Source organism: Rosa rugosa, chromosome 1, assembly GCF_958449725.1.
Source record: "Rosa rugosa chromosome 1, drRosRugo1.1, whole genome shotgun sequence".
Classification (NCBI taxonomy): Eukaryota; Viridiplantae; Streptophyta; class Magnoliopsida; order Rosales; family Rosaceae; genus Rosa; species Rosa rugosa.
The window spans coordinates 21,307,462-21,378,891 of NC_084820.1; the positions used below are offsets into that span (position 1 = coordinate 21,307,462).

Sequence of the window (71,430 nt, forward strand, 5' to 3'; positions counted from 1 at the left end):
AAGAGGTATTGGATTAAATCGAAACAATGATGTGTTTGTGGTCGATCATAACTTCTCAACAACTCTAAGTTTGGGGGACTCTACAAGCTCCAAGCTTGGAGTGAGCACGAACCTCCACAGTTCAGCTTTTGGTGTCCCCTATGAAGAAGAAAAGGGGGGGGGGGGGGGGGGGGTAGAAGAATGGAGGTTGCAAGTCCCCAAGAAAAAGAAGTGAAAATGAATAAAAACTCAAAAACGTGAATTTTTAGTAAAAATTACCTGTAAATAGGTCGCAGGAAAATTTGGCCGGAAAAAGTCACCGGAAGTAACCTGTCGCCGGAGCTGAGCTGATGTGGCGGGACGAAGCTGACGTGGCTTGCTGACGTGTCTGTGGGCTGCGTCAGTGGGCCGAGTCTTCTCTCTTCGGCCGGTCCACTTCCCTTTTTTTTTTCTCTGCCAACTGGGCTGCGGCTTGGGCTGCCTCTTCCTTTTTTTTTTTTTTTTTTCTTCTGCCAGTTTTTCTGTAGGAGGTTCAGTCTGCCGGTTCAGTAACTTTTAGGCCGATTTTCAATGTTTTTCCTCCGGTTCCTGAATCATGGGATCGAAGCGCTTCTGCTGGCAAAATTTGGTGGAAATCGAAGGTCCGAAACGTGGTGAACTGGTAGAGTATTTGCTGCGGGTGGTTTGGAGCTTCTGGTGGCTGGTTCGGTAGGTTTCCAGCCGGTTCTAGTGGTTCTGCCGCCGGTTCTGGATTCCTGAGGTCGAGGGCTTCAAGTTGTGTGGCGGAGGCAGAAAAGGTTTCAAGGTTTTGTATTCGGATTTGTGGTTTTAGCTCTTTGTTTCAGGGTTAAGATGTCGTGCTGATAACGTGTTTCAGAAAAACTGAATTCGGGAGAGAATTGAGTCGTGCTTTCATTGATAATAGGGGTCTCTTTATATAGATGATTAGATGACATCGAATCAGAGTTGTATAAGAAAAGATAATCGTACAATTAATCGGATATCTATGAATATCTCCGAAAATATCTCTAAATCAAAAAACCCTATTACCACTAGGTCAAGTAACCTAGAGTTTGGGTCAGATATATATTCTAAATTTACTTGAATATTAATTAATTAATTATTTATTTTTAATTTTTCTCTTTTTGTCCTTATTTGTCATTTCGTATGAATTGACAAAGTCTATTAATATTTAAAAAAGTTAGAGGTCCACATATCAAATTTGGAGGTCTAACTAGAATCACCCTATCTAATTTTCTCATTAAAAATCTAAAAAAAATATCATATTGAAGAACTTTTTCTGCTAACATTTCCGCTCAATCTATTCCCAATCCAATCGTCTCTTGTTCTCTCCCGGGGCAATATTTTTGACCCGCTCATCCAGTTCTCAATCTCAATAGTACATATGGTTAAATTCTTCTTCCCGTTCACTCTCACTGAAATAGAGTTCCTTAGATCTTCATAATTTTACAGATCTGAAACCCTAATTTTGTCGTGGTTTCTACTTACGCTTAGCATACAGAGGCTTTATCCTAATTCTTTTCAATTGACTTTCTGATCTAATGGCAGTTTGAGTTCTGATCAAGGTTTCGCTCTCTCATAGTCCCCAGGAATCGGCTCATCAAGATCTAGGAGGTAGGATCAAGACTTCAACTCCTGATTCTCTTTACAATCTTCTATAAACAGAAACAGACTAGATTTCCACGTCTGTCTGCGTGTGCTTGGAATTCGGGGGAATAACAGCTAGCTCCTATTGCCAAAATTCAACGCCCATATTGCGTACTATTATATATATCCTCATGAGTCTTTCTATTTGTTGAATGGTTGATATATGTAGTTTGTTCCAGAGCAATTTTTCTTTATGATGATAGAACTTTCAAAGAGTAGTAAAACGAATTTTCTACTGTTCTGATGTACGTCTCCAACAAGCAAATTGTTTGATATGTGGAAATAAGACCCTTGACTTTGTGATGAATCTTCTTGGCCGGCCAGCTTGATTGAGATATATGTTTTAGATAATCTGATCCCTTACTGAATTCAACTCTGGGAGAAATAAAAATGAAACTTTGAAAATACAAATTGAGAATGGCGGCAGCGGTTGTTTTGAGGTATGGAAACAAAGCAACATCCTTTTGTCTCTCTACTTTGTCTTATATCTACATTACAGTCTGAGCTATACAAGTGTTAGGGAAACAAATTAAATGCATAAATTGTTGTCTCCATCATAACGTCATCATTAGGTAAATTACCTAGCAGTTGGTTCCAATTCCTCTTCCTCTGTCTTTCTGGCTATAGTTGGTATCTATAAAACGATAATCATCATTAAAATACTTGTAAGCATCCAAGCACTTGGTCCCTGACTTCTCTGCATCTTTGTCAGACTGAGTCTATTTATCTTTTCCAAGCCAAGTTGCCATGGCCAACTCCACATTGAATGCCACCTATTATCTCAACCGATCCATATCATCTTCCCTTTCTTAATTTCCTGTCATCTATACCCAAAGGTTAGGAAAATTGCTTGGCGAAATTGTATGTTCGGAGCAGATTGATCGGTACCACTTTCTGATGGCATCAAGCACCCAAAGAGCCTCTACGTCCATTCCTTTCGCTTCTTTGTGGAAATATGATGCGTTTTTGAGCTTCAGGGGGAAAGAAACCCGCAAGACTTTTACAGACCATCTACATAAAGCATTGGCGGGGAAAAGAATCAAAGTTTTCAAGGATGACAAACTTGAGAGAGGCACAACTATCTCTTCAGAGCTCTTGACTGCAATCGCAGAATCAAGGTTTGCCATTATTGTCATCTCACAAGATTACGCCAGTTCAAAATGGTGCTTAGATGAACTTGTAAAGATTTTTGAATGCATGAAGGACTGGAAGACAATTATCCCCATTTTTTATGATGTGGATCCATCCGATGTAAGAAACCAAAGAGGAACTTTTAAAGATGCCTTCAATAAGCATGAAAAAGACGGTATACATGACACAGAAAAGTTGCGAGGGTGGAAGAAGGCTTTGACAACAGTTGGTGGCCTATCTGGGTGGATTTGGGGACAATATCGGTATGAATGACGAAGTATATCAAAAAATTGCAATTAATTATCTTTACTATGGTCCATATTATATCACCTGATGGCTTTTTTTTTTTTTTTTTTTTTTTTTTTAAGGTATGAAACCAAGTTTATCGAAGAAATTGTAGAGTCATTGTATAACAAACTGATGTGCGCTGGCTGCAACAGGAGGGTTGAAGATGGCCTCAACTGCTTGGATGCTCTTTGGCATCGACCATGTCTTCTCTGCAAAGGTTGCAATCGTCCATTTACTGATCTACAGTTTTGGGAATGTGGGGATCAGCCTTACCATGAAAGCTGCTATGAGCTACAATGTCATGTATGCAATGTTTGCAAGAAATCTATCCAAGATAATTCAGATGGTCAAGTTGAGTATATGGAACATCCATTCTGGCGACAAAGATATTGCCCCTCCCATGTAAAGGATGGGACTCCTGGGTGTTGTAGCTGTGAAAGATTGAAGCCAAGGGACATAACATATTATAAGCTCGATGATGGTCGAAAACTATGTCCGGAATGTAAAGAATCTATTATCAATACTGATAATGGACGCCGATCCATTTGCCTTGAAGTACGAAAATTTTATAAGAAATTAAATTTGAAAGTAGAGAAGATTCCAGTGCAGTTGGTCAGCAGACAAGACATAATCGATGTCTTGAAGGAGGGAAATGATGGTTCTGATTGCCAATTGCCGGTATTAAGAGCAGTCTGCTTGTGTGAAGAGCGTACTGTTACCAGCGCTATTTGGGGGAGGCCGACCCAGCTTTTCTGTGAAGTTAAAGAAATTTTAATCTGGTACGGCCTTCCTAGAATACTGACAGGGTCACTTCTAGCTCAACAGATGATGAGTGCATGGCTAAGGCTTAATCGTTGTCCAAATTTGAGCCCTGAGGTTGAAAAAGGCATCTGTCGATATTTTGCAAATAGGTGGTTGGACTACTCTTCTAATTCTGATTCATCTATAAATTGCTCTGAGTTTGAGAAGAAGCTTTGTAAATTTCGGAAACGCAAAATTGAGTCAGACTGTGAAGCATTACTGACAGCAAAGGAAGCGGTGCGCAAGCATGGTCTAGGAACGACACTAGAAACAATTCGGAAGACAGGAAAGTTTCCATCTGTAACGCACTGAAATAAATAGACAAAATAGTTCTTACTGTGTAAATCCACACTTTTTCCTTTTTGTGCTCTTGTATTTATACTTTCTGAGTAGGAACTTGGAACTTGTTCATGTAATCATGTCTGTGTGATTTTCGATCATCTGGAGATTTCTTCAATTTCTTGGTGATGGTTGCTTGTGTTCTTCATTTGAGTCTTGCATTGACGCATTGTTGCTTTTGTCATCTTATTTGACTTTTTTTTTTTGCTGGGCTTCCCACTCCATCGGCCAAATTTTTTTTTTTTTTTTTTTTTTTTGCTGGGCTTCCCACTCCATCTGCCAAAAAAATAATAATAATAATAATAATATTGTTTAAGTAAATCCATAATATGTGTCTGGCCCAAACTCTAAGTTATTTGACCTGGTGGTAATAGGGTTAGAATTAGAGATAATATCGGGGAATCTTGGAAGTATCCAATCAATGTAATATTACGTTTCCTTGTACAATTCTGATACTATGCCTTGTAATCCTCTATATAAAGAGGCCCGTATTATCAATGAAAGTACGACTCAATTCTATCCCAATTTTAGTTTTCCTTAAACACATTATCAGCACGACGCCCTAACCCTAAAACCTAATAGCCAAAACGCTAAATCCGAATATAAAACCTTCCCCCGCCGCACATCTTGAAGCCCTCGACACCAGAAGTCCAGAACCGGCCGAAAACCTATCGAACCGGCCACCGGAAGCTCCAAATCAGCCGCAGCAAATACTCTACCGGTTCACCACCTTTCGGACCTCCTATTGCTACCAAAATTTGTCACCAGAAGCAAAACCCTAAAAACCGGCCTAAAAGTTACTGAACTGGCCGACGGAACCTCCTGCAGAAAAACCAGTAGAAGAAGAGAAAAAAAAACAAAAAATGTGGCAGCCCAAGCCACAGTCCAGGATTCAGCCCAAGCCGCAGCCCATGACGAAGCCCACGTCGAAATTAAAAATACAAAAACTAAAAATAAAAAATAAAAAAGGGTGCAGGCCAAAAGAAGTTAAGGCCCAGAGTGAAGAAGCCCTACTCCCCAGTGGGCCTGGGCCGAAGCAAGGAAAAAAAATAAAAAAGGGGCAAACAGGACTGGGCCGAAGCAAAAGGGCAGCTCACCAGCCAACCTCCGGTCTTCCGGCCACTGCCGGTCGCCGACAACTTTTCCAGCAAGATTTTTCGGCCACTTTTCTTGCCACTTTCCGGCAAGACTTTCCGATCACTATTTCGAGGTAACTTTTACTAAAAGTTCCCCTTTTTTGAAGTTTTTTTTATTGTTTTTCTCTTCTTTTTCCTCGGGGACTTGCAACCTCCCTTCTTCTACCCCATTTTCTTCTTCATAGGGAAGACCAAAAGCCAAACTGTGGTGGTTCGCACTCACTCCAAGCTTGGAGCTTGTAGAGTCCTCCAAACTTAGAGTTTGTTGAGATGTTATGATCGACCACAAACACATCATTGTTTTGATCTAATCCAATACCTCTTGGAATCCAATTTCTTGGAAGTGACTACGCTCAGAAATCCCTAATTTCTTGAAAGCGATTACGCTCGGAAATTCATAATTTCTTGGGAGCGACTGCGCTCATAAATTTTATATGTTTTCATGGTAGCTTTTTCACTCCGAAACTAACCCTTTTTCTTGTTCTCTTTTGAGACGAGTAACCTGAACAAACTAGACTTCGCTCCATTAGGAACAACTGGCTCTGGATATCACAACTGGCTCTCAAAGCCGATGGAATCCTGCATACTATTCTAGAGCCTAGCCAGGACGTGCTAACTGTTGAGCAAGCTCAAGCTTTGGAAGCAAATAGAGCAGCCTTAAAGGTAAATAAGGCGAAAGCCATCATCTTAATGACTCGTCATATGGATGATTCGCTCCAGTACGAGTATATGAATGAAGAAGACCCCAGAAGGCTGTGGGTCTCACTCAAAGAAAGATTTGGCAACGTCCGTGACTCCTTGCTTCCTGAACTAGAAGTGAGATGGCATAGCCTCCGCTTTCGTGATTTCAAGTCAGTTATTGACTACAACTCGGAAGCACTTCGCATTAAATCCTTAATGGAATTCTTTGGAAAAAATATCACAGATGCGATGTTGATTGAGAGGACTCTCTCTACCTTCCCTGTCTCGACTTTGATGGTTGCAAAGAACTATCAAATCAATGTTATTGCAGGAAAGATCACAAGGTTTCATGAGCTCATTGGAGCCATGAATGTCGCGAAAAAGCATGACAACATCCTTGTGAAGAACTATAATTCGAGACCCGTGGGAACAGAGCATATTCCGGAGTCCAATTATAGTCGCGCCCCTAAGAGAGGGTGCCAAGAGCGAAACCCTAAATCTAGGGACAATTTTGGACGTTTTGGTCCATAATCTCGCTCTAATGAGGAAGGTAACAGCCAAAATAGGCGAACACAGAACCGAAGAGGTCAACGTGGAAAGAGAAAGGGAGGCAACGCCTCTAGCCATGTTGGTGGCACCACTAACACTAAGAGCCATCAAAATGACGCTTTCAAAGCACGTCAATCAATGGAGTCTGAGCACAGAGATGAATGTTCCCGATGTGGAGTATCTGGTCATTGGGCACACATTTGTAGAGCTTGTGAAGAAATTGTCACTGCCTACAAAGCATATTGTAAAGCAAGAGAAGCTCTCATTATATGGAACAAGAAGATCAAGAAGATGATCTAGAGTGAAGGGTTGAAGACTTCAAACATTGTAGTAAATGTCATTGGTTAAGTTTTTCTTCACATAAGCTCATCCAAAATGAGTGTGATGTCTAGGAAGGATTTGAGATAAGTGATACTTATAAAAAACAAATTGAAAAAGCTTTACATCCTCCGTAACAGTTTATGGTCTAGACCGCAAGCAAAAACTACTAACCCAACAAATTGCAAACCTTGAGATCAAAAACAAATTGAAAAAGCTTAAATACCAATTGGATCATCTTTATGCATTCCTAATCTAAATAAACAGAAATCGTGTATATATTGCAACAAAATCACTCATAAGAAGAAAAAACAATACAAAAATTTCAGTGAGATTTACGTCTTGCCTGAAACGCTGCATGAGTTGAGTTTGATCATCATGTTGGATTTCAATGGTTTTTGATCGATCAATGGAAACATGAATCACTTCACAGTGACCTCAGGGTCATGATCGCATCGGAGGCATAATGGGGAATGAAATAACAAGACTTTTAAGCTTCGTGTGAAATTAACGTATTTTTTCCCGCTAAAATTCGTATCCTTTCTCTTCGTCTCTTCGATTCCTAGATGGCCAATTCTACTTGCTTTGGCCGTTCACATGCTTATTGTTTTAAGTTTGGACAATTCCGCAGATCTCATGTTATTTGGGCTCTCATGAATCGGCTCGTTAGCAAAGATCAGGATTCTTTTTTCATCATCATCATTAATGATTTATCTCTTGATTCATGGGTCCAGACAATGAATATTTCATCATTAATAAATAAATAAATAAATATATATGATCTTTAAGGTATTTAACTCGCTTAAACCAATGGACGAACTGAATCTGTCCAACCTGAACCTTACTAGCTTTAAAGCAGTTATCAATGTCTTAACGATCATCAATTTGGCGGAAAATTTGCAGAGATGATCTATACATTATTACCTAAAAACTGAAAGTCGAGATGTGGATCTGGATAGGATATGTGTGTGTGCGCACGCGCTTGTGTGTGCGTGTGTGTGTGTATTAAAAATAAATTTTACGAATGAATTGTCTGTCAGAAAAAGAATGACTTTTTGTCAGTAAGGTATACTTTTGTCTAAAAAAATTTGTTGATAGGTATATATTCTAAAAAAATGACTTTTGTCGACGAATTTCTTTAGTAGATATCTATATTGAGAAGTGACTCTTTCTTACCAATTATTCGTCAGTAAGTTACATATGTTGAATAGTGGCAGATCCAGAAAATTTTTTCAGGTAAGGCAAGACAATGGCAGGTTGAAGGAAAAGGGGAAGAGAGGAAAATTAGAGGGAAGCTATAGATTTTGGAGGCAATTGTGAAGAATTTACCCTGATTTTGCCATGGTTTTGCCCTATTTCTGCCATTTTCTTCCCCAATTCACCTGATTTTGCCCGATTTCTTCCATTTTTACATACCTTGCCTATACCAAACCTGTGTAAATTCAAAAATCCAGTCTAGGCAACTGCCTAAACTGGCCTCTATGTGGGTCCGCCAGTGATGTTGAATAATAACTTTTGCAGACGACTATTTGTCGGTATGTAATGACTTTTCCAACAGAGTATTCGTCAATACATTATATATTATATGGTTGATAGATTGAACAATGACATTTACCAACGAAATTATCGTTGATAAAAGATATATATATATATATATATATATATATATATTAAAAAAATTGAAAAATTTACACTCCATGTTTCCTTTTTAAGTATCATAAGTTTTGTCATTTTGTACACTAAATTGTAAAAATGTGATGTTAAGATACAAAAAAAAAAAAAAAACATACGGAGTGTAGATTGTAAAATGAGGAGTGTGAATTTCACTCCCCTATATTAATTATGAATTTTACCGAGGGTGGGGTCCTAGATAAGGTACATATATTGAACAATGACTTTTGCCGACGATTGAGGTGCTAACAATTGGTTAGTGTGAGTTGTGAGGGTTATTTAAGGTGAGGGACAGTGAGGTGGGGTGTTTCACGGCTGCTTTCACCCAAATTTTCTCCTTTTTGAAGTCCACCTTATAGTCCTGATTCGTTATTATGTTGCCTAATCACCTTAATTCAGCCAAAAAAAAAAAATCACCTCATTTCGGCAGTATTCACTTTTCACATAATATATGCAACTGATTTTCCCTACCTTTACTGTTCTCTTGTCAACATGATTGAACCACAATTCATCGTCAGTTATTCAGACTGAGTCACAGTTTGATAAGATGGCATTCTATTGCATGCACCAAACGGACAGTAAATCAGTGATACACAAATACATGTTCGATGCTAAGTGCTGGCGGACTTTGTCATTGCTCGGCTTTATGGAATTTTGAAATGCTTTACATATAGAGATTTTCTGGGTTGGTTAATATCCAGTTATGTTCTGAAATATTCTGTTTTAAAATTAACAATATATATCTATACCAACCCAGGCAACGATCAGTCAGGACCCTGGACATATATTGAGCTCTAAATCTGACGTCTCTTGTAATGTATGTTAACACACTAGCATTATCTGCGAAGAAGCTTACATAGTTTAATCAAGAAAACACATTCAGGACAACAGTAAAACTGGATTTGTTCAACATTTGTCTTGCTTGCCTTCTCTTATTCTTACATAATATTCTCAGAGGCTGACTATAAACTATGCTTAACATTTTTGGCTTAGAATTCATGATACTATTGATGCTTCATGCTCTGAGTTGAGTGACGTTAGATGGTTGTCACAATGTACGTAGTGCACTATTTGAAACGTAAAATGACAGAAAATGATACTAGTTTAAGCATTGAGATGATAAGCACTATAACACTCATCTTTGATTGTCTGGCATCGACACTACTCTATTTTCAAGGTATAAGTTGTCACCTCACGTAAGTTTCCAAGCAGTTGATCTCTAATTTCTCCCCCTTTGTTCCATTTGTCTCAAGTAGGTCTCAAACTTGTATAAATGAGGCAGGTGCAGTACCTATATCATCATCAGATTACTAAGCACCTGGTGCCTCATCAGGTGCCACATAAAGGTCTCGTTCCATTTCTCTTCTCCAAGCCATGCCATGCTTCCATTGCCACCTCTATCATGAACCTACCAAATCTACCTATCAATATCCTCCTCATCCTGTTGTCTCTTCCATACGCTAGCTCAATTTCTTTCCAAATACAGCGATTTAATGCCAACTGCAACCAGCATAATTTACGAGGGCGATGCAGAACCTGTGGATGGAGTAGTTGAACTAACGAACAAAGTTCTTTATGTAGGCCGTGTTGGAAGGGCGACATATGCCAAGAGAGTCCCAGAGTGGGACTCTCATAATAGAAAGTTCAGCGACTTCAACACTCATTTCTCATTCCTCATCGACAAAAAAGGCCGTGGTACTTATGGCAGTGGGTTTGCATTTTATCTCGCTCCTTGTGGATATCAAATCCCGCCAAATTCAGGTGGTGGATTTCTAGGCCTATTCAATAAAACGACCAGTGACGTTCCGGGAAACCAGGTTGTTCTAGTTGAATTTGACTACTATACAGACGATGAATGGGATCCTGCATGTCAACATGTGGGGATCAACAGCAACTCAATTGCTTCGGAAGTCTACACCCCTTGGAAAGTTAACTTACATAATGGAGAAACTACTGAAGTATGGATCAACTACAATGCTACAACAAGAAATCTAAGTGTGCAGTGGAGCTACAAAAATCACCCTGCTGACCGTATGGAGGAGACTACTAGTCTTTCTTACATAATTGATCTGACGAAAATCCTGCCCGAGTGGGTATCAATTGGATTTTCAGCTAGTACTAGTCAATATGGCGAGCGCCATAAAATTCTATCATGGCAGTTCGATTCCAGTTTGGATGCAATACCTCCTGCTGAGGACACAAAACTGATACGCGTAATAAGATATCTGGCATTTTCAGTGATTATACTGATAATTGGAGTGTTCACATTGAAAACTGCAGAATTGTGGTGGCAATGGTTGAAGTATACGTATGGAAGAGAGGAACTATCAAAACTGGTACCAGAGGCATCAGTTTTATCATCAACCCATGAAGACGGTGGTGAAACAGAAGCCCGATCCAGAAGGTTGTCTGATCCAGATGTAGTTATAGCTACAGACAGTTTGTCCAATAACGAGAGTAACTTAGTTGATTTGGATACTGCAATGAAGAAAAAGGAAAAGGGGAAATCCATTAGAGTGTGTTTGGATGAGAGAAAAAATAATGGAATTTAATTGAAAGTGAGGATTTTATAATTCCTAAAAGCCAATTCCCTCGTTCGGCATTATCAGATTGAAAATTTTAAATTTCTCTGTGGAAAAAAACGAAGCAATTCGTTATTTAAATTCCTCACTTCAATTTCCACCAAAATAGGTGTCATTTACGAATTCCTTTGCAGTATACAATTTTTATTTCCAAAACAATACTTTTTTCTATTTTATCTTTTTATTTGTTTTAAACTTTCTTAATTTATTACACATTTCAAATCTTAAATAGATGTAACCAAACAATAGAAATTGCAATTAATGGAATTTTAGATTGATGGAGTTAAAATTCTATCATTTATAAATTCCTACAGATTTTATAATTTTCTCATCCAAACGCACCGTTATGGAAAATGATTATTAGCCTCAATCAGGCCGAAGATTTGGGTTTTGAATTTGCTCACCTTTTTTAGTTAATGGTGATACCATCGGTGTATGAAAAATTGACACGTGTTATTTGATGTAACTATGGTTAGACATAATCTATAATCAGTTAAATTGAATTTTATAATAAAATAAATAAAGAAAAATTTTAATCTCTCTCTCTATATATATATATATATCCTTCCTCTTCCTTGACTGAAACACTGAAACCCAAAACCCCTCCCATCATTTTCCTTCCCAGCATCCTACCTAAACGAACCTCCTGCAATACTACCGTCAAGCACTCGTTTCATCTCCGTCGCCCACTTCTTTGATTTTATGTCACATCGTCACTTTTCTGCACTTTTTTCTCTTTTTTTTTTTTTGAAAGGTTGGGTTTGCCTGCATCTCGAACTCTCGATTTGCATCCTTTTGAGATTGGGTTTGTCTGCATCTTGGTCTAACCAAATTGCCAAACATAAATCCTCATGGTGACCAGACAATCCAAAAGGAAAAAGCAAATCAAAGAATTAAACTCGGTGAAGCTTCATGATCATAACACCCAAAAGTAATTTCAGTTTTCTGCGTTACCTTTTTTTTAATTTTTTTTTTATCATTTATGTAAAGAAAGACGATGGACTAGAGAGAGAGAGAGTAAATTTAATTTATTTTTTATTTCTCTTTTTATTATAAAGTATTCAATGAGTTGGTATTGTTCATAAGGATACAATTTTGTTTTTTAGATCATTGACCCAAAGCACCAAAATCAGTTGAAATTATCTCATTTGCTCCCGCAATAAATTTTTATTCCCACTAACCCAATTTGAAGTAAAATAACAATTTTACACTTAACCAAATTGTTTATTCCCTCGATCTCTCTCCTCTTTCAGATCGCGCTCTCTCTCCTCTCTCTCATCTCTCTCTGATTTCAGATTGTATAAGACATAGAGTTTTAGAGTTCAACTTGGAGTGAACTATTTGGAAAACTTGTATTTCGTGAAGACTACAACTTTTGTAATTTGTAATTGCTTTGTAATCTAGATTTTAACAAAGCAAGAAGGCAAACATTTTGTAGAAACCCAATATAGGCCAGCTTGATGACTCTAAGACTTTTTTCAATAGCTATCAACCTCGTCCATCTTCTTTATTTTTATTTTTGTTTAAGTAAATCTAGATTGTGTCTTGCCCAAACTCTAGGTTACTTGACCTAGTGGTAATAGGGTTTTAATTAGAGATAATTTCGGAGAATCTTAGAGATATCCATTCAATGTATAATTACCTTTCCTTGTACAACTCTGATTCTATGCATTGTAATCCTATATATAAAAAGACCCCTATTATCAATGAAAGCAAAACACTTCTCTCTCAAATATCGTTTCCCTAAAGCACGTTATCTGCACGAAACCCTAACCCTGAAACCCTAATTTTGTAGCCTTCAATCCCTAGCAACCACCGCTATATATATTGAAGCCCCAGATTCCAGGAGCCCAGAACCTGCAGCGCCACCCCCAGAACGGGCAAGTATCGCCCTGAACCGGCCGTCTGAAGTGACTGAACCGCTGCCGAGACCTTGCGCATGCCGTTGCCGAGACGCTGCCGAGAGCTGGCAAGAGCCCTGCGCACGCCTGTCGATATCTTTCGACAGCCCTGCGCACGCCTGCCGAGAGCCTGCACGACACTTGCCAACACCTGCCGAGAGACTGCGCGACACCTTCCGAGACCTGCCGAGCGCCTGCCGACATCTGCCGAGAGCCTGCCGACCTCCTACTGACAGCTTGCGCACCAGTCCCGCAAGCCCTCGCCTACCCCTCGCATAAGCCTTGCAGCAGCCTAGCCAACCCCCCACGCGCAGCCCTGCCAGCCTCGCCTGCAGCCACCGCCAACCACCATTTTTTGGCGACTGTTAACGTTAGAGTCCGAAGGGGTCTCTAGTTAGCTTTAGAAAGAGAGAGAGAGAGAGAGTGACACGAGATGTATAGTGGTTCGTCTCCCGCCTTAGCGGGAAACTACGTCCACTTGAATGTTACACTAGTGTGTTGAGCCTTGCGGCCCAAGAAGATTACAAAAGATGTAATGGGATGGATGTTTAAGTGGGAGGAGGCATTCCTTTTATAGGGGAAGGAGGCTCCCTCATTTACATTTTCTTAGATGTGGGATGTAGAAATCACTATTCTGGTCTAAAAAGCATGTTTGTGAAGGCAACTTGGCAAGGCCGGAAAGGTGGCTTCCCGGCGACGGATTTGCGACTTCCGGATACCGTAGCGTAGCTTGAACATAGGGCTATAAGATGCAAGTAGCGGTTGGGCCTCACCATGGCTTGTGGGTGTCCCAAAGAGGGTGTTACTTATGCTTGGTGATGTAGTAAATACTCCATATTGTTGGAGGTATGTACAAGTCCCCGAAGTTCCCAAGTAAGAGGAGCTTCTTGGTTGGGGAGTTATAAGCATGAAGTCATCAAGCATAAGTAACCGGGCGGCACGGAGCCCCTACAAGTCCCCGAACTCCATAAGCAAGAAGGGACTCGTCTAACCCTGCACAATGAGACAAAAAACGCGCATATGTAGAATGCTTTGTTGTATTGGTTACCGCTCGTATTAATGGAATGCGAAAAGAATTCGATTTGTTGCAACTTGCAAGCGACAAATGGTAGAAGAATTCAATATTCCATTAATGTGTATGAACATGTAAAATATTGGTAGTTGTATATGTGGATCTTATGGCCATATAACACGCACAATAGATAGTGGCAAGTGTAAAGGGTGTCCAAAGTAATTTTGTGGGAGTAGTCCCGGTGACATAGAATGAAGCGTTTGTGAACTTGGGGCTTAAGTAAAACATGTTGGACATGATCGAGCAAGTTGGTTGTTCGACCAAGTTGGGTGTAGTTGAGTGTGTAGGCGCTGTGCGAGCATGCGAGGCGTGGCCCAAGCGCAAGTCGTGGCCATACTCGATACCCAAGCGAGTCATAACCCGAGCAAGTCGTTTATCCGAGCATGTTTAACTAAGTCGTAAGTGTCACAAGTTTCTAGATGAGTGTCACATATTTATTTAATTGAGTTGCAATTAAGTAGTAGCATGGCATACGTGTATAACATGTACTTGTGATGTGGATGCTAATAACGTTATGTAGGCATGCTTAAGTGTCATGGAGACATGTATAGTCATGGCAAAGGCTCTAATTGTAAGAGCGCAAGAGATTAGATATAGTGACTTATCTTATGCCGATTTGGAGCGAGTTGGAGTTGGAAATGATCTAATGATTTGTGTGCTTAAATGCAACTTACGCGCAATAAGGGCACGGTCATCAAAGAAGTGGGAAATATTTAAACCCGAAATTATCGTACCACTGGGATTGAAAAGCTAACTCCAATCATTGGTTATGCCGATTACTAAGTCACCAACAATTTAACAAACAAAACCTAAAAATAGCACCAAGCTATTTACATGCCCGGCTCGGAACAACCAAGCCTAAAATTGGTCAAGAGAACCACAAATAAATGCGGAAGCTCACAACCGAGTGGTATGGACAATGAAAGTGGTTTGTAAAAATTGATTTTTTTAATTGCGAAAAATAAAATTGACAATTAAAAATTAAAGTAGCTAATAAAAGTTGAGATAATAGAAACTAATCAAGAAATAGAAATTAGGTCACTAGGGTATCCTCCTAGCCAAATTTAATGCACAAATTTATTTCGACAATGGTCATTCAATTCATAGTGGCATCAAGAACCGTACCCAAGGCTTTTCAAGGCTCATGGGTCATTAGATTCCTTAAAGGGTATTCCTACTCCGGATCAAGGGTCGTAGAAACTCAATTGGGACAATCTAGAGCCTTGTTAGGGCCTCTAGTTGCACCAAAAGGCGAAGAGTCCTAGAATCAAGGTTCCCAAGCTAGCCAATACGGCAATCGAAATTGGTATTGTAACTAACCATGTTCTAAACAAGTGTCCTAGCCATAAATTAGAGAAATGATTAGGTCCCCTAATTTGTTCTAGACATGCTCATCTACACATTCAAGAGTTAATCAAGCTCCTAAGCATGCATCTAAGCCAAATAATATAGAATAGAACATATGCCAAACACGAAATTGAAAACCATTAAATCAAAACATATTTATTACATTAAATCCATGCTAGGGTTCAAACCCTAGTTTCCTAAATAGACTACTCACAACCCATCCACAAATCAACAACAATATTCATCAATTAAAGAGGTAAAAGTGAAGAGGAGTGGAAAGTAACAAGAACAAGTCACAAATTGCTATGGAGCAATTATGACAAGCCTTGATTTATGGCTTCCCACTATACTCAATCTCAAGTCTTGATGTAGATGAGATCCCTTGAAGCTCCTTGAAATCCCTTTGAGAAATTGATGAGGATTTGATGGAATTTTGGTGAGGTGAATCTTGGTGAGGAGGAAAATGGATCTTGGGGAGGTGATGGTGGATCTTGGTGAGGAGGAAAATGAATCTTGGTGAGGAGGTGAAAATATGAGAAGGAGGAAAAATGGTGATGAGGTTTTTGGGTGAAGGGCGAGAGAGAAGATGGGATGGGGTTCTGGTGGTATATGAAAATGGGGAGTGCGGCAGGTTTGGGTTGAGAGGAATAGATGGGGATAATTATGGGTCTGGTGGTCTACTGCGGCCGAGAGGAAGAGATGAATATATATGGCCTAGGGTGGTTGTTCACGTGAGAGGAGGAAAAAGATAGGAACTGCCACGTGGCAGCATCTAACTGGCTGAAGCAATTAAGTTTAATTGCTTGCTGCACATGAACGTGAAGGGTGATGGCTTAAGCAGCTTAACTACATTAATTAATCATATTAATGATTAAAGATTAATCATCTTAATGATTAAAGATTAATTAATCAAATCAATGATTAATTAACATAATTCTCTCATTTCAATTTTTTTTTTCTTCTTCACATTCCTTTTCTCTTCTCCATATACTTCCGCCCATACTATTTAAGGCACTTGGATTCCGCTTCCGTGATTGGCATTGACATGGTTGACCCGCATTGACAATTTTGTCATTTTGTCGGGAACTCCAATTAGCTCCATTTTCGCATCAATTTCCCATAATTTCCGTAATTCCGCTTATTTTCTGCAAAACAAATAAAATTGGATTAACTACATTATAATTGGCTCAAGTATTAGCTTATTTATAGTGTTTTGGATATAATTACATGCATAAAAATGCGTGTAATCACACCCCCACACTTGAACTTTGCTTGTCCTCAAGCAAACTAAATGAAATATAATCCGAAAATCTACCAACTCAAACATATGTAAATTGCGGTATTAGCCTTTCCAACCATAACCCTCGGAGAACTAATTATGTACATGACCATGAAGTAGACGTAAGCACAAAATAAAATTTTTGAATTTGTAAGGCGATTAAGATGCACAAGTGATAGATGCTCAAGTATATGCATGTGATATCCACGTGTCAAATCAATCCAACATGATCAAATAGGCATATAGAAGACCCAATATAACCCACTAAACTCACATAAGTTCACTAAATATTACCTCTCAAGTGTTTAGGGGCTATATGTGTTTCACTCAAAAGTAATTTCACAACACGCGCCGCCATATGCTTGCTTTTCGATCTCATCTCTGCTAGGTAACCCACAACATTCAAGATTAAGAGGTCTTTTATTTGGTTGTAATGGGGCTAAAGGCAAGTGGCTAATAGAAATGAAGGATAGGGAAAGACAAAGTCCATGGAAATCAGTGAAGCAATTCTCTCTTGTAGAGATATATGACTTTTGCTTTCAAATGCCAAGTCACTCACTCTAAACCCAATGTACAACCCACACTAAACTATATACAATACTTTACTTTTTTCTTTTCTTTTTTTCAAGACAACTTTTTTTTTTTTTTTTTCCTTGAACTTTCTTTTTATTTTCACAACTTTTTTTTTTTTTTTTTTTTTTTTTTTTTTTTTTTTTTTGAGAACTTTCTTTTCTATACAAATCACTTACCCCCACACTTATTCTTTTCTAACCTCACACTTTTGACTTTTCTCTTCTTTTGAAGCACTCAAACATAAAGTCATTCTCTCGAATCGCTTCACCAACTACCATGGAAGGGTAGGATAAGAGTGTATAGGCTAGGTAGGGATTTGTGGTGGCAATGAACAAAAAGGCTAAATATATAAATAGGCTCAAAGTGGCAATCTAGTGGTAAATATCTTTGGGCACCTGCTTCTTTGGCCATGGTGGTATATAGTCCTAATGCCTCAATCCTTTCTATCATGTCGCAAGCTAAAAGTAGCCTCGAGAGGTCTCAAGCAAGTTCTAGATACGCAATGTCATGAAATTGTACACACATGAAAGAATAAGTGAATGAACGATGCATACACTATAGATATTAGGCTCAAAAGCTCACAAATAAGACATGCAAGTTAATCGAATAATCTATATGCTTCTCTAACTATGATGAACCAACCTAACCATAGGCTATGTGCACACATATAGTCAAGCATAAATCACATATACGCTCCATCACAAAACAAATTCAAAGTCCTAGATCATGCTTAATCTATCCACAATCATAACAAGTTAAGTCCATGATTCGTCATTGGGGTTGGAAAAGGCATTAACCACTAATATATAATAACAAAAATCTAATCTAATTTTTTTTTTTTTTTTTTTTTTTTTCATACGGCACCCGAGCTCTCACCCCCACACTTAAAACCAACATTGTCCTCAATGTTGTCAAGTGAGCTCGAAAGCTAAAATCCATGTCGGATTTAGGCATGAGAGTGAAGTTCGGGCGAAGGCACAAAAATTAACTATGAAAATAAAAATCTAATGCGGAGAAAAGATACGGAAAACCCCCTTTGTTGACCCTCCATTGCTCACGACCCTTGGAGAAGACTAAAATAAGACACCAACCTCAAGGCACAAGGCCTTGACTTCCGTTACGTATGCTCCATAATAGCTTTTAGGTGCTCATGTAAAGATCAACTCCATTGAGAAATATATAGTGTCCAAAGAGCAATGCGTCACAAATAGGCCACCAAAGAATAAGGACAAGGGTCCTCCATTAAGCACATGGCCTTGAGCACATCCAACACACCTCCCAACAGCCCTATAATGGCCTCCATTGAAGAATTGAAGTGCAAGAAGTCCAACCAACCCGAGTGAACAAAACTAGTGAGTGCAAATAACTTTCAGCAATGACCTTTCTGTCTTCAAATGCCCATATCTCATACTCAGAAAGTGATAAGTAGGTGAGGCCACTTAAAATGGAAAGTATACTCAAAGAGCTTTCTATCCATATAAAGTTAGTCACCTAGCTCCAACTGAGAAGAAATCTATAGCTGGTCAAAGTTGCCAGCTGGTAATGAAGTCTGCTGCTGACCCTCAGTCACCAAAACTGCAATAAGTCGAGCTCCAGAGGTGCAAAGAGGGTGAGACCAAAGATATATGAAACTAGACTCATGAAGCTACATTCTCTTAAAATTATACTGGAAAATCAATTATGAGTCAAAAATCGTTGGCCTCCAAACTCACTGATCTGTTCTGCAGTTTCTGCTGTGCCCTGTTTCTGGCCCCTGTCACTTGGAACACTATATCTGAAGCTAGGAAGGTTCAAATCAAAAACTGTTTCTCCTGTATATAGAGGACATGTGAAGACACATCTCTGAAAAATTTTAACTCCAAATTGCTTGGGATATAGAAGGTGTAGCTTCCCAAAGTCACTCTACAGTAGTTGTCTCTGTTCTGACCTCCTTGCATTGACTATTAAGTAACTTGAGTTCCAGTGACTCAACAGGGCTGAAATTTTGGCAGTAGATATCAGAAATATAGGAGAATAGTCCCAGAAAATTTCAGCACAAAGTACCATGTAAGTCAGAAGCTATTGTCATCCAAAATCAACTGAATTTTCTGGACAGAAACTGCACACCACTACATTCTTGCTTTCTTCACACTTCTAACTCCGAACACCTCCCATCCTCCCAAAAAGATGGCTAAATAGCCTTATTGATGCAAAATAAACCAGGAAATTTCAAAAAGACCTAGGGTTGCCTCCCTAGAAGCGCTTGTTTTTAAAGACCCCAAGCCGGTCTTCTTCACTCTTCTTCCTCAAGGTGGTTCAAAGGATGTCTTCTTACCAACCACAACAATTGTGCTAGCCTCACTATCATTTCCAAAACATCTAGCAATTGAAGAAGCGAGCTTGTAGCTTGGAGGTGGAGGCCAATCATACCTCTTTGGCATTTCCTTCTTTTTCACAACTCCACAAGTCTCCCTTAATTTCTTGATGGACTCCTCTTGTGCTTCACTTAATGGTGGACTCTTCTTCTCATGTTGCTCATAAGTCTCAAGGGTAGGGGTTGTTTGCTTTTCAAGCTCGATAGTAGGCTCCAAAGTAGGAGTAAGAGTGACATCATCATGCTTCAATGGTGGCTCATTGTCATAGCCCCAAATAGGTGAAAAATGATCTTGTGCACGGATTGTAGGCTTGGAAGGATTCAAGGGTCCAAAGATCCGCTCACTCTTGGCTTCATTACCCTTCACCAAATCAATAGAGAATACCTCCTTCATAATGTCCGGCGGATAGAATGGATTGCATACTTTGATCTTCACTTTGTCACCCAACACCTTGAGTCGAATGGTACCCTTCAACACATTAATCTTCACACCCGCCGTTGCCATGAATGGTCGGCCTAGAATGATAGGTAACTCATTATCAAGGTAGGGGTCTTCACCCATATCCAACACTACAAAGTCGGCCGGTAAAATAAACTTATTTACTCTCACTAGCACATCCTCTACAACTCCCACCGGACGCCTTGTGCTACGATCCGCTAATTGCAATCTAATCGATGTGGGCTTCAACTCACCAATTTGTAGCTTCCGATATATAGCCAAGGGCATCAAATTGACACTCGCCCCTAAGTCCATGAGAGCTCCTTCAAACACTTTTTCCCCAATAGTACACCCTATTGTAAAGCTCCCCGGATCTTGCATCTTTGGTGGTAGCCTTCGTTGGATAATTGCACTTACTTCCTCCTTCAACTCAAATGTCTCATCGGCTTTGAATTTCTTTTTATTCATGCACAAGCTCTTGAGAAATTGAGCATACACCGGCACTTGATGAATGAGGTCCATCAATGGGATATTGACATCCACTTTCTTAAATATTTCTTGTATCTCCCTCATCAAGCCACTCTTCTTCTTACCCCTCTTTGAATTATCTCTTCTTGCGGCATTAGGATAAGGAAGTGGTGGCTCCGGTGCATTCAAATCAAGAGGTGGATCAAATGTGAGACTTCCGGTAGTGCCCCTAAGGGTAGTCACAGTCCCACTAGGGTTCTTAGCCCTCAAGGCCTCGCCTAGTGATGAGTAGACCGAACCACTCCTATCCCTAGAGCTACCATGCATATGTAGATCCTCCTTATTCCTCCCTTCTTTGTCTCTAGAAGTATATGGCTCAAACTCATGAGTGGTGGGTCTAATGTCATCAAGAACCTTCCTAGAGGTGTCATCGGCCTTAGATGGGTCCCTAGCCTTCATGGCTTCACCATCTAATTTAGGGTCCGAGACATCCTCATCCCTAGAAGTCTTCTTTCTCAACAAAGCTCTTTCCTTGCCACTATCAATCAACCCATATTTGCTTGCATTGTTCTCAAATGACAAGAAACCATAACCTTTACCAAGAATAGCTTCTCCGGAGGGTACATTTTCTTCCCCTCCGGCTACCTTATCCACCCCCTTATTTCTTCCTTTGGCATTCAAAGTCACATCACCCACTCCATATTTACCGGAAGGTACATTTTCTTCCCTTCCGGTCTCATCCTCCTTATGATAAAAAGAATCATGATGTATATGCAATTGATCATCAACAACATGGCCAAGAGGTACATTTTCTTCCCTCTTGGCCCCATATGAATGCAAATCAACATCGTCATCAAATAAAGGATTTGTATGGAAACTAGAAGATGTAGGCATGTAAACATGATTATCATATACCTTTCCCGAACATAGAGTGGTGATGGCATTGCATTCATGAAGTTTTCCTCTTGAGTTTGGCTCCGGTTGTGAAGGTAAGGCTCCTTTTGGTCTCTCACTCATGTTGGTGGCCATTTGGCCCACTTGTACCTCTAGTCTAGCCATGCCTTGTTGTAGAGTTTGATACCCTTGAACTAGTGAAGAGATGTTTTGCTTGGTCTCCGCATTAGTAGAAGTTTGAACCTTGAGAAACTCTCCCATCAAGTCTTCAAAATTAGGCTTCTTTGGTTCATTTGGAGCTTGAATAGGGATGCATTGGAGAATAGGAGGGGAATTTTAGTTCTCGCCTTGGTGGGAGCCTTGAAATGAGCTAGGATTGCCTTGAAACTTGCTACCACTATAGCCAGCACCTTGTGTAAACCCGGGAGGGGTGTTTTGACCATGAAATCCATGACTTGAGGTTGATTGACCTTGAGAATTAGACCCATATGCTTGCTGTCCATGTTGACCATATTGTGAAAAATGAGTGCTTCCTTGGTGTGCATTGCCATAATTAGCAACATTTGATGAGTCTTGACCTTGGCCACCTCTAAAGCTTTGCTTTCCACCTTGAAACGCATTAGATGAACCTCCTTGGTCTCTCCAAGAAAAATTGGGATGATTCCTCCAACTGGGATTATAAGTGTTAGGGTAAGGATCATTTCTTTGGTTCCTTGGCACAAAATTACCCACTTGGTTCACTTGTTCTTCAATAAAGTCCGGAAACTTGGATGATAAGTGACACTCTTGAGTGGAATGTGCTAGACTCTCACAAAGCAAACATGATGTAGAAGTTGCCATCTTGACTTGAGCTTGAGGAGGATTTCGGTTCACTTGGTTTAAAAATTGGTCAATCTTGCTCTCTAGCCTCTTGAACTCATGCATAGAAGGCCCGGATGATGTTCCTTGAACCTCATAGATACCACCTCGGCTAGGTGTACTCTCCTTGTTATGCACTTGACGTCTTCTCATATCAAGATCATCCCATTGAAGTGAGTTGAGAGAAAGCTCTTCATATGTGTCCCAAGCGGCATCGGGAAGCTTGCTTGCAATAGTTCCACCACTAAAAGTGTCAACCCTTTGTCTTTGGTCCGCCATCAATCCTCTATAGAACTTGTCCACAAGAAACCACTTCTCTAACCCATGGTGAGGACATGACATCTCAAGATCCTTAAAGCGCTCCCAACACTCATGGAAACTTTCTTGTGGGTGTTGTCGAAATGCAACAAGCTCATCTCTAACATTGGAAGTTCTTGAAGGAGGAAAATATTTTCCCAAGAAAGTCTCTTGTATCTCAACCCAAGTGCGTATGGATCTAGGAGGCAACTTGCTCAACCACTTCCTTGTGTGGTCTTTGAGTGTGAAAGGAAACAATCTAAGCTTCAAGCCATCGGGATTGAGACCATGTAGTTGAACGGTGGTACACACTTCTTCAAACTCCGCAATATGATCATAGGGATTATTTGAGGGCATGCCATGGAATGTGGGTAGAATGCTCAAGGTAGTGGGCTTGATCTCAAAATGATGCTCACATGGAGGGAGTACAATGCAAGAAGGGTGATCAACAATAGTTGGGCTAGTATACTCCCTCATGGTCTTGCCTTGAGGAGGATTTTGTGCATCTCCCATGTTGACTTCTCCTTGTGAATGTCTTAAAGGTACTCTCTCTTGATCAAGAACTCGAGGTGGAGCACTCTCGGTCACTAATGGCCTTCGAATCCTCCTTCTTGATCTCCCTCTAGTGTCCTCACTCAATACCCTTCCGCTTCTAAGAGTGATCGGTTGATATGAAGAAGATACTTTGTTTATACACCTTGGAACAAAAATGAGACCACGTAATGAGTACTAAAAAATTCACAAAATAGGCAATGAGAATCCAATTTCACTTTTCACAATGAATGGGAGGGGTTAAGAAGAGAAAGTAGGATAACAATTAAACAAGAAAATAAAATAACCAAACCAAAGAAATAGTGAAAATCAACAATTCAAGAAATTAACGACTAAGTAGGAAACCTAATAAAAAAAAAAATTAGCAACCAAGTTAAGGCAAGTGACGATCGCTATCGATGCTCATGTCTTACATGTACTACATAGTAATACAAGGCCCGTCACTTCGATAGAAATAACCACAAGTCTCAACAAACAAACACACAACTAGGAAATAATCAAAATAAAGTAAAACAAATAATTACAGTTTTTTTTTTTTTTTTTTAAGCTAAACACACCAAGAAAAATGAACTAAAACTAAGAAAATAATGCAAGTGACCTAATAACCGAAAACCAAGGGATTAAAGCTATTACACTTTAATCCCCGGCAACGGCGCCATTTGATTTGATGCTTGAATGCAACTTACGCGCAATAAGGGCACGGTCATCAAAGAAGTGGGAAATATTTAAACCCGAAATTATCGTACCACGGGGATTGAAAAGCTAACTCCAATCATTGGTTATGCCGATTACTAAGTCACCAACAATTTAACAAACAAAACCTAAAAATAGCACCAAGCTATTTACATGCCCGGCTCGGAACAACCAAGCCTAAAATTGGTCAAGAGAACCACAAATAAATGCGGAAGCTCACAACCGAGTGGTATGGACAATGAAAGTGGTTTGTAAAAATTGATTTTTTTAATTGCGAAAAATAAAATTGACAATTAAAAATTAAAGTAGCTAATAAAAGTTGAGATAATAGAAACTAATCAAGAAATAGAAATTAGGTCACTAGGGTATCCTCCTAGCCAAATTTAATGCACAAATTTATTTCGACAATGGTCATTCAATTCATAGTGGCATCAAGAACCGTACCCAAGGCTTTTCAAGGCTCATGGGTCATTAGATTCCTTAAAGGGTATTCCTACTCCGGATCAAGGGTCGTAGAAACTCAATTGGGACAATCTAGAGCCTTGTTAGGGCCTCTAGTTGCACCAAAAGGCGAAGAGTCCTAGAATCAAGGTTCCCAAGCTAGCCAATACGGCAATCGAAATTGGTATTGTAACTAACCATGTTCTAAACAAGTGTCCTAGCCATAAATTAGAGAAATGATTAGGTCCCCTAATTTGTTCTAGACATGCTCATCTACACATTCAAGAGTTAATCAAGCTCCTAAGCATGCATCTAAGCCAAATAATATAGAATAGAACATATGCCAAACACGAAATTGAAAACCATTAAATCAAAACATATTTATTACATTAAATCCATGCTAGGGTTCAAACCCTAGTTTCCTAAATAGACTACTCACAACCCATCCACAAATCAACAACAATATTCATCAATTAAAGAGGTAAAAGTGAAGAGGAGTGGAAAGTAACAAGAACAAGTCACAAATTGCTATGGAGCAATTATGACAAGCCTTGATTTATGGCTTCCCACTATACTCAATCTCAAGTCTTGATGTAGATGAGATCCCTTGAAGCTCCTTGAAATCCCTTTGAGAAATTGATGAGGATTTGATGGAATTTTGGTGAGGTGAATCTTGGTGAGGAGGAAAATGGATCTTGGGGAGGTGATGGTGGATCTTGGTGAGGAGGAAAATGAATCTTGGTGAGGAGGTGAAAATATGAGAAGGAGGAAAAATGGTGATGAGGTTTTTGGGTGTAGGGCGAGAGAGAAGATGGGATGGGGTTCTGGTGGTATATGAAAATGGGGAGTGCGGCAGGTTTGGGTTGAGAGGAATAGATGGGGATAATTATGGGTCTGGTGGTCTACTGCGGCCGAGAGGAAGAGATGAATATATATGGTCTAGGGTGGTTGTTCACGTGAGAGGAGGAAAAAGATAGGAACTGCCACGTGGCAGCATCTAACTGGCTGAAGCAATTAAGTTTAATTGCTTGCTGCACATGAACGTGAAGGGTGATGGGCTGATGGCTTAAGCAGCTTAACTACATTAATTAATCATATTAATGATTAAAGATTAATCATCTTAATGATTAAAGATTAATTAATCAAATCAATGATTAATTAACATAATTCTCTTATTTCAATTTTTTTTTTTCTTCTTCACATTCCTTTTCTCTTCTCCATATACTTCCGCCCATACTATTTAAGGCACTTGGATTCCGCTTCCGTGATTGGCATTGACATGGTTGACCCGCATTGACAATTTTGTCATTTTGTCGGGAACTCCAATTAGCTCCATTTTCGCATCAATTTCCCATAATTTCCGTAATTTCGCTTATTTTCTGCAAAACAAATAAAATTGGATTAACTACATTATAATTGGCTCAAGTATTAGCTTATTTATAGTGTTTTGAATATAATTACATGCATAAAAATGCGTGTAATCATCTAAGTACCCAAATCATGTTGGAGTTGTCCAAGCATGACGCTCCATTGCTCCGGGGAAGTTCCTTAATAGAAGGCTAATGATCTCGTTGATCGAAACGGTGCTTGTGCCTCGTCAATATAAGATAAGGTAAATGATTAGCACTTGTGTTCATATGATGAACCGATCAAGGAATAAAATTTGATTAAATATGTGCAATTAAGAATTAGTGTACACATATTTGAGAATGTCATGGTGGCGATCATAGTGATACTATTGTTTCACATATATGCATGGCATTAAGTATATGGACATGTGCCGTGAGCAATATATGTACATGTGATTAGCTAACGTAGCTAGGTGGTCCAGTTGAGGTGAGGTGTAGGCATGCATATCTCTAGAATGCTAGAATTGAAAGGATACTGCCGCATGACCAAGTATTGGTCAAAAAGTGTGCTAATGCCTAGTATATATTAATGGATGACAGAAGCATATTTGAGATAAGAAAGTTGGGCGTAGCATGTGATCTTGCAGGCTTTGATTATTACAAGCATGTAGGCATTAGCATGTGATCTTGAGATAATGTGAATCATGTAGGCATATACCCATAGCTACATAATGTGAATGCAATTGGATATGCATTTGTCATGGTCTCATGGAACTAGCATGTTCTACCAGATGGGTTTATACTTTATAATAATATGCATGTACTACTGATTTCAAATGCATGGCATGTGCATGAAAGGCTCATCACGTGTTGAATACAGTTAGCCACCAGCGTTGCAAGCAATGAAAATATATAATATATGCTTTGGTCATGGACGTGTAGCAAACAATGAGGATATATTATATTATATATATGCTTGGTTGATTATAATAGGCACATATATATATATGCTTTTGCAGTTTGGCTTTGCAGTACCGAAAGAAAAACTCATCTTTTTTCCAGTTTTTCAGAAAGAAGGCGCTGAGCTCCATCTCTGGTCGATGCTTGGGTGAGGCGATGCACCAAGAAATCGAAAGCATGGGGCCGTCAGTTCTGAAACCAGTGGCAAGGAAGGACTGCAGAATTGGATAGGTGCCCAAAGTAGTTTTCTGGGTGGCCGGAAGATTGAAGGGCTAGCGTAGCTTTGGCAGAGATGGTTCTGCTCAGTGGAGGAGTGCCGGCGATGATTCCCAGCGGTAAATCTTGGTGGAAGCTGCCTAGCGGTGAAAACCATTGTTGAATTCCAGCGGTAAAGTCCAGCGGAGAATGTCAGCGATGGATACTAGAGCATGGCCGGCGGTGAAGTCCAGCGGAGGATCTCAGCGAAGGTTGCTTACTTGCTCAGCGGTGATGCCCCGGCGGTGAAGCTGCTCAGCGGAGGAAGTTATCCAGCGGAGGAGAAGTTCGCTGGAGCGGAGCGGAGCTCGTTGATGGAGCTTGACCAGCGGAGGAGGGCCGATGACGAAGATTGGTGGAGGAATGTGCCGCTGACTGGAGCCTTGCCGCTGACAGATATTGGCGGAAGAATGTGCCGCCGACTGAAGCTCAAAAGCCTGCTATTGCTTGGCATAGACCGAGAGCGAAAGCCGAGGAAGAGGTGATGTAGTTTGGCGGTGTACAGTTCGACGGAGATAGTCCGGTGTAGGGAGGCTAGCGGAGTCAGGTTAGCTGAGGTGTTCCGGCGGAGCTTTGGCCAGCGGTGAAGCTCGGCGGAGCGGAGCTTGGTCAGCGGTGCCTGGTCCTCACTTGGAGGTCGGCGGAGACTCGACATTTGAGCTCAGCGGAGGATCGAAGGTCGGCGGAACTCAGAGCTCAGTGGAGATGGCAAACCTGGAGCTCGGCGGAATGAGCTAGCGGGGGATGCTTTGGCCGGTGAGTTGGGCGGTGGTTCCGCTTGGTTCCTAGCTGAGGAAGTTGGGCGGTGAACAGTCCAGCGGAAGTGGCTGCCAGCGGTGCATCCCGGCGGTGAAGTTCGAAGTTCGGCGGTGAACTTCCAGCGGTGCCGCTCGGCTGTGATGAGGCTGGCCGCTGGCGGAGTGGAGCGTGGTTAGCGGATGTCGGCCAGCGGAGCTCTTGGACGGCGGAGTGGAGCTTGGTCATGCCGCTGGTGTCTCCTAGCGGTGTTACTTGGCTAGCTTGCATAGCGGAGCCCTTCCCAAAGGCTGACAGTGGGGACGCTTGGCGGAGTGTGGCGGAGCAGTGGATTCGGAGTTCGACGGAGACCCATAGCTCAGCGAAGATTGCCTTGACTTTGAGCTCGGCGGAGGATGGCTAGCGGTCCTGCTGGTTGGCGGAGCCGATCTTTGCTCGTGGATTTGCAACCTGGCAGAGCCTGGCGGAAGATGCCGGCGGAGCTAGGCTTTGATTTGCCGCTGCAAACTGATCTGCAAATGGGTGTCCATAGCAAATCTCTAGGTGTCCAGAGAAGATTTTCGCCCAAAACTTTTTTTTTTTTTTTTTTTTTTGAGTAGGTCAGCGGTGACTTTTTTGAGTTGGGCGTTGACCAGCCTTGACTGGCGTTGACCAAATGTTGATCGGCCTCGATGGGCGTTGACCAAGCATTGACCGGCCCAGATGGGTCAAAGTTCGTGATAGGTGACGAAGCCTTTGTGTGTCGGCTTCCAACAGACGGCGCCAATGTTAACGTTAGAGTCCGCGGGGGTCTCTAGTTAGCTTTAGAGAAAGAGAGAGAGAGAGAGAGACACGAGATGTATAGTGGTTCGTCTCCCGCCTTAGCGGGAAACTACGTCCACTTGAATGTTACACTAGTGTGTTGAGCCTTGCGGCCCAAGAGGATTACAAAAGATGTAATGGGATGGATGTTTTAGTGAGAGGAGGCATTCCTTTTATAGGGGAAGGAGGCTCCCTCATTTACATTTTCTTAGATGTGGGATGTAGAAATCACTATTCTAGTCTAAAAAGCATGTTTGTGAAGGCAACTTGGCAAGGCCGGAAAGGTGGCTTCCCGGCGACGGATTTGCGACTTCCGGATACCGTAGCGTAGCTTGAACATAGGGCTACAAGATGCAAGTAGCGGTTGGGCCTCACCATGGCTTGTGGGTGTCCCAAAGAGGGTGTTACTTATGCTTGGTGATGTAGTAAATACTCCATATTGTTGGAGGTATGTACAGCGACTTTTCCGGCAATTTTCTTCACTTTTCAAGGTATTTTTCACTAAAAGTTCCCGTTTTTGAGTTTTTATTCAATTTCTCTTCTTTTTCTAGGGGACTTGCAAACTCCCTTCTTCTACCCCCTTTTTTTCATCATAGGGGAGACCTAATTAAGCCAAACTGTGGGGGTTCGTGCTCACTCCAAGCTTAGAGCTTGTAGAGTCCTCCAAACTTAGAGTTTGTTGAGAAGAAACGATTGACCACAAACATCATTGTTTTGATCTAATCCAACCCCTTTTGGAATCGAATTTCTTGGAAGCGACTACGCTAAGAAATTCCTGATTTCTTGGAAGTGACTACACTCAGAAATTTTTATTGTTTTCGTGGTAGCCTTTTTTGCTCCGAAACTGACCCAACTTTCTTGTTTTTTTTTTTTTTTTTTTCAGGATGAGTAACCTGAACAAGTTTAGCTTCGCTCCACTAGAGGCAACAGGTGCAGAATACCACAAGTGGGTTCGTGATGTGCGCCAGCATCTTAAGGTTGATGGGATCTAAGATACGATCCAAGAGCTAAGTCAGAACGTGCTTACCCTTCAGCAAGCTGCCGCTTTTGAAGCGAATAGAGCTACTGGAGAGGTGAATGAAGCTAAAGCCATAATTCTCATGACAAGGCACAAGAATGACGCGCTCCAGAATGAGTACCTCAATAAGGAAGACCCTAGAAAGCTATGGGTAGAACTTGAACAGCGTTTTGGCAACGTTCGTGACTCCCTGCTTCCTGATTTAGAAGTGAGATGGCATAGCCTCCGCTTCTGTGATTTCAAGTCTGTACTTGACTACAATTCGGAAGCACTTCGTATCAAGTCTTTGATGAAATTCTGTGGGCAGAAAATCACTGATACGATGTTGATCGAGAAGACTATCTCTACCTTCCCCGTCTCTACATTGATGGTAGCCAAGAACTATCGGATTGATGTCAATGCCAGACGTATCACAAGATTTCATGAGCTTATTAGAGCAATGAACGTAGCTGAAAAGCACGACGACATACTTGTGAAGAACTATAACTCTAGACCCGTGGGAGCAAAGCCAATTCCAGAGTCTAATTATAGTCGCGCCCCTAAGGGAAGGCAAAAGGAGCGAAACCCTAAGGAAAGGATAATTCTGTATGTTCTAGTCCATATTCTCGTCCCAAAGAGGAAGGAAACCGCCAAGATAGGAGTACACGGAACTGTGGAAGTCAACGTGTGAAAAGAGAGAGAGGCCAAGCCTCTGGCTATGGTGGTGACGCCACCAAGGATAGAAGCTGTCCTCAACGCGCTCCTAAAGCGCCTCGATCAAGGGAGTCTGACCATAAAGATGCTTGTCTTAGTTGTGGAACATCCAGACATTGGGCCAGGGCGTGTAAAGCATCCCAGAATGTTGCAAACACATACAAGGTGTATCATGAAGCAAGGGACAAGCCAAGCATCACCAAAACCCTAGCGGAGATTTTCAACATTGAGATCAATCCCAGCTGGATGGATGAAATCGTCAAGTACAAGCTCAACGGGACGCTGACAGCAGACAAGGTCGAAGCACGACAACTCAAGCGGAGAGCAACCCGCTATAATATCCAGAATGGCAAGCTTTACCGCCAGGGATTCACCCATCCTAACCTCTGGTGTCTCACCCCAGAAGAGGGAAAGGCCGTTCTAGCAATGATACACGCTGGGGAATGTGGAAACCACTCAGGCGCCAGATCTCTGGCCAATTGCACAATGCGACAAGGCTACTTCTGGCCCACGCTCGGCAACGACCCCAGGAAGGTTTCTAGGTCTTGCCACAAGTGTCAACAGTACGCTGACCTGCCCCACGCCCCGGTGGAACCCCTTTCAATAATCATCGGTCCATAGATTCTCTCCATATGGGGCTGGACCTACTTGGGAAATTTCCAACTGCTAGGGGACAGTTCAAGTACATCATTGTTGCCATAGACTACAACAGCAAATGGATAGAGGCAGAACCGCTGACGGCAATAACTACTGCCAAAGTAACTCACTTCCTCTGGAAGAACATCTATTGCCTCTACGGCGTCCCCCACACAATCATCACAGACAACGGCACACAGTTCTACAACAAGGAACTCATATCTTTCACCGCTAACCTGGGCACCAAGATGAGTTTTGCATCTGTCGCTCACCCCCAAACCAACGGCCAGGTCGAAGCAGCAAACAAGATAATCAAGAAGCTGCTAAAAAAGAAACTCGACGACGCCAAGGGTTTATGGGCGGAGAAGCTCCCGGAAGTTCTGTGGGCCATTAGGACTACCCCAACTTCCGCTACCGGTGAAACACCATTCTGTATGATGTTTGGGACTGAGGTTGTCCTACCCATCGAAGTCACCCAACCTGCCACCAGGGTCGAGAGCTACTGCTCTGAGACCAACGGCGAAGGCATCAACTTCGACAAGGATCTCCTCGAGGAAAAAAGCCACAAGGCCCATTTGCACAACTTACAAAACAAACAACGGGTATCGCGTTTCTACAATGCCAGAGTCAAAGCCCGGAACCTCTAGCTGGGGGACTGAGTAATGAAGGAAGTCATTCCACCGCCAACGACACTCCGCCCAACTTGGGAAGGACCATACAAAATAGTGGAGGTCGTCAGCCCCGGCACCTTCTATTTAATGGACAAGGATGGTGTCACAACGAGCCACCCTTGGAATACCGAACACCTTCAGTATTATTACAAATAGTCATGCCGCTACCCAAAAGCATCTTGACTTAGCTAAATTTTTGTTCAATATTTAGCTAAGGGAAGCTACCCAATGGGTACAACCCTGCTTTTGTAAACGTTGATCTGTCAGCTATCAATGAAACGAGGAATTATTCAAACCATTGTCACCAAGTCCAGCACAAAAGTTAACTGGCAACGCCAACAACATTTGGTGGACCACGTCCGCTACATCGTGCACTTGGAACAATTCTAATTCCTTTAATGTTTCATTGATTGACAAAAGCAACGTCAAAACTCTAGCGGTATATCAACATTCAAACAAAGCAATCATGCTATCAAGCAACATTCACACACTTAGAAAATTTCAGAGAGGCAATACTTCATATATCTAGGGTCGGGACTCCCCGCCCAAAAATATTGTCAAATTACAAAAAAAAAAAAAAAAAAGCCTTAGCGGCATTACAAAAAAAAGCTACGGAGCTGACAGTCTTCATGATTTGTTGGGGGCGGCAACAACATTTTCTTTGATCACCAGCGGCTGTGGATTGGCTAGGCGGCTCTTTTAATCCGAACCACGAGCAGTAGGGCTCGGCGTCACCATGGTGCCATCCTCCCGAGTATGGGTCGCCATGAACTCGGCACGGGACACTTCGGACTAGGTAGGCATGGGCGTCCGCTGCGAGTCATCCGCCGGACGCTCACCACTCTCGCACTGCCTGAGCGGGCACCCTCAGTTTGAGAGGGAGCCACGCCACTTGTAAAAGGTTCCTGCTGACCCGACGGCCCGGACGCTTTGACCCAATCAATGGCACCCTTCTTGTTCAATAGGTCCAAATTAGCAGCGGCACCAGCCTTCGCCGCCTCCGTCAGGGCTTGCTTGTACATCGGGGACTGCTTGAATGACTTCACGGCGGCAGCCTCTGCGCGGTTCCTCTCAGCGTCTAGCCGAGCAACCTCGCCCTCCAATTTCTTTAGCTCCACAGACTTGGTGGCAGACTCCCGCTGAAGGATATCAGCTCGCTTCGTCTTTACCGCCAGCTGCTCCTGCAACAAAGCTATATCTTACTCCAGCCGGCAAACCTAGTCGTTCCGCTCAAGATCCCGCTCAAAGGCGACGCTCAACTCGCCGCGGGCATCCAGCGTGTCACACTCCGCCTTGGTTAGGCGCCACTCGGTCTCCGCCAGCTTGTCTTGGGCCTCCCCCAACTCCCTCTAGAGACCTACGATCTCGTCCCTCAGCTGCCGCTCGACCAGAGGCTAGTTCGACGCCACCAGGAACAACTCGTGCAGCCCAACGGACAGATGCCCAAATGCAGAGCTGAACGGCAATTGTTGAACAGCGGTCGAGCGGACGGTCCAGTCCAACCCTCCAAACTCTAGCTACTCACAGAGATGAAAGAGGAACTCCCACTCTGGATTAGTCAAGAATTCAGTGTAGGAGCCGAAAGAGTCCAACACGCTGCTTGGCCCCTCCCCAGCGGCAGCGACAGTCACTGATGGCGGAGTCTGCCTGGCCCTCTTCTGCTTCTGCAGGCACGCCCCAATTGGCATGACGTCGACGGCCTCTTAGTTTTCGTCGACGTCGTTCTGACGCCTTTTACGAAGGACGGCGCCCTGGGCGGTACCCTCGACAACAGGCCTCGGCGGGCCTTGAGGCTCTAACCCTGCAATAATGACGGGCTCCTTCCTCGACACCGCTTGGTCCTTCTGGGGCCCTCGCCGCTGGGCGGGCACCCTCTCTTTGGTCTTCGCGGGAGCGGGATTGACATGGCTCCCGCCAGTAGCCCCTTGCTCAGGGCAGCCCTAGACCGGCACCACGGTCTGGCCAGCAAGAGCGAGGTGTGAGTGATGAGGCATTGGCATCACCACCGGAGTCTCTGACTAGCTCACCGCTAGTATCTGTGGATCAACGATGGTTTGCTGAGCTGCCAGCCCAGCGGCATACATGCCTTCTAGGAAATTCTGTAGTTCCGCCTGATCCATGGCCTTATCAAACGAGTTGCGGCTCACTTTGTTACCCGGAACAGAATCTGAACAAGCAGACACAACGCAAGTTAAGCACAAAAAAAAAAAAAACAAACCGCACTGGTCGGCGGAAGATACTTATCAAGAGCACGAGTCAATCCCAAGTCGACCAGTAACTCCTAACCTGTGAGTAGGCGTAGATCAAGAAGGTTTCGATTCTGCTAACACCCTTTTATCCTTGCCACACGGCACTCATCCTCGCGCGTCAAGTTAAAGCGTAGGCCCGCTACACAAAAAGAAGCAGTGATTAGAAAGAAAAAAACAAGGACATCACACAAGAAAAACCGCCAAATTTGGTCAGCAGGGACTGGCGACAACCTCGGATTGGTTGGAACTCCGACTTAATCCTAAACGTCGGGGCCCTTTTTTTACCTCGGCATCATACTCCCACCCCGTGGTCGCAACACAGAAGGTTGACCGCCAGGGAGACATCGAATCCTTCAAATTTTCGATCAACTTAGGCGGCGAGTGAGGTTCACCTGTCCGCTACACCCTTGACGCCACACGTAGACGAGTTCGTAGAAGTGAAGAACCTCCGTCACGGTTGGACCTTCGCAGCCAGATAGATGCCACAGCGAGTTCAACGTCATCAACAACAGCCATATGTTGGGGCAAGTTTGCCCAAAAGCAAGATCGAACTCGCAGACCAGGATTTAGAGGTTAGGCAGTAGCGAAAGCGTGACCCCTTGCCGAAAGATGGCCTCGTGAACGGCGGCGTTCCCCGCTGGTAGAATCGACGCCTTTTCATCCCTCATCGGCGGACGCAGCTTCACTACGCCAGGATGGCGAAACACCCGCTTCAGTCGATTCATGGCGGCCACATTCATCGGCCCTCCCGCCTCGTCAACTGAGGTACCGTCACGAAGGACCCAGGCCGACTCTATCTCTTCCTCGCTAGCCTCTCCCCCACCAGCGGAACCGCTGATGGCGCTATTGCTCGCTAGCCTCTCTTCGCGCCAATTGCGGGCGCAGCGTCCTCCCTTGCCCTAGAACTCTCTGGACGCCCATCTCGAGCCATTGCTACGTCCCAAGGTATAATTTATAAAGGTTCGATATCTAGCGGTTCCAGCAGTGAGGTTCCTGCAGGAGCAGACGGACGCAATGAATCAATAAAAATCCTATCCGCAACGTTCAGCGACACGTCAGACACGGAATCCTCACTGCTCGAGATCTCTACGAGGCTAGCCATCACAAACCCTAAAACCCAGGTCAGTCAGTTACAAAATGATCTAAACTATCCCTATGTCAGATTTCAGCTAAGAACACCAAGAACAATTACCCAAAAACAACCAAAACAAGAACACATGTATACATGCATCCAAAACCCAGATTCGACCATCTAGAAAATCCAAAAACCGCAACTCTATGCCACAAACACCTAACCCCATCCCCAAAACCATTTTAGACCCTCAAACGCACATTGGAATGGCACCATTCACTCCAAATAGCAAAAAATCTCAACTAACAGAAACAACGAGCAAAAAAATAGGCAGAGGGCTCAGATAACCAACCTGAAAGATGGGAACTCTGGTGCGCTTGATGATGCTTGTCTTCGTTTCAAGAGGTCTCCGTCCTCCAAAGATCAATAACCTCACACGAATTACGAAAACCTTCTTCTCGGATCTCAGAGCAAAGCTTAAAGGCGACGATATTAGTTCAAAGTGCAGAAAGTGTTGAACCACTCGGTTTCCCTCTCTTTTATGTCAACATCAAACAAATCTAAGCCGTCCACTGAAAAACGACATCACACGACAGCCATACACATGCCCCACGATCACACTTACTCTCCGGATTAACCGAGGCGACGCCTCGGTTACAAAATCCATAATTACCCGCATTAATGGCGAAGATACGGGCGTGATGAGTAGACGTTATCCCACACACTAACCCAATGCATGATAGCCACGTGTTGGGCGCCGACAGACGAAGAGTCTATCCGAAGTAACTGTCGAAGAGGAAGTTCACCAATCGTCGAGATAGTCTCCGCTAAGTGCAACACCGCTAGCGGAACTTCTCCCTTTTTCATCTTGCAAGCAAGTCTCCGCTAGGCGCAACACCGCTTGCGGAACTTCTTCCTTTTTCATCTTGCAAGCGAGTCTCTGCTAGGCGCAACACCGCTAGCGGAACTTCTCCCTTTTTCATCTTGCAAGCGAGTCTCCGCTAGGCGCAACACCGCTAGCGGAACTTTTCCCTTTTCATCTTACAAGTGACAGTCTCCGTTGAGCGTAACACCGCTCGCAGAGCTTCAAGCCAGAAGGTCCCCGCGACACTTCTTACCGCTTTTTGTCTGCGGAGGGACTTCCGCCAACGGCGATTCCCGAGGCAACGCCTCATTCTGACAACGACAGCCACGTGGTGTTGCAGTCAAGCTACGTCCCTCCGGGCCAAGTAAGGGGACACATCAACAGTCTTTGACGGCCCTGATTAGGCACGTTGACCCCCGACACTTAGGTACCAAAGATTGGGCTCGCTACCCAACACTCTCTGTTCAGTGCAGATCCCCCTCATCAAACAATGTCGGCCAAACGGAGGCCCATCTTAGCCGGGGAGTGGGGGACTCCCTGGGGGGCCTAGCAGGGGCCCACCCGAAAGGGCATAAAGCGTTCGCTCAGTAAATCCATGGTTGACAATGCACTGACGCTAATTATGATGTTGCAAGTCTAGCAGAAGTAACACTTCGAACCGCTAGGCAACTCCCCAACCAAGATTGCCCTCCTTGACTGGGGACTTGGGGGACTTGTACTTGCATGAGCATTTGCTAAGCATAATTAGCTATAATGAGCCACGCTCATGCTACCGCCAGCGGTATCAACTACCACCAACGGTGTGACCTACGGAAACACAATCAAGCAGGCTACCGCCTGAGCTCCGGCTCACCCCCAGATCACCACTGACGCGCCGCCATGCGCCCCTCCAAAACAGCATCAGAAGCTCCACAAACTAGGAACTAAAGCATATCAGTCCCACATCGAAAACAAGGAAGAGGTCAGCCTCTTCCCCACCTATAAAAGGTTCACTCCTCTCTCCTCATTAATTATGCATTTACTACTTACCTACTGTTATTCTGTCAACATAAATACATTGACTAACTTAAGCATCGGAGAAGAGAAGACCACCCAACGCGGTCTCCCTCTGATGCCCCTTTGTATTTTACTTGACAAGTAGCGGAAGTACCGAGTACACCATAAGTAGTGGTCGGCCCATCGGACCAGCGTTAACCAAGATTAGGCTACCGCCCAATTTTAGACATTAACAACTATTAAAGGTTTAGCAATACTCCCAAAATGTCTAACATATTTCCTGTAATAACCAACTAGACCAAGGAAACCTCTTAATCCTTTCAAGGTCTTGGGTTTAGGCCAATTCTTGATGCATTCAATTTTTGAAAGGTCTACAGCCACTGCTTCTGCACTTATGATGTGGCCAAGGTATTCAACTTGTTTGACCCCAAAGCAGCACTTACTCTCTTTTACTTTTAGTGAATGCTGCTGCAACTTCTCGAAGACCAGCTGTAAATGTCTTAGATGCTCATCCAAGGTTGGACTGTAAATAAGGATGTCATCAAAAAAACACCAAAACAAATTTCCTCAAATAGTCTCTTAAGATGTCATTCATGACTGATTGGAAGGTGGAAGGAGCATTAGTCAGACCAAAGGGCATCACCAGAAACTCATAATGACCTGAGTGTGTTCTGAAAGCAGTCTTGCTAATATCCTTCTCTACCATTCTGATTTGATGGTAACCAGATCTCAGGTCAAGTTTGGTGTACAGGGTTGCACCATGTACCTCATCTATCAACTCATCAACCACAGGGATTGGATATTTGTCTTTGATAGTGGCTGAGTTCAAGGATCTATAGTCAATGCACATTCTCCAAGTTCCATCTTTCTTCTTCACCAATAACACTGGGGAAGAAAATGGAGAAACACTTGGCCTAATAATGCCATTTTCTAGCATCTCTTGCACAATTTTTTCAATTTTTTATTTTTGAAAATGAGGATACCTGTATGGTCTAACATTGATGGCTGTGGTGTTAGGCACAAGTTCAATTCTATGATCTTGTTCTCCGGCAGGAGGTAAACTTGTGGGAGGTTGAAAGATTGTAGCATATTGCTGTAGTAATTGGTGAATTCCAGGGTGAACCTTGCTTGACTCATTTTCTGTGATAACTGGACTCAATTGGACCATCACAACTTTTTCTTTTCTGAGAAGTCTAGTCATAGACTTGCAGCTAATCACAGAAGCTTGGGATTTGGTTTCACCTTGGAGGATATACTTAACTTAATCATAGTGAAACTGCATTTTCATGGTTTCAAAATTCCAGGTGATGTCTCCTAATGTCCTGAGCCAAGAAGCTCCCAAAACAACCTCACAGCTTAAAGCTGGTAAGACATAAAAGTTAGCAGAAAATGTGAATTGTTGTAATTGCAAGGTTACTGTTACCTGCTCTTTTGTTTGCATCAATGCTCCACTGGCCAGCCTTACTTTCAAGGGCTTAATGTCAATAATCCTGGTTTCAAATTTCTTGAGCAAGGATGGATGTATGAAGTTGTGTGATGCTCCTGTGTCTATAAGTACATAGACCTATTTTTTATTGACCACTCCTTTCAGTTGCATAGTATTTGAGCTATCCTGTTCCCCCATGACTTGCAATTGGATTTCAGCTTCCTGTATTGCATCCTCAAGTGGAGTTTCTGTAGCCATCTTAGTATCAGTTAACTCATGTTGCTCAATTTCATCTTGTGCAACCTCAATAACCATGAGTTGACCCTTTCTGCCATTATGGCGAGGTCGAAATAATTCTTCACAAAAGAAACATTGATTCTGGCCCTCCTTTCTTGGTACTCAGCTTGGGACAATCTCTTATTCCTATTATTACCAGTGTTGCTTACTGCAGGGTTATGCATAGGTGCAGGTCTAGTGAGGCTAGCCTGTCGCCTCCCTGGTTTAGTTCCACCTCTAGATGCAGATGGTTTGCTAAACTGGTTGCTTTGGGCCATTGAGAATATCCTGCTGTTAGGAGTGTTTCTGTTGTGGTTTCTTTGGCCAGCCTCTCTTTCTTCATATATCTTGGCAAGCTCACAGGCCTCATACAATGTTTTAGGCTTCTGTGCCTTCATATTTGCTCTGATCTCACTTTTGAGACCTCCAAGAAAACATGATAGTAGAACCTGTTGTGAGAAACCAGGAGCCCTCCTTGAGATCCTTGTGAACTGTTCCTTGTATTGTTCAACACTGCCAGTTTGGGAAATCCTAGCTAAAGCAACTTGATAGTCCAGCACATTGTGGCCACTAAACTCCCTCATTAACAAGTCTGCTAAGCCTAGCCAGGTGGGAGGGAACTCTTGTCGAAACATGTACCACCTGTTAGATGCTTTATCAGTGAGGTGCATTGTGGCAATTGCTAATTTTTTCTCCTCAGGAATGTGGTAGAATTCAAAGAACTGTTCTACCTTGTTGAGCCATTCAACTGGGTCACCACCACCAAATGTGCTGAATTCCAATTTCATCTGCCCCATGGTTGGTAAGCTGGGGTTATTAGGTGAAGGATACTGGTTCAAATGGTAATTATATGGCTGTTGATGGGATGAAAATGTAGCCATAATTTTGTATGTGGTGATAGTGTGGTGTTGGATTGGTCATTTGGGGATATATCTGGGACTGGAGTGGAATCTGTCAATCTGATTAGTATTGAAAGCAAATGCTACCTAAGGTGAGGCTGTAGATGAAGCCACCTGTGTGCTTAGAGAAGCAGGAATTGCAAATGGTAAGGTGGATTGTGAATATGGCCTGAAATTAATTGGGGTATGTTGGTATGGTCCTGAGTAGCTCATGACAAAAGGGTCAGTGCAGCTATAACGAGAAGTTGATGCAAACCCATATGAGGATGGATTTAACCCACTTGTTGCTGTACTCAAGGATCTAGTGAAGTGATTCAAAGGATGGGATCTAAAACTGGTGTGCTGGTAAAATTGATGTTGTGTTTGAGGCTCAGTGCTATCGGATCTGGTGTTATTCACCACCTTATTGCCTAAATTACTAGCAATAGTAGATTCACAAGTGTTAGCACTAGTGGTTTGTTTAATATTAGTGGAATTTATCATCTTAGAGTAAGATTCACTAGCAAATCCCAATATCACATCATTTTCACTCAGACTTAAAAGTGGAACAGAAGAAATGGGTTTAGATGTACTACCCTCTCCTTCAGGCTAGAGTGAAGCAGACGTGGCCATCGTTGATGATGATGATGAGATTGATGATACCATGGAGCTAGTAACTGTGGAACCAAGAGGGATTTGCATGGATCCAATGTTGACCAAAGGTTGACTCTATTGGACTTGGAATTCTTTAGCCTCAGCCCTCATTGATCTGATCTTGTCGAGGATCTCAGATCGAAGTACAGCTACCGAGTCTTGTACCGCACCAAGCTTGGTCAACGTTTCATCTTCATCTTTTTTTTTTTTACCTTTAAAATCAAATTCCAGGTTGGTGAGCTCACCCAAGCTGTGAGCTTGAGGAGCAGTTCCTCCACCCCCTTTGAGCTTTACCATACCCTCAGATCGAGGGCTCTGATACCAGATTGTTAGGGTTTTGGCCTCAAATATTGGAATGTAAGAAGAATAAGAGAGAATTGAAAAAGAAATATGAAAAAATTGTAATTTGTATTATCAAGCTTGGTTCATTCGGTTACAATGGAGCTATTCTTATAGCTGGAAACGTAGCCATAGCAGACATGTGTCGTACTGACACAGGCAGCCACCATCATGTGAATCACATCAAATATTCCCCAAACGAGGTTGACCTAAACAACGCGTTTAATATAAATGAAACGGTGCGTTTGACAATTGCATAAATAAAGGACAAAAAGGAAAAAGCTATTCCTGGTCAACACAGGAAGCCTAGTTGACTTTCATAACAAAATTGCTTCAAGAAACTTGGAGGGATTCATCAGTGAAGGATGGGTTTTCGATTAGGATCGGTTTCGTCGCCGGATGTGGCCGGAATTAAGAGAAATCGGCGAAAAACCCCAAACTGCTACAGTGATGTTCTTGGCTTCGATCCTCCTTTCTCCGGTCAAATTGTCATGACCCACTACACCAACATGTCGATGAGGAGGAGGCGCGTCGATCAATACCAGTGGCATGCAGTCAGGTGGCCGGACGGCGAAGAAAAGCCGAAAAACAGAACCCGTAGAGAGAGAGAGGCGGAGAGGGGAGAGAGAGAGAGTTACCCGGGGCAGGTTTCCGGAAATGGAAACCTATCACAGTAACTTTCCCTTTATATAGAAAGTTACCATGAACAGTAACTTTGCTTTTTCGTCCATAACTTTTGCATACGAACTCCGATTTAAGCGTACTACGTGTCCGCAGACTCGGTTGAAAGTCTTCTACAATTTCCTAGAAGGAAGTTTCCTCAAAACTAACCCGAACAAAAAAGTCAACTCTTGAAACCCCCTAAAAAGCTCGAAATGAAAGTAAAAAGGTAAAGATAATTTTCGTTTACTGTCTCAATGACTAGTAAGCGGGTAAATTTGGGTACGGGATGTAACATATTAACAAATAATTTGGGCAAAAAATGATTTCATGTCCTAATCGGTCATTCTACAAACACAAAGTACTTTTAGTTTTGAGTTTACCAAAATATTTTGTCACTGCTTTTAGTACTCACAGCACTTATAAAAAGTAAGTTTACCAAACACTCAGCTGCTTTGCTTTTCAGCCACTTATTCTCATAAATAAGCACAAGCAAGTGTTTTTTTAAAAGCACAGTCATACCAAACACATCCGTAATCTATTCAATATAGGAGGTGAGCAACTACACACCTTGCAGCCGCACTCTCTTACACATCTAGGCAAAAACAAATTATTTCGGGCCGAATATATTTCAGATCCATTCTCTATGCGTCATTTCCGGAACTGAGTTCTTCACCAAGACTATCTGCTCATCAAGATCTAAGAGGTAGGTTTAAATTCAATACTCGATCCAACTTCTAAAATTGTCTCTCTAGATATACTATCTCTTTTTTTGTCGTTGTTCTCTAGATTTTTTTGTAGACTAGTTTTTAGTTTAAAATTTTGGAATGGAATGTGGCTCTTATTTCCTGAACTTGACACCCATAATTTAAGTCTTAGTATTGTTGAAGGGTGAAATCTAAACTAATATATACACCACACCAAAAAAAAAACAAATCGTCGGTTCCAAAACCTCGCGAAGATTATTATCGTCCGGCGAAGACACCCCATCGTCGGCGACACGCTGATGGTGTATGGTTCGTGCTGTCGTACAGGTGTTGCTCTCTATTATAGGCCTACAGCTTTCTGAGAGTGTTGGGCTCGGAGATTGCAGCAGAGAAGTCAGCGTGAGTTCCAGATCTAAGGCTTTGTGGCTATGGAGGTTGCAGGCATTGATTCAAGGAGCGATTTTTTGGTGCCTAATCTTTCCAAACTCCTGCGGTGATATCGATGGGAGTTGTGACGGCTTGGAAACTGAGAAGTCCGGATCCTCTGGGTTTCGGATCTGTTTCGGTTTGCCTGATTTTGTTTCGGCCTTGTGAGTTGTGGTGTCGTAGGAAGGCGTCAAAACTGTTTTCTGGGCCTATGGCGATGGTGGCGACTGTGGCGATGGCGGCGACTGAGGGTGTCTGGGCCTGCGCTGCGCCTGTCTAATGGGTCTTCGGCTAGATTTTTTCCAGTGGGACTTTGAGCTGCTAGCTATTGCCCTAGGGTTTTTACTTTGCCTTTTGGGCTAAATTTTAAACTTTGGCCTGTAGAATGTTAGTGGTTTTACTTTCAATAACTCTATTTTTAGGTACCTATGCTTGTTCGTTCCTTAATTAGCGCTAATGAGTGTAGCTGCTTGTCTATTTGCTATGTATTTTCATAGCTTATAGGCTTGCTTCTTTAAGTGAGCGCTAGATATTTGTAATTGGTCTATCTCTACGCATCACAGTGGTACCCCCACAAACTCTTGATTGTCTAGCCAATGGCAGCGGAGGGATATGTAATGGTCATTCTAGATTGAGAATTAATGACAATCATTGATGGATTGATTCAAAAAGGGTGAATTCCAAAGCGTTTTTCATAGTAAATTTTTTTTTTTTTCAAACAGTAGTAGAAAGAAGTTTCAAGGTCGGTGAGCTGTGATCTATTGGTAAGTTATAATTCAAACATTATAAAGGTCATGGGTTCGATTCTCACTGGTATATGTAATGGTGGGATGGGCTAAGGATATATATTTTTTTTTAATAAAAGTTTCAAGGTCTGGCCAACAACCACCTGGATTGAGATATATCTTAGATGATTTGATGGTCTTAGTGAATTCAACTACGTTATGAAATACAATGGTTTCTTTGTAAACACAGATGACATCAATACAGCAGACGGCCGTTGTTACTGAGGTATGGCAACATCAATACAGTACTATTTGTTATTTCTTCTTTGCACTACTACAAAAAAGCCATCAGACGACGGTGGATTTGTGTTGTGTGATGACCAAACTCACCGTGGTCTAAGTGAGTGTTGTGTGATTGAAAAATCAGACAACGGTGATTTCACCGTTGTGTGATAATGCTTTGCTCAACAGAATTCCATTTTTCATTGTGTGAATTCTGCGCAGGCATGTGCCTGGCATGGCATGCGAAGGGAAGCCTCTGGACAGTCAGACAACAGAAAAAGAAATTTGTCATTGTGTGAGATTCATAACACACAACAGGTATAACTTATTCTTTGTTGTGTGAGATTCATAACACACAACGGGTATAACTTATTCTTTGTTGTCTGAGACTAATAACAGAGAAAAGATATAACTCATTCTTTGTTGTCTGAGGTAAGCAACACACAACCGAAGTGAAATTATCTCCCTTGTCTTTTGGTTACTCAGACAACAGAGATGATTTTATTTCCATTGTGTGTTATGAATCTCACACAACAGAATTTTGTTTTCTTTTGTTGTTGGTTGTTAGTTCACACAACAAATTCTTTTTATCAACCATTGTGTGAGCAACATTAGGTTTGTTGTCTGAGTTGGTTCTCACAACATTGTTTTGAGCTGTTGTTTGTTCATTATGTATTCCATACCTGGAATATCTTTTCATAAATAATGGTCCATATTACCACATAAAACCACACTAATTAATCCATATCATATAAGTTTTTCAAACTTCCAAACATTCAAGTTATTAGATAATGTACCAAACAAGAAAGCCTTCCTAGCTACTACCTACACATGAATCAAAAGCATTATTTCTAGCTGCTCGCTAGACCCATGAATCAAACTTGGTAGCTCATATGCTGAAAGGAGGTAATCCATAGCACTTACTTCCCGAGCTCTAAGATCCCAGTCCAAAACTCATTTACGTTGCTTCTCGAGCTTTGGATCATTACCGCAGAGTGGGCATCCTTGTTATGGCTCTAATGTCTTCCTTCCCAGTCCTCACTGTCATAATTGACGACGGTTGAAAACCAGAAAAATGTTAACAAAGACATAAGCAACATAAAAGGACCAGAAAATTAAATGAAATGTTAAATGACAATATATGCAGCAATAACTGATGCAAAATGAAAGAGAATGAATGAAAGAGAGTTAAGTGGTGATGCATAATCATTTTGGTTGCTGTCATTTATGCCATTTGAATAGCTCATTAGTATTTAAGATGCTGTCATTTAAGTGCAGATACGATCATACAAAGAAAGAACAATAGTCTAGTTAAGAAAAGATAAATGAATCTATCAATGCAGTACGTTTTTAGTACTCTATCAATTAACGATGGCAAAGAGAAATGCCTGCAAGACAAACCAACTCTATAACACCCGAAATAAGTCCTAGACAAATGTATACAGAGCTAGAGCAATACATACTGAACAAATCAAACCAGGCTAGGCATGAACTCATATCACAAATTCAAGGCAGTGAAACATAAACTGAGTCATTGATTAATAATTCCAGTGCACTAGCAACCAAATAACTGCAGGCCAAGGGTACCCTCACAGATGACTGAAATGAAGAACTGAAATGAATGAAACTTTGTATAACTGAGCATATGCAATTCCAAATGCCATTACATAGGCTTGGCTTATGTGTATATAGAGAATATATATATATATATATATATATATATATATATATATATATATATATATATATCTGTTATGCTTTCTCACACAGAAGGAGAGAAATGATAGTTTAATCACTATGCCAAAAAGTTAATCAAACAACACGCATCAGACGACAGAAGCCTAATTTTCTGTTGTCTGAGTTTTTTAGACAACATAAAAATCTAACTCTGTTGTCTGAATACGCACTGAAACACACTTTTTTCATTTTGAATAAAAGGGAGGCATTCAGACAACATATTAACGTTGTTAGCTCAAGATAGAAATATACCTATAATTTTCATTCATCTAAGCCTAAAAGGTAGTCATATTTAGACAACAGAAATCTGTTCTCTAAATATAGATGGTTGAAATTTTGGAATTCTCCCTCCATGTTCTTTTGACCATTTCCCTCTCAAAATGGTTAAACCCTAGCTGAGTCAAAACAAGGGTAACATTCAGATAACAGATTTAAGAAAATTGTGTCGTCTGAATGTATTGGAGTCAATTTTTATCTTTTCTTTTACCTTTGAAAGCCCTCAGCCCTTAAGCCCGATACTTCATTCATTCCGTCTAAAACTTTCAAGTCTCGAGCAGTTCACCCTTTCTCCATCACTCTTCCGCTCTCTACCTGTTTCTTTCCCTCACCAGATCTATAAACGAGGAACTAGTGTAGCGTTTGGATACTCGAATCCAAAATCCCCAACTACATTTTATTTCTCTCTACTCTCTAGGTCACCCGTTCGTCCAACCCTAGAATCGTAGAAACTAGAGCAGTTTGCAGCAGCTATGGACCCAAAGGCCGTGAAATCGGACCTGGTCCTCATCCTCAACTACGGTTCCCAATACACCCACCTCATCACTTGCCGCATCTGATCCCTTTTCGTCTTCTACCTCACCATCTCCGACACCAGCCCCCTCAATTCCATCACCGACCTCAAATCCAGCGTCGCCATCCTCTCCGCGGGCCCCACTCCGTCCACAGCAACGACTCCCTCAGCTTCCCACCCGGGTTCGCCGAGTGGGTCGAGGCCCACGGCGTCTTCGTCCTCATAATCTGCTACGGGCAGCAATTGATTGTGCAGCAGCTTGGCAGGGTGGTTAGGGTTGGGGAGAAGCAGGAGTATGGCAAGATGGAGATGAGGTCTTCATGGTTATTGTTGGCTGAACCAATGTCTAAACCACTTTCCCATTACCTCTGGAGTCTAAACCACTCTCTGTTGGCTTCAAAGTTCTTCACTTTCCTAATGAGTCTCTAAATTTTCACTTTCCCAATTCATAAAGCCTAGTTCTTTGAGCACCCTTTAATCGATTTCTTGTAAAAATGAGGTCTTCCGCTCGGTTGGACTCTGCTCTGTTCCAACTCACACCCACTCGGACTAGATAAATCCTTTGCTTTTCTCAAATGGGTGCCATTGCTTATTGTTTGTTGATGAAGATTGAATTTGGGTTTTTTTTTTGTTGGGTTATGAGCTTATGAGCAATGTCTTGGTGGCACCAGATTCTGACTTTTGTTTTGAGAAATGAACATCTGCTTTGGAAATTTATAGCATTGCTTTGTTGGTCTACAAATAACAGTTGATGGAGAAGTTATTACAGATTTGAATACGATCCTTAGGTATTGTCTCTATGGATACTATTGTTGTTATTTTTTGTATGGATACTATTGTCTCTATGCTATTTCTGCTCCTTGTGCATAAAGGAAGATTCTTATGTGGTGTTTTTTCTTAATGTAATGCATTTGGTTAGGGTTGGTTTACAATTGGTCAATCATAGGCTTCGGTGGAGAGAGCCGGATGCGCCATACTTGCTGGAGGTTCTGTATGAGGATGATGATATGGTAAATGTCTTAAACCAGTTACAGTTTGTTTCTTCATGGTTAAGATAATGTGAAGCAACTTGTGTGATAACAGTTGTAATTGAAACACGGAATTTTTGTACTGTAAGAGATTCAGGTGACTGTTATCATTGTGTTTGGTATTGTTTAATAAATGTATTCATGCAAAAATGTCTTTGTAGTAGTGTTGTCCTAGGTTTTTACATTATATTCCCACTTATTCGATAATGAAGCATTAGAAAATAGTCTGAAGTTTAGTTCTTTTCGCTTTTACAAATTATGTTCCTCGAGTTGGAGTTCATGGGTGTCGCTTAGGACATTTATGGTGCTTGAGTCTCATATCTATATGAAATGTAATACGGACCCTTTAACATTTATGTTTCTATAAAAGTATGAACTATAAGATAGGAGGAAGTGGACTCAACTGATCTGAATGTAATTACTCAATCCATTTCAGGTGTTCTCAATGTGTTAGTGCTTCATAAGATAATCAATACAAATGTAAGAAGTCAATTCCATGGTTATTGCAACCATGGATAATTTTCCATGGAAGCATAGAGAAATAGCAAATGCAGCAGAAAGTCTTGAAGGAAAAAAGATAGACGAGAGCTGTTAACCCTTTTTTTTTTTTTTTTTTTTTAGATTTAACGGGAAGTTAACTTGGGTTTAGATTAAAATTCCTAGAATTGAAGAAAAGTTGATGTGTTAACTCTTAAAACCCTTAGATTAAGCAGAGCTTCAAGATTTTATGAACTTAACATAACTTCACACTCTTCTCACTTTAGAGGAGCCGGATCCATGTAATATATGGGAGAAATGATAGAGGAAGAATACATATTTGTTTTTACTGAAGTTGGAAGAGAATGTAAACTACTTAAATGATATATCCTAGTTTCCATCAATTTCCATCCTTTCTTCCACTATTCTCCCTCGGATATCTCTCACATTTCTTGTTATATACGTACTCTTTTCTTTAGCTCTCTCCACCTCCCTAACAAATCAGTGCATAAATTGTTGCCTATATCCTAAAGTCATCATTAGGTAAATTACCTAGCAGTTGGTCACAATTTCTCTTCCCCTGTCTCTTTCAAGCTCTGGTTGGTACCTATAAAACGATGATCATCATCAAAATATTTACAATCATCCAAGCACTTGGTCCCTGACTTCTCTGCATCTTTGTCAGACTCTTAGTCTCTTTTTCTTCTCCAAGCCATGTTGCCATGGCCACCTGTACATTGAATGTCACCAATCATCTCTACCTATCTATATCCTCTTCCTTTTCTTAATTTCCTATCTTCTCCACCCAAAGGTTAGAAAAATTCCTTGGCGAAATTGTATGTTGAGAGCAGATTGATTGGTACCACTTTCTGATGGCATCAATGTTAGCGTGAGTCATGGCTTAGCGTTAGGAATAGAATATATTGTAATTATTTTGTAGTTAGTACTTACCTGTTGTATTCCTGTAATCTTCTTTAAATACCTCCACTGTGAGATGAATCAGATATCAGAAAATTCATTCTCTATATCTCGTCTTATTTGACTTGGTATCAGAGCAAAGATCCGAGAGGACTTTGTCTCTTATTTTCTGCTTCTAATTTTCCTAGTTCAAGGAATTAATTCAAAAACCCCATTGTTAGGGTTATTGTTTTTCCTTAAACGGCCTTACTCTTGTCGTTGTCTCTCATCCAAGAACGACCGGATTGTCTTCTTCTTAGACTTCAACGTCATCAGACCAGCCACTTCCATCGATCAGACCGGCTTCGTCTCCAGACTAACCGTCGTCGTCTTCCTTTTCGGCTTCGTCTTCAGCCCGAGACCGCCGCCGCCATCTTTCATCAACCCAGATCGGCATCATCCTTGATTACCAGACCAGCATCAACGTTCCCTGTCCAGATCGGCGCCAGTTCTTTCTGTCCAGATCGGTATCTGCAATCAAAGTCTCTGCGACCCAGATCGATTCTCGTTCAGATCGCTCCGACAACCCAGATCGTCGTTGCTTCCATCCCTCACTCAAGTCGGCCGGATTCTTCAGTTGGCAGCCTAAGTCCGACCAGTTCTGACCTGATTCTTCATCTCGTCGCAACCCAAATCGATTGGACTCAACTCGGTCAACCCAACTCGGTCAACTCAACCCAGTCAACTCAACTCGGTCAACTTCAACAGGTTCCAAAAAAAAAATTCTGTTATTATTTTTGGAGCCTTCTGTTCTTCTTATTTCCACTGCATACTTTGGGATTTGTGTGTTTTTTGCTATTGTACTATTGCAATGGGTGGTGATGACAGTCAAAGTTCTAAGGCCAATGAGGTCCAGAAGGTTGAGGTCTCTGTCAAGAGCTCAGAAGGTGGTTCTTTCGGGGGTACCAAACTCACTGGTACCAATTTCCGAACATGGAAGAAGATTATGTTAGTTTATCTCCGTGGAATACACAAAATGGGGCATGTGACTGGAACAATCAAGGCTCCTAGTGAAGATGATGTGGAGGCCTATGCTAAGTGGGAAGATGATGATGGGTTTGTAATGTCAATTCTATTTCGAGCCATGACTGATGATGTGCTACAGATGGTGGAGGAATGTGAAACTACTGAGGCGATATGGAAGACATTGGGGCATTTGTATACCAACGAGTCTGATTTTATACAGGTTCATGAATTGATGTGTAAAGCTGCTAGTATGCAACAGAATGGGCAACCAGTAGCTGTGTATTTCACCAAGCTGAAGAATGTATGGGGTGAAATTGATCAGAAGCATCCTTGCAAGATCAAGAATCAGGAAGATCTTGTGTGGTACCAGAAGAAGAAGGAGCTAGAAAGGGTTCATGTATTTCTGAGAGGGCTTGATGAGAAGCATAGCAGTGCCAAGGGAGAATTGCTCAGAATGACAGACCCTCCTAGTTTGAACACAACTTTTACATACATCTGCAAGGATGAGTCTCAACAGGAGAATGTCAAACATGCACAGGTTGAAGTATCTAGCCTAGCTATTCAGGCCAAGTCACCGACACCTTTCCTTCAGCAGCAGAGTTCAGCCCCACTTCATCAGCAAGGGTTCCCACAAGGCTTCACCAACCGCCCTCGTCCTCAATGTTCTTATTGCAACGACCTTGGGCATGTTCGGGAGACTTGTTGGAAGTTGAACCCACACCTTCATTACTAGAATAATGTCATTAGACATCACCACTATTAAATCGGTCAGGATTGCACCTGATGTTAAAAACATGTTAACATCAGTTTGTGAAGAAACCGATTTCTGTTGCTATTATGGACATCAGTCACCAAAGAAAACGATGAGAAAATTTTTGTTCGAAAAATTTGAAAAAACACGGAGGGACTAAGTTTTAAAGTTTGAGAACGCGGGGACTAATATTTCATTTCCCCCCACACTTGGTATTTTTTTCCGCTTTCTCTAAAACTGTCGAACCCTAGCTAATTAATGACTTCATCAGCTCACCTTGTCGACCTATTCATTCTCCAAGCTGAAGTTCATCGAGTCCCCGACCTCCTTCTCCGACCCAAGCCGACTAGAGCCGCCTCCGACCTGACCCCGAGTCCCGACCTCACCCCATGTTCCCCTGCCTCGCTTTCTGACCTCGAGTCCCCGATTTCGTTCTCCAGACCCCGATCTCGTTCTCCGCCTCCGATCTGACTCGATTCTTCTACACTATTTATCATCATCTGCACTCAGGGACGGAGACACTACAGATCGATTTTGGTTCCACCTTCCAGAGTTGCAGGCTCTAGCAATCGAGCCAGCTCCCCTTTCAGTTCGCCTGAGCCACCTCCACTGCGAGTTTGCATCTCTGCGACTACATGAAGGATTCAATCCCTGAATCTCAGGTAAACACCGTAAACTGCTGATTATGTTTGATAATTGGGAATGGGTTGTCCAGATTCTTGATTCATGATGTTTGGTGTTTTGGGTGAGGTGTTAAATTGATTACCCAACAGTCCAATACCCGTTTCTGTTTGTCTGATTGTTGCTGGAAATGAAGAGGCAAAATCTCCACAAGTTAAGTGGTGCTCTGGTGCTGGTGCCATCGTAAATCATCTTCATCATCTTAGGTACCAATTTCTCTTCTTTTTGGTTTTATGAGTTTTGGTTATTTTAGAAATTGGATGTGTTGATAATGTATGAGTTCTGCAACGATTTTGATTGCTTGGAATTGGATGTGTCCAGTTTGAATGATCTGCAATTGGATGTGTTGAGTTTGATATTTGATATTGTGAATCATTAGAGCAGCTTAGAGTAGCCATTTAATTCTATCTGTTGGAGTAGAATTCCTACATATGTAATAGTAAAACAAAATATGAGAACCAAACTATGAACTAGAAACACTTATCTGGACATTCACTCTCTCTATCTACTGTTGAATTTAGGAGACAGATGTACCTAATTAACTTTGATGATTTCCTTACTCTACCCTTGTATTAACTTTCTGGCAGATTTTCTATTTTAAGTGTGTTAATTTGATATTGAGGTTTTTCAATGTTGATATAACTCCGAACTTCCTCAGGATCTATTTTATGATAATCACCAATGTTGATTTTACCTATTTTAATATGCTTTCTTGTTTTCTGGCATCTGTTTGCCTCTTTCCATTTCGATCTGCAACTGTATAAAGATTAAAGAATCTAATCTTTAGTGTATATTTCGGGTACTTCAGAATGATGATGGTGGCTGGGGACTACACATCGAAGGACTTGCAGGGCTTTGGTTCCAGTTTTCTGTGATGGGTAATGCTCGAGCCATTGGTGCGTTTCCGGTGCTTGTGTTAGTCCAGTTCTTTGTTATTGCAGCAGAGGCAAACACTCAGGAATGTAAGTTCTCTTCAATTGTTATGTTCTTTCTCAAAGTGAAGCTAATCAGTTTTCCTTGATGGTATGGCAGCAGACATTGGTTTTTCTTCTTTAGCTTTGTTAATAAGCACCTTTTTCCATCCCCTAGTTGTACAAAGAGCTTTATGTAACTGTTTCTGCTTTACAAGCTTCTTGTAAGTCACTGACTGTGGATTGAAGCTTTAAACATGATTTGAATTTTGGATGCAGATGGTTATATGCAGATTCTTATGGATGAGTGGAATATAAAACCTCCTAGTTGGGTGAGTGCCGATCCTTGTGACGGCTGGGAAGGTATTAAGTGCACCAATTCACGCAACACTGCCTTGTAAGTTCTTGGTCTTCACCTTTTTAGTGCTCCTGGAAGTTGCTTGCTTCATATTTTATGAGGATATTACCGGAAAAATCTTAAAAACAGAATGCTGCTTTGGCATGGTAAGTTGCACTAGCCAAATTTTATGGAATATAGTGTTTTTCTGCAGTGAGATGAGAATGGCTATAGTTCTTTTCAATGTTATTTTTCAAGGTACACAGAAATCTATTGATAAATGTATCAGGATTTAGGATGCAGAATCATGACTAATAGTAATTATCTTTTCCTCAGGTTCTCGGTTTACGAACTTTGTGGGAATACTTAGCCAAGGCCTAAGAATAGCTCCTCCTGAAGCTCCAGCTACTGGTTATATGGTTTGTTTTCTTTGTCTATGTATATATCTGTATTCATGAGCTCAAGAAGGCCACAGTGAGCTCATTTGCATCCCCCCTTATCCTTTCTTTTTCTTCTATCCTTTTTCATGTGTGTTTTGATCATTTTGATATTCTGTATATATATTGACATCATGTGTCAACTAATTTTAACTCCCGTAAAAGTTTTCAATTTGACCTGTGTAAAAAAACAATATACTGGATTCATCAGACTTATTATTTCTTACAACTTTTTCCCACTTAACTTATCTTTATGCATTCTACTGTCATTCAGTATATGGATAAACCTCCTAAGGGAAAGCACTCTACGAAGGGACTTGGCAAGAAAAAACCTGAGTCGGACTATGTTAAATGGAGAGATGATGTCACTGTGCCCTGCGGCAAACTAGTGTATTCACATGTCAGGGCCTCTGAGCTGATGTATAATGAGTATATTGTTTATGATACAGCTCAAGTAAGTTATGAACTCTGTTCTTGTTTTTTTATCTTCTATATGGGATAGTGGCAGTTTCTTACACTAAACTTTACGTGTTTATAAGATTTTGATTTAAATTAATTCTTTACTAGTAATACTAGAAGTGGCAGCTACATTAACTGGATATCAGTGTAAGATTGTGTACACTTCGGGTTCTAATTCTTAGAGCCGCTCTAAATAACTGGATATCAACCTTTGCCTAGTGTTGGTACACTACTAATTTTAGAAGTTGTTCTCTGAACAGGTTAAGATGCAATTTCTATTGAAGGTGAAGTCCACTTAAGGTTAGTTCCAGTTCTAGCAGGACCAATTAAAGTAGCTGGGGTCAGTATTTACTGATTTATTATAAAAGTTGTAGAAAGGCCTTGATTTTCCGGTCTTCATTCATCAGGAGGTTTCCTTTAAATAGTTTTTTTTTTTTGGTACTCATTCCTTTAGCTTCTGTTATAATCTGACTGACACAATACAACATAAGTGATACTCCTTAACTTGGTTACTGGGAAGAGTTTAACTTCACGTGGCAAATATTTATTATCTGGGTAACCATGTTGTTTTGACAACATGCACCAATCTATGGTTTTAACTGACAAGCACTAACATATATTAATTGAATATAACCTATGATCTGCAGATTAAGTATCACTCTCCTGAAGAGGAAATAGCCTTTGGTCCTCCTGGTTGTTGGTTATGGGACTATTTAAGAAGAAGTGGAGCTTCTGGGTTTCTGCTACCCCTTTCTGGTGGAGCAGATAGCTCGTCTGTGGCTGCCATAGTTGGCTGCATGTGTCAGCTTGTGGTAAAAGGTTAGTTTTTCTAAACTATCCTATTTACCATTTGTTTCATTTATTTTTGTGCCATTGACTTGTGGGCTGCATGATGCATGGATTGTAACCATATGTGAAACGTAGAATACGTTGATCATTAGCCTTGCATGCTCACTCGTGATAGAGTTTACATATTCCATATTAGAACCATACCATTTTCAAGTAAACCTGAGCAAGCTTTTTGCATATAGTCTAAAACAAAGGTTCTAGCAGATGAAATTGGCGCATGGCATCTTGATATCAGTATAGATGGTGTTATTTCTGCACTTCTGACGCTGTTTCAAGCAGTGACAGGAAAACGACCACGATATAAGGTAAAAGTTATCTACCTTCAACCTCTTTTCCTCCTTGTGTGGCTCTATTGGGATCAGGATTTGACCATAAGCAATAATGCTATACATGATTCATCAATGTGGTTTTTGGTTGACAGATAGATGGAGGATCTAATGCTGAGAACTTAGGTCTGCAAAACATTCAAGCACGAATCCGAATGGTGCTGGCTTTTATGTTTGCATCACTTCTACCTTGGGTTCATAACAAACCTGGGTTTTATCTTGTTCTGGGTAGTTCCAATGTGGATGAAGGATCGGAGAGGGTATACCCAACAACAACTTGACGAGGTCCGCATTGAAGTAGCCGACTACTTACAGACTCTGCTGTAGGTTCTGACCAGTTTCTTGATTTTGAGTTAGGCTAGCTTTTAATTAACTTTTTTGTAGCAATTATGAACAAACATGAATACTAATTGCTAGGCTAGCCTTGTAGTAGGTGAATTGGGGTTTTATTTTGCCCATTTTGTAAACTGTTAAGGATGATGATTTCAGATATAATACTCCAATATTCAAATCACTCTTGTCAACTATTGAAATTGCAATTTATAACAGCAGCTACATATTTTGTGGACATCATCCTCTTTATAGAATGTGATGTCTAGATATAAAGTTGAAATCAGTTTTAACCATAAAAACTGATGTCTAGTAATACAGATAAAATCGATGTTACTAAAATATACAGACATCGATTTTTTGTCGAAAACGATATGTTACTGAGTACCAGACATCAGTTCCAAAATGAAAATCGATGTTACTGAAATATACAAACATCGATTTTTTGTCGAAAACGATATGTTACTGAGTACCAGACATCAGTTCCAAAATGGAAATCGATGTTACTGAAATATACAGACATCGATTTTTTGTCGAAAACGATATGTTACTGAGTACCAGACATCAGTTCCAAAATGGGAACTGATGTATGTAACAGTATCAGTCATCGGTTCTTAAATCAATAACGATGTTAAAACGCAAACTTGTGTTATGTAATCTATATTTCTTTAAGCATTAAATACAATAAAATGTGGGTTTAACAATAGTAAAACATGTAAGTTTGTTATCATTTAAACCTATTTACATCGATTTATAATTAGGAACCGATGTCTACACGAATACTAGACATCGGCTAAAAACCGATGTCTGCATTTTCCGGATCTTTCTCATCACCCACAAAGACATCGGTCGGGTTTTTGTTTCTCATCGGTTTTTGGCCGATGTCTGGGGCCATAATTCTAGTAGTGCTTAAACCTAAAAAGCAAGGTTATCGTCCTAAGGCGAAAGTAGTTGTTGTTCAATTGGTCCAAGAACCGGATTTCTATGGAGTGGCTGGCCAAGATCATCATACAGTAGGTGGAGTTACTCCTACAGCCTCTATAGCTGGTCGAGGTAAAATTGGTATGGCTTTAAAGGTTTCTAACTTTGTTGGTTCCGATACATGGATTATTGATTCTGGTGCCTCCGATCATATGACTTATGACAAATCATATTTTACTGAATTGTCTTCCCCACCAGTGTCCTATGTAACCAATGCCAATGGTGAGGCCTTTCCTGTGTTAGGGTCAGGGTCAGTTCGTATTACCCCCACCTTAGAACTTCATAATGTGTTATATGTGCCTGACTTGTCTCACCATTTGATATATGTTCCCCAGTTGAATACTGAGTCTAAATGCTCCGTAACCTTTTATCCTATGTATGTGATTTTTCAGGATCTTCTCACCAGGGAGATAATCGGTCGGGGGTATCTGAGGGGCAGGTTGTTCCATCTGGATCAGACATACGCAGGAGAGAAACCAGTAGCACAGTCCCGCGCCACTTTGACTTCGAGTTCTGACAAGCTAAGTGAAATTTGGTTGTGGCATCGCCGTTTAGGGTATCGCTCTTTTAGTCTTATGAGAAAAACCATGCCTACTTTGTTTATTGGTGTGGATGAGTCTATTTTACATTGTGAAACATGTGTTTTGGCCAAGAGTCATCGTGCTACTTATTCTCCTAGTATTTCTAATAAAAGTGTTTCTCCTTTTGAGTTGATTCATTCTGATGTTTGGGGGCCATCTAAAGAACCCACTGTGTCGGGTATGAGATACTTTGTGTTATTTATTGATGATTGTACGAGATTGTCATGGGTTGCTCTTCTAAAAACCAAAGATGAAGTCTTTCCAGCTTTTCAAACTTTTTGTACTCTCGTTCAAACACAATACCATAGCACCATTAAAGTCCTTCGTTCTGACAATGGGGGGGAATATGTTAATCATGTTTTCCAAGAGTTTTTTACAACCCATGGGATTGTTCACCAAACTACATGTCCACAAACACCAGAACAAAATGGAGTGTCTGAAAGGAAAGACCGTCATTTACTTGATATGGCTCGTGCCCTTCTCTTTAGTGCTCATATGCCTAAGTATCTTTGGAGCGATGCTGTACATGCTTCCTCCCATCTTATCAATCGTCTTCCATCTAGCGTCCTTCAGGGAAAAATTCCATTTGAGGTTCCTGCATCTGAATTCCCTTGCCTTCATTTCATAATCTTCCAGCTCGTGTCTTTGGTTGTGTTACCTTTGTCCATGTTCCTAAAAACCAGAGGTCTAAGTTGGATGCCCGGGCACTTAAGTGTGTGTTTGTTGGCTACGGAGGGTATCAGAAGGGGTACAAGTGCTATCATCCACCTACCAGGAAGTACTATGTCACTATGGATGTTACCTTCTTTGAGGCATGAGTTATTTTTCCTCTTCAGATACAGCTCTTCAGGGGGAGAATTCATATTTTGAAGAACTGTATCATGGAGAGGGGGAGGAATCAGAAGGAGGAGAAGAAGAAGTCACACAGGCAGGAGGTATTTTGAAAGATCCAGATGAGACCATCAGCTCGCCACCTCTTGAAGCAGTAGCTCCAAACATCCACACACCAGTTTCTATGGCTAAAAATGAAGTTGAAGACGTAACTGCCCCTCCTGCCATCGCTTCTACCCCTGACCCACAGCTTCCTGGTACTGAAGATCACTCATTTGAGGTATGTCCACCCACTAGTACTAGTAGTAGTGAGTCTAATGTTGAGCAATATGTGTTACCAAATAGGACAACTCGGGGTCAATCAGCCCAAAGATATGAACCTACTCTTACTGCCAAATCAAAATACCCAGTAGCTAATTATATGTCCACCAGGAGGTTATCTAAGTCATATGAATCATTTGTGAATCAAATATCTGCTGTGTCAATACCTAACAAAGTGCAGGATGCATTGGGGGATCCAAAGTGGAGGAAGGCAATGGAGGAAGAGATGGAGGCGTTGCAGAAGGACAATACTTGGCAACTTGTGCCTCCACCACAAGGCAAGAAGGCTGTAGGTTGTCGTTGGGTGTTTACCGTGAAGCATAATGCAGATGGATCAGTGAATCGGTACAAAGCACGCCTTGTAGCAAAGGGGTTTACTCAGACGTATGGTATAGACTATGATGAAACATTTGCCCCTGTTGCCAAGATGAACATTATTCGGGTTCTGCTCTCATTTGCTGCTAGTTTAAACTGGCCACTCCGACAGTTTGATGTCAAGAATGCATTTCTTCATGGAGAGTTAGCTGAGGAAGTGTACATGAGCCTTCCACCTGGGTATGTAGTTGCTTCTCCTGGTGATTTTGTCTGCAGATTGAGAAAATCTCTGTATGGTCTCAAACAGTCACCTCGTGCTTGGTTTGGAAGATTTTCACAATTCATGCGGAAGGTTGGTTACAGACAGAGCAACTCAAACCATACCTTGTTCCTCAAGCATCAACAAGGGAAGGTAACAGCTCTAATTATTTATGTGGATGATATGGTAATTACTGGCAATGATACTGTTGAGATGGATAGACTACAGAGACAGCTAGCCTCTGAGTTTGAGATAAAGGACTTGGGTGAACTTAAGTACTTCTTAGGGATTGAGGTAGCCAGGGGGAGAGAAGGAATCTATCTGTGCCAGAGGAAGTACGTTCTTGACTTGTTGACAGAGACAGGTTTGTTGGATTGCAGACCGGTTGATACTCCTATTGAGCAGAACCATTGTTTGGCTGAGTATCCAGATCAGGTACCTACTGATCGAGCTCGCTATCAGAGGTTAGTTGGGCGCTTGATTTATTTAGCTCATACTAGACCAGATGTTGCATATGCAGTAAGTGTGGTGAGTCAGTTCATGCATAATCTGAGTGAGAGCCACATGGATGCTGTTATGCGGATTTTGAAATACTTAAAGTCAGCTCCAGGAAGGGGAGTACTGTTTTCTAAACACAACAATAGTCTTGAGGTTTGTGGCTTCACAGATGCAGATTGGGCTGGAATATTACAGACAGGAGGTCGACATCTGGTTATTTTACCTTTGTGGGAGGTAATTTGGTTACATGGAAGAGTAAGAAACAGAAAGTTGTGGCACATTCTAGTGCTGAGGCTGAGTATAGAGGTATGGCTCACGGAGTGTGTGAATTGCTGTGGCTGAGAAATCTGTTACGTGATCTGGGTTTCAAACTCAAAAGTACTATGCAGTTGTATTGTGACAACAAGGCAGCCATTGACATATCACAGAATCCAGTACAACATGATCGTACTAAGCATGTGGAGGTTGATCGTCACTTTATAAAGGAGAAGCTAGATGCCAAAATTATTAGCTTTCCTTTTGTTCCGACTGAAGAGCAACTTGCAGATGTACTTACCAAAGGAGTTTCCAGGAAGGCGTTCTATGACTCACTAAGCAAGTTAGGCATAGTTGATGTGTATGCGCCAACTTGAGGGGGAGTGTTAGCGTGAGTCATAGCTTAACGTTAGGAATAGAATATATTGTAATTATTTCGTAGTTAGTACTTACCAATTGTATTCCTGTAATCTTCTTTAAATACCTCTACTGTGAGATGAATCAGATATCAGAAAATTCATTCTCTAAATCTCGTCTTATTTGACTATCAAGCACCCAAATAGCTTCTACGTCCATTCCTTTAGCTTCTTCTTGGGGATCAGCCTTACCATGAAAGCTGCTATGAGCGAGAATATCTTGTATGCAATGTTTGCAAGACATCTATCCAAGATGGTCAAGTTGAGTATAAGGAATATCCATTCTGGCGACGAAGATATTGTTCCTCCCATGTAAATGATGGGACTCCTAGGTGCTGTAGCTGTGAAAGATTGAAGCCAAGGGACAAAACATATTATAAGCTCGATGATGGTCGAAAACTATGTCCGGAGTGTAAAGATTCCATTGTCAATATATACTGATAATGGACGCCAATCCATTTGCCTTGAAGTACGAAACTTTTTTAAGAATTTAAATGTGAAAGTAGAGAAAATTCCAGTGCGGTTGGTCAGCAGACAAGTCATAATCGATGCCATGAAGGAGGGAAATGATGGTTCTGATCGCCAATTACCGATAATAAGATCAGTCTGCTTGTTTGAAGAGCTGCTTACCAGTGCTGTTGGGGGGAGGCCGAGCCAGCTTTGCTGTGAAATTAATTTTTTTTTAATCTGGTACGGCCTTATAATTCCTAGAATATTGACAGGGTCACTTCTAGCTCAACAGATGATGAAGGCATGGCTAAGGCTTAATTGCTGTCCGAATATGAGCCCTGAGGTTGAAAAAGGTATCTGCCGATCGATATTTTGTAAATAGGTGGTTGGAGTACTACTCTTCTAATTCTGATTCATCTAAAAAATTGTCTGAGTTTGAGAAGAAGCTTTGTAGGAAACGCAAAACTCAGTTGGAATGTGAAGCATTAGTGACAGCTAAGAACACTGTGTGCAAGCATAATCTAGGGAAGACACTTGAAACAATCCGAAGGACGGGAAAGTTTCCATCTGTGAGCCCTGAAATAAACAGATAAAATAGTTCTTACTTGTTACTGTGTGAATCCACACCATTTCCTTTTGAGCTCTTGTATTTATACTGTCTGAGTAAGAATTTGGAACTTGTTCATGTAATCATGCCTGTGTGATTTTCGATCATCTGGAGATCTCTACAATTTCCTAGTGATGGTTGCTTGTGTTCTTCATTTGAGACTGTTTGAGTCTTGCATTGTTGCTTTTGTCATCTTATAAGTCTTTTTTTTTTTTTTTTTGCTGGGCTTCTCACTCTATCCGCCAAATATATATATATATAGAGAGAGAGAGGCCGGTTCTGAAGCGGATGTCCGCACTTCGCTAAAGTGCGGACAGCGACACAACAGCAGCGTTCCAGGCGGCGACGGCTGCTTGGGGCTTGGCGGACGGAGGCCGGAGGCATCCCAAACGGTCCTAGGCAGCGATTGAGGTCAGAGGAGGTTGAGGTTGCAGGTTCTGGGCAGCGACTCGACCGGCAACTGCAACTTTCTGGGTAGAGCTGCAACCTCGTCGCCGGCAACTCCACCCGACTGCAGACCGGTCCGTCCTACCCCTGGCCTCCGTCCGGCAAGCGGCGCCGTGCCATCGAAGCTTGATCGAGGCTGCTGCGTCGACGTCCGCACTTTAGCAACAGTGCGGACGTCCTCTTTGGAACCGCTCCGTGTGTATATATATATATATATATTAAGAGAAGAGGCTTTGTTAGATAAAACTGAAAATGTTGACAGATTTAACCCTGAAAGATTAAAAAACTTTGAGAACAAATTAAATCACAAAAATAAATAGGACAATTATAAAATATATTTTTATTAAGAAAATTAAAAAGAAATGATTCTACAACCCCCACTTTTGTCTCTCACTATTCTCTCTCTGCAATAACTATCAGTGAATCTATTTCTTCTGCAATAACTACCCACCTATTATAAAGTAGGAAGAAAAGATAAAGAGAGAATAGTTTGGGGAGAAGTAGAAGTGTTATCATTCAGTCTCATTAGCCTCCTTTATATAGAGGTAGGGTTTACATCAAAGTACATAACTAATGAGTATTTATATGGACATCCACATAGATAATAATATTTACAACACTCCCCCTTGGATGTCTACCAATGAATGATGGTATTGGACGCGCTTATTGTTGCCTCGTTAAAAACTTTCCAGGTAACAAAAACCCAGTGGGACAAAAATAACCCTAGTCCAAGGACAAAGAGAGCACAACGCACATATGTCCTAGGTAGCATGCTTCTGGATGCTCCCCTTGATGAGAATCTCCCCCTGATTGTTGCAAGCCTCATTCATGTATGCGATAAGCTACATGTACCATATATAATAGTTTGATGTGTCTATCACTGAAGTGAGACTATGTGTGCTTTGCATATAGGGGCTCATCACAAAATTTCATACCTGCAAAGTTAAAGCAATACTAACAACGCTAGACGATTTTCAATAAGCCTTACCTCATAGGATAAAGTTAGAAAACAATCTCATATGCTCAAAATCATACACAAAGTAATAGCTAAACAATAAAAAGAAATTGACACATTTAACTTTGTATAGTTTAAAACATTGAAAAATCATCATGGCATACCTAGCCATACACATCAATATCTATGTGTATTGATATGTCTCATATAAGCTCTTCAAGAGCTCTAAGTAATTCATAAGTTTGCGAAAGTTAGAATTTGTTGCAACATTATATTCATAGTTCGAATTCGATTTCGTAGTCTTGTCATATTACTCATTGAGGCAATTTAGGTCACGTTAACTATAACGGAATGAGTACATATGAGCTAGCTTAAGACTCTTTGATTCCATGAGTGAGCTTCAGGCTCTTTCGACCTTTCATGGACTTGCATTTGAATTATTCATGTATTTGAATCCCTTGAGGATTTGATAAGCAATACACTTACAATGACACTTCACTTTTGAGATTTTGCTTTTAGCAATGTGTCTTTAAGATCTTCATAATATACGATGACAACGTGCCATAAATCTCTCGTCAATATAACAGCTATATGTAACACTGTATTTATAGGAAATTGTCATTCATATAAGGGAAGATGTTCACAACCTCATGTATCTATAAATAGACATTGTGTCATAGTGATTTATCTTCACTTTAGTAAATACCCTTTTGTAACTTGTAGGGTTAAAGGTCCAAGTATTTCATCACGTTTCAAATATTCAATTTCATTGGAATTGTCTCTTTCCAATTTGGCCAATAATATACTTTGTCGACATTCATGGTGAAACGTGATATAGCGTTCATACAGCCCTTAAAGATTTTTGGTAGCTACCAAATGTAAATTATCATCGATGATCAACAATCATAGATCCCACACATTCTTATATGCATGCATTAGCTATAATAAGCTTATTGATATTAGGTACCCACACCACTTCTGGGGCATAAATTGTCACTTCTAGGACAATCATCTCTCATAGATGAATCACGTAAAGAATGTGGATCTTTTTACTTATAATCTCATGTAGAGCATTATAGGGCTTGTATAATCTTCCCTGTTTTGGGAGTTTAAAACTTTAGACCTGGTGGATACAATCACTACAACAAAAAGCTTCATTGATAGCATATGACTATAGCGTTTTGTTTGAAAATGCTATCAATTGTGAATTCGTAATATATCAATAGCGTTTAAAATCTACAAACGCTCTTAAAGGCATCTAAACATTATTAAATGAAACCCATATGTCGAAAATGCGAGCAGGAAACTAAAAAAAATGCTCGGGGGTTTAATTTGTGAGTCCAAAGCGTGACCCAGTTCCCAATATATCAAAACCAAACCTTATCTCAGACTAGCCAGCCAAAGAAAGATGAATTCTCTCTCTCTCGTCTCAACAGAAGATCCTAGAGACTTTCTTCATCTCTTCCACAGGTAAGCTCTTCCTTATCCTCTTCTCTCTCTATCCCTCTCTTTCTTTCTCTCCGATCCTATATGGTAAGGTGATTTTAATTGTAAAGTTTGGTGGATAAATCAAAATTTCAGAAATATTGTAGAATCGCTGTAAATCTGTATGTAATTAGGATTTTATTTAATTAGGATATCCTGTAATTATGGAAAGATTGTTTCCTATTAGAGTTAGACTACTCCTTTGTACTTGTATATATACCCTCATTGTGGGATGAATAGTTTTATCAAATTAACCCTGAATTGAAGTATTCTTTTCTACTTGGTATCAGAGCAGGTTCAATCCTTTGAACTTGCGCTGCATCCTTTGAATCCTGAATCCTGAAGAACACCACAAACCGCTGCGTACCACCACCATTGAAATCAAACCATCCTGAATTTCAAACCACCATCACCCTACCTTTTTTCGAAAAAAAGAAAAGAAAAAAAATTTTCTTTGCCAAAACATTCATATCCATCTTGAAACCCTTGAAAATCCAAACCTGCGAAAATCATGAATTCCTCAATGATGCAATCAGAGAAACAGGCTATTGGGCATTCGGTGACTACCGAATTTTCTGTTATGGCTCAACGCAAACAGGGTCCTCCTCCAGGCTTCTCAGGACCTTCTCCACGCCGTCTTCTGGGTAAACCAAATCCATATGCAAACAAAAGGTGCATTATCTGTGGGGAATTAGGTTATAGCAAGGAGCGGTGCTATGAAGTGATTGGTTACCCTGATTGGTGGGACTTCACCAAGAAACCGCGAAAGAATCTGGGCAAGGCCGCTGTTGCTACTACAGAGGAAGTTTACCTAGACAATGCCTCCGCTAATGTAGCGCAGTCAGGTATGAAGGGTAAGGTTACTTTTAATAGTACATGGATAATTGATACAGGTGCATCTGACCATATGACCAATGACCCAAGTCTTGTGAAAAACCTTAGACGTTCCCCTCAAGATGTTGTCTCTACTGCTGATGGTACTCTAACTCCGGTCACCGGAGAAGGTTCTATTGCTTTATCTGATACCTTAACCCTTGAATCTGTCCTAGTTGTTCCATCACTAGCCTATAATCTCCTGTCTGTTGGTCAAATTATTTTAGCTCTTGCATGTATTGTGACCTTCTATCCGTCTTTCTGTGTGTTTCAGGACATTCTGACTCGACGGATTCTTGGTTATGGTGTTAGAAGGGGGAAATTATACTATCTGGATCTGACAGAGACTGGAAAGAAACAGAAGCATCTTTTGGGACAAGCTAATCAGATCAACGGGGTAGAGAATGCGAAGGAAGCTGTATGGTTATGGCATCGCCGTTTAGGTCATCTATCCTTTTGTTATCTTAAGAAGCTGCAACCTCAATTGTTTTCAGTTGTTAGTGATTTGGATTTCCACTGTGACATTTGTGAACTGGCCAAGAGTCACCGTATTTCATATTCACCAAGTCTTAATAAAAGTCCTGTTCCTTTTATGAAGATTCACTCTGATGTCTGGGGTCCTGCGAAAATTCCTTCTCTTTCTGGAGCTCGGTATTTTGTAACGTTTATTGATGATTGCACTCGCATGACATGGGTGTCATTACTGAAGCATAAGAGTGATGTATTTGGAATGTTTACCGAATTTCACAAAATGGTGGCAACTCAGTATCAACAATCCATCAGAGTGTTTCAGTCTGACAATGGTGGAGAGTTTGTGAATGGCCCTATGATTGAGTTTTGCCGGTCACATGGAATTCGTCATCAAACCTCCAATTCTTATACTCCTCAACAGAATGGTTTAGCAGAACGGAAGAACAGGCAGTTGATGGAAGTTGTTCGTGCTTCCTTGTTTGGAATGAATGTACCTCGGTCCTATTGGGGAGAAGCAGTGAAATCAGCAGCATATCTTATCAACCGTACTCCTTCACGGGTGATTGAGTTTCAAAATCCTCATCAGAAGCTTCATACACTTTTGACCATCCCTTCTATGCCTAATTTGGAGCCCCGGGTGTTTGGGTGCACAGCTTATGTTCATATTCCCAAGCCTCAACGCAGCAAGCTTGATCCCCGTGCCAGTAAGTGTATATTTGTTGGTTATGCTGACTTCCAGAAGGGTTATCGGTGTTATGATCCTCTTACTGGCACTTTACATGTCTCTCTTGATGTTGCTTTTCGTGAATCCGAGCCTTATTACTCAGGGGGAGCTTCTCAGTCTTCCCTTCAGGGGGAGAGAGGTTGTGAAGGGAATCCTCGTTCTATTATTGATTTTGATGTTTTTGAAGACTTGGAAAATTTGGAGGATACATTTGAGGGTAGAAATTTGGAAACAGAAAATGTAGTTGCCGAACAGAGCATTATGAATTCTGAAATAGACAATGCGACTGCCGAACGAAGTGTTACGAATTCCGAAACAGAAAATGCGACTGCCGAACAGAGTGTTGTGAATTCCGAGACAGAAGAGACGACTTTTCTGGATAGTTTGAATCAAAATCAAGACGTATCTGAAGCTCGCACACAAGATATTCCCCCTTCTGCATCACCAACTGAAGATCCCGGTCAGAATGATCCTCCTCAGGTACCCCTAAACTTTAATGAATCTTCTGGGTTAGAAAGTGTCGAACCTAGGAAATCACAAAGGGTTACCAAGGGAATTCCTAAGAAACAATATGAACCAGATATCAAAGCCAAAGCTAAATACCCTATAGCTAATTTTATGTCTAACCATAGGATTTCTGGGTCACATGCACTTGTTGTTGATCAATTATCTACTGTATCTATTCCTAGTAACGTGCAGGATGCATTGACTGATCCAAAATGGACAAAGGCGATGAATGAAGAATTGGAAGCTCTTCAAAAGAATGCAACATGGGAGCTGGTACCTATGCCGGTTGGAAAGAAGATTGTAGGGTGTCGTTGGGTATTTACTGTGAAGCTTAATGCAGATGGAACTATTAATAGATACAAGGCGAGGTTGGTTGCCAAAGGATATACACAACGCTATGGGATTGATTATGAGGAGACTTTTGCACCTGTGGCAAAGATTAATACTGTCCGGATTCTAATCTCACTTGCAGCAAACAAAGATTGGCCCTTGCACCAGTTTGATGTGAAGAATGCGTTTCTTAATGGGAATTTGGAGGAAGAAGTGTACATGGATGTGCCCCCAGGTGTTAAGAATTACCCAAGTGACGTTGGCAAGGTGTGTAAATTGAAGAAGTCTTTGTATGGCCTGAAGCAGTCTCCAAGAGCTTGGTTTGGAAGATTTTCAAAATCCATGAAAGCCTTTGGGTACAGACAGAGCAATTCTGACCATACCTTGTTTATCAAACGCAAGAATGGTAAGATTACAGCTCTTATTGTGTATGTTGATGACATGATTGTTACAGGGGATGATCCGAAAGAGAGGAATGAATTGCAAAAGTATCTGTCAAAGGAGTTTGAAATGAAGGATCTGGGACAACTGAAGTATTTTCTGGGTATTGAAGTTGCAAGGTCTAAGAAGGGGATTTTGCTTTAACAAAGGAAGTATGTCCTTGATTTACTTGCTGAAACAGGGATGCTGGACTGCAGACCAATGGAGACACCCATTGAGATGAATCACAGACTTGCTATTTATCCTGATCAAGTTCCAACTGACAAAGGGAGGTATCAACGTCTTGTAGGAAGGTTGATTTATCTTTCACATACTAGACCTGATATTGCTTATGCTTTGAGTGTTGTTAGTCAATTTATGCATTGTCCTAGTGAAGAGCATATGGATGCAGTCTTTCGTATTTTGAAGTACTTGAAGATGGCGCCAGGTAAAGGGTTACTGTTTCAGAAAAAAGATGAATTGGAAGTTGTTGGGTACACAGATGCAGATTGGGCTGGTGATAAAACTGACAGACGTTCTACATCTGGGTACTTCACTTTTGTTGGAGGCAACCTTGTCACTTGGCGTAGCAAAAAGCAGAAAGTTGTTGCCAGATCAAGTGCAGAAGCTGAGTTCCGAGGTATGGCACACGGAGTCTGTGAAATGTTGTGGATTCGTAATGTCTTGAAAGACTTGGGTTACAAGCTTAAAAAGCCTATGGATTTGCATTGTGATAATACAGCTGCCATTGAGATTGCACATAATCCAGTTCAGCATGATAGAACAAAGCATGTGGAGGTTGACCGTCATTTTATTAAAGAAAATCTTGACAGAAAGGTTATTCGCTTTCCATTTGTAAACTCAGAGGAGCAATTAGCTGATGTTCTTACTAAAGGAGTGTCCAGGAAGGTATTTGACAACTCAGTTGACAAGTTAAGCATGATAGATATCTATGCACCAACTTGAGGGGGAGTGTAGAATCGCTGTAAATCTGTATGTAATTAGGATTTTATTTAATTAGGATATCCTGTAATTATGGAAAGATTGTTTCCTATTAGAGTTAGACTACTCCTTTGTACTTGTATATATACCCTCATTGTGGGATGAATAGTTTTATCAAATTAACCCTGAATTGAAGTATTCTTTTCTACTAATACAATTGAATCTTGTTATCTTAAACCTCAGATCTAGGGCTTTTTCTATAACCTCATGTCTCCTTTTGGTGACAAGAGGTGTGGCGCAGCCAGCACCATGGGCGTCGTTCTCAAAGCCTATGGCTTTCTCGTTACCTGCAGGCTGCATCAAAATTGGTTATCTCTCTCGACCCCTTTTCTTCTTTCTTTTTCAATCTCTGATAACTCAGAAAATAAAAGAGTGTATTTTTTCTTCAATAAAAGTTTATTCAATTTCGTTCAAATTGATAAAATCAAAGAATAACTCTCGAATATACTTGGGTATCTGTTTGTCATCGTAATGGGTTCCAAGATTACTGCTTTTAAGTTAATTACTTTGCTTTATTTGACAAAAATATGCAAATCCATATTTGAATACAGATGTTGATCATGTCTTCCTCTGAACATGGAGTTGTTTTTGTTCTTGATAATGGTGGAGAGGTACTTTACCCTTTAACTTTTTTCTTAATTTTTTGTAATACACCTACTTGTCTTCATAGTTTACTCACGTTAATAATTCACTTCAACTGTGGCCTCTAAACTGTCCAGTGTCCAAACTAGTAGTAAGCAGTTAGGCACCCACAGATTACCTAAGGCAAAAGGGCAATAGGCAAAAGGCCAAAGTTTCAATTATTAATGGCAAAAACAAATCCTCCTTTATAAATTTGATTATTGTTTCTTTTCTCTCAGAGAATCAAAACCCATTACATAAACATAGAGAATTACAGAAACTGTAGCAGACCCCAATCCAAGACACCCATAAAGCTCAGCTCTTCAAAGCACTTGAAGACTTGAGCTACTAGCCTCTGGTACCCTTCAATCCCTAGTCAATAAAGATGATGACTTTTCTTCTCTCTGGTGGGTTTTCTTCTCTCTGGAATAAGCAGAAGGAAATCTTGCTGCCCTTTGATTTGTTTGGTAAGGTAAAGCTGGTTTTTGAGGCTTATTGGTTCGATTGTTGTTAAAGTTCAAAGCTTTAGAGGCAAATTGTTTTCTTTGGTACCAAGAAAAGGAGTCTACCTGCATTTGATTGTGTATTTTGGAAGAGGTTTTGATCTTAACTGTGTTTTTGGCAGATTTGAAGGGTTTAATCCAACAAGGGAGTATGATGGGATTTGCATATCCTCTTGGTTTCATGTCCACCAGTGGCTATGTCAGCCCAAACAAAGAGTTTCACTAGCTGGCTTCTGCCCTTTTTGGCATGCTTCTCTGCAAAATTGTAAGTACTAATCGCTTTTTTTTTTTTCATGGTCTGAATGTCTAAGTTGGTATTTACTGTAGAAAGAAAATATCTTTGAGGCACTTGGTTATCAGTTGTTAATTCATGTTATGGAATAGTCAGAAGTGAATTAATATGTGGTTTTTCAGTTTTCCATGTTTTGACCCTTCAAATTCATATGTGGCTGACTAGTAATTCTCAGGCATAACTTCTATATCTGGGTGATGTTAAAATTTAGCAAAAGATACAATCAGCTATGAGCTTTAGAGAGAGAAAGCTTTGTTGAGAAATTCTTACTACCATTTTTTTTTTTTGGCGACTTCAGAGTAACTTCAGAGATTATATAAGAATTTGAACTAGCCGTTGATACATGTAATGTGGACTTGATTACCCAATTGTGGTTTCCATTTAGGGACTGAGAGTTTAAGGAAAACAAAATTTTGGTACGAGTTTGGAAAGAAAATTTTTTAACTGTTCATTATATGATTAAGAGGATAAATTAAATTCAGTAGTTCTGTTTCCATAGCTCCAAAATTAGGTTCTTTCTATAAGATCATTTGCTGAAGAAGTTATGTGTTCTATCTATTAAGTTGTCATGTAACTAGATCAAGGTATTAAATTAGTTCTTTTATTCCATGTGCCATGAAAAAATTCATATTTCTGTTTTAAAGTTTTGAATTAATGTGTTTTATGATTGACCAAGGAGGCCATGATGTACTGCAAAGTTTTCTCTCAACCCTCCCTCAGCTAGGTACATTTTATAGTAATGTTTTCTTTTTTCATTGCTAGCTAGGTATGGTGTATATATACTCATTACATGCAGTTTTCTTGCAGCACATATGTAAAGTATGATATATCAATCTGCTGAAAAGATTTCATTCACATGCAAGAGAATCGTCGCCCTGCGCACATATAAAGAACCTTGAGAGAAAAAGTTACTGGAGATGATGGGCATGTGCATGCGTGTGAAGCTTGTAATTAAGAGAGGACTGATCTAACTAACTGATTTAAAGTCCTGGCCCTTCGTTGAATGACTCTAAGCACCCAAGGGAATTCTAGAATGAGTACTGGACTACCAGCACAATTGACACTCTAAGTTGGAATGTAAGTTGTTATGGTCTACTACTAATAACATCTTTGATTTTGGTTTCGTTTTTTTTGTTGTAATTAAAAAATAGAACATCAAATTTGTTGTTCACATATATTTTCTCCTTGTTTAGATGCCACTTTCCCTATTTGACATAGAAACTCCGAAGCTTTAACGAAGCATGTTTAATTTTGGCTTGTCAATTCAATTATAGTCAGGTTTTGCATACATAATTATGGGTTGTGTTTTCATTTTGCAATATAGTGGACAATAACTTGAGTATTGTTTAATTATGCATTATATACAACCTGTTCAAGTATCTATTATCCAGAAATTACTCTTTCAAAGTTTTCTTATTAGTTGCAATTGCCTGCAGAACCCGGTTAGCAGTTTCAATGGCTGTGAGAAGTATAACAGACCATTGTGGACAATCATTTCATTAGAATAGGCATTATGTGGTAAGTCACATTGTCATTATAGCTTCTTAATTGAAGTTATTGTTCCTCATTTGATTTCTCTTTAGTAGTTAACCAATGGTACTGGTTTTGTACAGTGTTCAAGAAATTAGCATGTTATCAACCAGTGTGCTGAGTTTCATGTCGACAATCAAAAGAAAGCCAAAAATCATTGTTTGTGGGTTAATTCTAGCAGAATTTGTATCATTATTATAAAGGGAAAAAACATTGTTGGCTGAGATATGAAGTGCTCTTGTAATTTTAGTAATGTCACATTGTATTTTGGTTACTTTTGAGATCATTAATGAAAATGATGTAATTTTGATGTGAAGACTTGTTATTGTATTTCCAAGGTGCTGTGACAATGTATTGTACATATTAATGCAACAAATATAGGATAGTAGCACCATAGAAATGCTACTGAATGATGAATGGTAGCGTTTTTTATATGTTATAGCATATGTAGTAATAGCATTTAGTAAATGCTATGGATAGTTTAACTATAGCGGTTCACTAAATGCTATGGAATGGGTAATATAGCGTTTTTGAAATGCTATCAAAAGCCTATGCAATAGCACTTCTAAAACGCTATAGATGTCAAACTTTCCATAGCGTTTGCGGAAACGCTATGATAGACCTTAGATCTATTATAGCTCCGGCAGACATAGCGTTTACTAAAACGCTATGGTATCCTACGATAGTGTTTTTTGAGCGCTATGAATGAAAGTTTATGGTGTAGTGAATCCACACAAATTCACGCCGTTATTTAAATGACAGTAGTCTTTCCTCCCCCTAACGGCGGGAAGACTATCTTATTTTGACCATGCTCAAAAAATGCGTTCAAAAATCTATCACTTTCTTTGGAGTGAAGATACTCATTGGTTGGTGGCGAACCCAAACCAAGATTTAGGTTAAAACATGCTTTATTCATTAGCATCAACCATATTGATTTATTATTGTATCACTAAGACATCATTTCCTAATGGCGTATTTACACCCTTTGTATGTGTAGCCATATTAGGAGCTGTGATATTGTTTAATGACATTCTCTTCAGGAGAACCATGTCAATTGGATACACTTGCATCCCACAAATCAAATGGAGTCTACATTGTTTGTATTAATATGGTTGGTCTCAGGGACTTTAACCCAAGCAGATGCCTTTGCATTTAGCATATAATTTTGTCCCTATCTATAATCAAATCACTAGCTTAGATATTTCCCAAAATCAAAATGAGACAGTGGATAAATATCTCACACCAATTCATATCGTTCTTCAGGAACAATCTTTCTCCCCCTCATTGCAGGAGGATTGTCTCATTAAAGTGACAACTTGCAAATATGCGGTAAATAAAAATCTGCTTATAAGTAAGATTAGCAATCATCAAACTTGTAAGTGATTCCACGCAACATGGTAGACAAAAGATGACGTAATCGATCATGCCAAATAGTGTATTTGGTTCAATGAACTTCTGGTTCATGACATTACATATATGCCTCAATTTACTATGAAAATTCGATACAGTATATATCCGATGGCATAAAGTCTTCTCCAACCATATAGGAAGCAATTAATGCAACAATATTTCAAATTTGGTAACATGATAGTAGCTCATTGGGAGCCATAAATCAAGATCTACAACTCATGATATGAGTGTTACCTTAGCTTGAGTAAACATTAATTGTGAAATATTGACAATTGGAATAGACCAAATTCATTTTGAACTGCTGGC

At 41.0% G+C, this 71,430-nt stretch overlaps 5 protein-coding genes and 1 non-coding gene across 10 annotated transcripts; 5 read left to right on the top strand and 1 right to left on the bottom strand.

Moving 5' to 3' along the window:
• Positions 1-2,273: 2,273 nt before the first annotated feature.
• LOC133725017 (protein DA1-related 1-like) lies at positions 2,274-4,283 on the top strand. Of its 2 annotated transcripts, none has more exons than XM_062153076.1 (2): positions 2,274-3,041; positions 3,219-4,283. In XM_062153076.1, exons 1-2 carry the CDS (start codon positions 2,545-2,547, stop codon positions 4,177-4,179), a joined length of 1,458 nt encoding a protein of 485 aa, XP_062009060.1. In that variant the 5' UTR covers positions 2,274-2,544; the 3' UTR covers positions 4,180-4,283. The 2 variants fall into 2 exon arrangements, with proteins under 2 accessions (XP_062009060.1, XP_062008368.1); XM_062152384.1 differs by having other exon boundaries at positions 2,280-3,041; positions 3,147-4,283.
• A 5,771-nt stretch (positions 4,284-10,054) lies between these two features.
• Positions 10,055-11,381, top strand: LOC133724390 (lectin 7-like). The gene is made up of 2 exons (XM_062151104.1): positions 10,055-11,077; positions 11,376-11,381. The coding sequence occupies exons 1-2, from the start codon at positions 10,055-10,057 to the stop codon at positions 11,379-11,381; spliced, it is 1,029 nt and encodes a 342-aa protein (XP_062007088.1).
• Positions 11,382-22,646: 11,265 nt separating this feature from the next.
• Positions 22,647-22,753, top strand: LOC133727631 (small nucleolar RNA R71). Its single transcript, XR_009855308.1, has one exon. It is a non-coding gene; the product is annotated as a small nucleolar RNA R71 (small nucleolar RNA).
• Positions 22,754-36,853: 14,100 nt separating this feature from the next.
• Positions 36,854-37,799, bottom strand: LOC133724402 (uncharacterized mitochondrial protein AtMg00860-like). The gene is made up of 2 exons (XM_062151123.1): positions 37,615-37,799; positions 36,854-37,154 (listed from the first exon to the last, which is right to left on the bottom strand). Exons 1-2 carry the CDS (start codon positions 37,797-37,799, stop codon positions 36,854-36,856), a joined length of 486 nt encoding a protein of 161 aa, XP_062007107.1.
• A 12,183-nt stretch (positions 37,800-49,982) lies between these two features.
• LOC133726231 (poly [ADP-ribose] polymerase 1-like) lies at positions 49,983-53,566 on the top strand. Of its 4 annotated transcripts, none has more exons than XR_009855336.1 (7): positions 49,983-50,597; positions 51,200-51,353; positions 51,582-51,806; positions 51,976-52,058; positions 52,351-52,530; positions 52,644-52,835; positions 53,183-53,563. XR_009855336.1 is itself a non-coding variant. In XM_062154060.1 (6 exons), the coding sequence occupies exons 3-6, from the start codon at positions 51,791-51,793 to the stop codon at positions 53,357-53,359; spliced, it is 456 nt and encodes a 151-aa protein (XP_062010044.1). In that variant the 5' UTR covers positions 49,983-50,597; positions 51,200-51,353; positions 51,582-51,790; the 3' UTR covers positions 53,360-53,566. The 4 variants fall into 4 exon arrangements, 1 of the variants encoding a protein (XP_062010044.1); XR_009854993.1 differs by having other exon boundaries at positions 49,986-50,597; positions 52,796-52,835; positions 53,183-53,558; XR_009855140.1 differs by having other exon boundaries at positions 49,988-50,597; positions 51,582-51,699; positions 52,796-52,835; positions 53,183-53,557.
• Positions 53,483-54,283, top strand: LOC133726103 (glutamine-dependent NAD(+) synthetase-like). Its single transcript, XM_062153579.1, has 3 exons — positions 53,483-53,500; positions 53,567-53,689; positions 53,806-54,283. Exons 1-3 carry the CDS (start codon positions 53,483-53,485, stop codon positions 53,989-53,991), a joined length of 327 nt encoding a protein of 108 aa, XP_062009563.1. The 3' UTR covers positions 53,992-54,283.
• The last annotated feature ends 17,147 nt before the right edge of the window (positions 54,284-71,430 follow it).

Bases quoted from the DNA above. Each gene is read 5' to 3' on its own strand.
- LOC133725017 (XM_062152384.1), top strand. From the start codon at position 2,545: ATGGCATCAAGCACCCAAAGAGCCTCTACGTCCATTCCTTTCGCTTCT. The intron at 3,042-3,146 runs GTATGAATGACG...TTTTTTTTTAAG, and splicing joins TGGATTTGGGGACAATATCG to GTATGAAACCAAGTTTATCG.
- LOC133724390 (XM_062151104.1), top strand. From the start codon at position 10,055: ATGCCAACTGCAACCAGCATAATTTACGAGGGCGATGCAGAACCTGTG.
- LOC133724402 (XM_062151123.1), bottom strand. From the start codon at position 37,799: ATGGTCCAATTGAGTCCAGTTATCACAGAAAATGAGTCAAGCAAGGTT. The intron at 37,155-37,614 runs GTATCCTCATTT...CCTTATTTACAG, and splicing joins ATCAATGTTAGACCATACAG to TCCAACCTTGGATGAGCATC.
- LOC133726231 (XM_062154060.1), top strand. The intron at 52,059-52,350 runs GTTTGTTTTCTT...ACTGTCATTCAG, and splicing joins CTCCAGCTACTGGTTATATG to TATATGGATAAACCTCCTAA. The intron at 52,531-53,182 runs GTAAGTTATGAA...TATGATCTGCAG, and splicing joins TTGTTTATGATACAGCTCAA to ATTAAGTATCACTCTCCTGA.
- LOC133726103 (XM_062153579.1), top strand. The intron at 53,690-53,805 runs GTAAAAGTTATC...TTTGGTTGACAG, and splicing joins GAAAACGACCACGATATAAG to ATAGATGGAGGATCTAATGC.